This window comes from Manihot esculenta, chromosome 4, assembly GCF_001659605.2.
Source record: "Manihot esculenta cultivar AM560-2 chromosome 4, M.esculenta_v8, whole genome shotgun sequence".
Lineage (NCBI taxonomy): Eukaryota > Viridiplantae > Streptophyta > Magnoliopsida > Malpighiales > Euphorbiaceae > Manihot > Manihot esculenta.
The window spans coordinates 23,490,195-23,561,967 of NC_035164.2; the positions used below are offsets into that span (position 1 = coordinate 23,490,195).

At 36.7% G+C, this 71,773-nt stretch overlaps 5 protein-coding genes across 6 annotated transcripts in view; all 5 read right to left on the reverse strand.

Moving 5' to 3' along the window:
• The window catches only part of LOC110607319 (MATH domain and coiled-coil domain-containing protein At3g58270), a 3,802-nt gene extending 1,151 nt beyond the window's left edge, over positions 1-2,651 (reverse strand). The window contains exons 1-4 of the mRNA XM_021746406.2: positions 2,608-2,651; positions 1,550-1,673; positions 513-670; positions 1-288 (exon numbers count right to left, since the gene is read on the reverse strand). The exon at positions 1-288 is cut by the window's left edge and continues 113 nt beyond it. Coding sequence (XP_021602098.1) covers positions 1-288; positions 513-670; positions 1,550-1,656 — 553 coding nt within the window. The 5' untranslated portion in view covers positions 1,657-1,673; positions 2,608-2,651. The remainder of the gene's footprint in view (positions 289-512; positions 671-1,549; positions 1,674-2,607) is intronic.
• A 15,559-nt stretch (positions 2,652-18,210) lies between these two features.
• Positions 18,211-21,569, reverse strand: LOC122723560 (MATH domain and coiled-coil domain-containing protein At3g58270-like). Its single transcript, XM_043956223.1, has 5 exons — positions 21,462-21,569; positions 20,413-20,536; positions 19,908-20,065; positions 19,251-19,654; positions 18,211-19,072 (listed from the first exon to the last, which is right to left on the reverse strand). The coding sequence occupies exons 2-5, from the start codon at positions 20,517-20,519 to the stop codon at positions 18,347-18,349; spliced, it is 1,395 nt and encodes a 464-aa protein (XP_043812158.1). The 5' UTR covers positions 20,520-20,536; positions 21,462-21,569; the 3' UTR covers positions 18,211-18,346.
• A 9,652-nt stretch (positions 21,570-31,221) lies between these two features.
• On the reverse strand, positions 31,222-37,007 carry LOC110613284 (MATH domain and coiled-coil domain-containing protein At3g58270-like). The gene is made up of 4 exons (XM_043955607.1): positions 36,922-37,007; positions 33,866-34,023; positions 32,386-32,813; positions 31,222-32,012 (listed from the first exon to the last, which is right to left on the reverse strand). Exons 1-4 carry the CDS (start codon positions 37,005-37,007, stop codon positions 31,947-31,949), a joined length of 738 nt encoding a protein of 245 aa, XP_043811542.1. The 3' UTR covers positions 31,222-31,946.
• A 3,371-nt stretch (positions 37,008-40,378) lies between these two features.
• Positions 40,379-42,620, reverse strand: LOC110607316 (MATH domain and coiled-coil domain-containing protein At3g58270). Its single transcript, XM_021746403.2, has 4 exons — positions 42,489-42,620; positions 41,999-42,156; positions 41,347-41,747; positions 40,379-41,178 (listed from the first exon to the last, which is right to left on the reverse strand). Exons 1-4 carry the CDS (start codon positions 42,593-42,595, stop codon positions 40,453-40,455), a joined length of 1,392 nt encoding a protein of 463 aa, XP_021602095.2. The 5' UTR covers positions 42,596-42,620; the 3' UTR covers positions 40,379-40,452.
• A 15,339-nt stretch (positions 42,621-57,959) lies between these two features.
• Positions 57,960-71,773, reverse strand: part of LOC110607320 (MATH domain and coiled-coil domain-containing protein At3g58270) — a 19,501-nt gene continuing 5,687 nt past the window's right edge. The window contains exons 1-5 of one of the 2 annotated variants that reach the window (XM_021746407.2): positions 61,222-61,339; positions 60,173-60,296; positions 59,668-59,825; positions 59,011-59,414; positions 57,960-58,831 (exon numbers count right to left, since the gene is read on the reverse strand). In XM_021746407.2, coding sequence (XP_021602099.2) covers positions 58,106-58,831; positions 59,011-59,414; positions 59,668-59,825; positions 60,173-60,279 — 1,395 coding nt within the window. In that variant the 5' untranslated portion in view covers positions 60,280-60,296; positions 61,222-61,339 and the 3' untranslated portion in view covers positions 57,960-58,105. Of the gene's footprint in view, positions 58,832-59,010; positions 59,415-59,667; positions 59,826-60,172; positions 60,297-61,221; positions 61,340-71,773 lie in introns of those variants that run through there. The other variant, XM_043955694.1, reaches the window with a different exon arrangement.

Genomic DNA, 71,773 nt, shown 5'->3' on the forward strand with positions numbered 1-71,773 from the left:
GTGGTTTAGTGTCTACTTTTGCTTTAGTATCAACTACTTTTTCAGATGAAGGAACCTGGCTTGTTGGTGGTGCAGCCACTGGCTCAGATGGTTTAGTTTCATCCTTAGCCTCTTGCTTTTTAGGTTCAGGCTTTGAGTAATGCTTGACACTACGAACAAGAATCTCAACTTCAAGTATAAGGGTGTCGCCCACAAGATAACCTTCAGCAGAATTTTTTATTTTGCTAAGAGGAATAAAAGATGTGAAACCCCAATCTTTCTCAATTGCTTTGAATACATGTTGTGTATCTGCAAAACATGAGAGGAAAAGACAATGTTATGGGCATTCTCTGCACAATCTAAAAATTTTAATTTTTAGACTAAATTGAGATTAAATTGACACTTTTAGGTTAATTTGAATAAAAAATGTAAAATGGGCTGAATTAAACACACTCAATAAATATAGGGGTGGAATTGAAAATTTAATCTTTTTTATTTGGACAAGGATATGTACATATGCTAAATGAGAGTACCTTTTCTAACAGTTAGACTCTTATTGATTTGATTAATAACTGCAAAGCTAAATTTTGCATCTCTGCTCCATTCTTGCGGCAAACTTGTTGAGTCGGCGACTGCCAAGTATATTGACAAATAATCCACTTTATTTCCTTTGGGAAAAACAAGCAAACACCTGCCGTAAAGTAAAAAGAGAAAATAATATTTATTCTGTGTAATATAAAAAAAATTGTTAGTTAAATTTTATGAAGGAATTTATTAATTAGGTTTATTATTTTTGAAAAGTATAAAATTTTAAAAAATTTAATAATTAATTTCTTTTTTAGTTTTAGAAAAATTTACTATATATAATTATTGGGTTAACTAAATAATCTAACAGTTTTGTAAAAATATTTACCCATTAATCTTTTTATATTACAAATATTTTAAATTTTTTATAACACTTAATAATTAAATTTAATGAATAAACTAATTAATAGTTTCTACCTTCCATAATTTTTTTTAAATTTACTTTCAAATTGATTAAGAAAAATAACTTTTTTATTAATTTTTAATTATCACACTTAAAAATATTAAATTTTATTATATATTAAAAAATATTTTAATAATCAATGGGAAATTATTTTTGAAATAAAATAAAATAAAATTATAATAATTAATTAATTTATTAATTATGTATAAAAAAAGTAAATAATAATTTTGGACAACAAAACAAAAGATGAACAAAAATAATAGGACGAAGAGAGTAAATTTAAAAAAAAATTTACAATTTTTAATATATTTTTTTAAAATTAAAAAATTAATTAATAAATATTTTCATATTAAAAATATTACTTTTAACCATTAAATATATCAAAATTTACACGAGATTTTTTAAAAATTATATTAATTATTTATCTTTCAATGAATTTATTAGTAAATTTTTTAAAATATTAAAAATATTTTTTAAAATTATAAAAATTAATTAATCAATTTTCCATTTTAACCTCAATTGCATCAGAAAGATAAAAATAAATAAATAAATAATAATTTGAGGAGAAGAGATGAAGGATACCATTGACAACCGCCAGCATAGAAAACCTCAGAATAAAGTTCTTTTGGAGTCAATGTGGAGAAATTGTTAATTCTCCATGTGAATTTAAATGGAGTTGCATCCCCCATGTTAATTGCTCTAATTCCTGCAAAATTAAAAAAAAATATTTTTATTATTTAAAATAAAAAAAATCAATTCTTTTTAATTTAAAAAAAATTCATTTTAAAAAATTAAAATCTTATATAATTTTATAAAAATTAATCTAAATTATTTTTCATAAAATGAATGGGATAAAGTTAATTGTTTTAATAATAATAATAAATTAATGCATATAATTTTAAATAGTTATAATTATGAAATATTTTATTTCTCCAATCGAATCGGTATATCAATATCAATTCGATTCGAGATTTCATCCAAACTACAATTTAACTCTCGTAGAAGTGTCAGGCCTAAAATCTATCAAAATCTACTAAGCAAGCTAGCCTATTAGCGTGCAATCCGGTCTACAATCGAGTAGATCGGATTGATGGGCTCGAACTCATCAAAGAGACCTAGCTATACTATGACCCTATCAGCATGAGTGCTGAAAGAGAATTAAATAGTTGTCTGATAATGATGAGAAAGCAGTTACGTCTGGACGTATGACTCTACATAATAACGACAAATAGCATTGTAGTAAAGTAACGGTTATGCGTCACTAGATAACAAAATAAAAATGAAAAATAAAAAATGTAAACCATTCATATTAAACTCACTCACACAGAAAAAAATTCTACCTTCAAATCATCAGATAATATAAAATTTTCTTACTCATCAGATAATATAAAATTTTCTTACTGACTTTCGCATATAAAAGTATTATATACAACTTTAATGTATGAAATAGATAGATTTTAACCATCCATTATAATAAAATACACACAAAAATCACTATAATTAATGAATTTAATAAAATTATTACACATATAATAATAATAATAATTTTGAAATATCTCCTTTCATAGGCTATAAATAGCAAATAATGAAATAGTTTATAGAGAAATTTAAGAGAATCAAACAAAGAAAAACATAAATACCTTGAAGGATTGGGTGAGAGTGTTAGAAAAAGGCAAGTTCTTGAAAATCACATACTGCAATTATATATAATAAAGATAAGCCTCAATTACTTGTAAATTTATCTTTCCATATTCTGACCAATCTCTTACTTTTCAATTTCCATGATTCTTTCCTTTTGATATCAAGGAATTACTTCCACACTGTGTGTGCTTTATTCCCTTCCTTTCTTTCCTTAATTATCCTATTAACTTTTTATAATTTATAATGTGGTTTTTCAAATTTATTAAAATTCAAAATTTGTACCCGTTTGTTTCTAAAAAATAATAATTTATATTTAAAAATATTTTTTTAGAAAATTTTTTCAACAAAATAATTTATTTTATATTTTTTAATTTTAATTTAAAAAATAAAATATATTAATCATTTATATATATAATTGTTAATAAATTTTTAAAATATAGAAAATGACTTAATTTTTTTAATTAAAAAAATATTTTTTATTAACTAATATTTTTAAGTGTTTTAAATATTAAAACATATAAAAAATTATTTATGTGAAAAGTATTTTCTACAAAATAAATGGAGCTTTAGTTATTATTATTTTAATGAAAAATAATTTAATATTTAAGATACTATTTTGTTAAAATAGTCGCTCTGTTGAATCTCGTTATTAAATTATATCAATTTAATTATTTAAAAGTAGGTTAATCTTTTTAATTTTAATAATTTATATAATTTAATTTTTATAATTTTAATATTAATAATAATTTATTCTCTTTAATTTATTTTAATTTTTTAATTAACAGTTGGCTAATGATAAATTTAATAAAAAAATTATTTTATTAATAAAATAAATATTTAAAGTTTAAATTATCTACTACTAAAAAAATATAAATTAAATTATAGATTTTGTTAAATTTAAGAAATTATACTATAAATTACACCACGTTTTCCTCTCTTTTTTTTTTTTCTTTTGGTGCATTTTCCCAATATTAAATTGAATAATGGAATTGCCATAAAATAAAATTATATTTTAATATAAAAATTAAATTATTACAATATGCCATGTGCGTTTGAGTCCCTGATCTTTAATATATTATTATAAAATCTCTCATCTTTACAATTATTGCATAAAAATCTCTATCTTTAAAAATAATATTTAAAAATCCCTGATCTTTATGAAGGTTTCATAAAAATCCTTCAGATCATTTTTAATTTATTTGTCCAAGAAAATTGATATGTAAAAATATCACTGTATAAAAAATAAAAAATAAAAAATAAATATATGCAAAAGGAGAAATATTGTTAATATTTTAAGTGGTTTGAATATTTTTTAATTTTTATAATGTAAAACTGCTATGTATAAGTTCTGGAAAATATATGAGTACAAAATAGTTTAAGGGATTTTTATATAATATATTTAAAAATGGAGAGGTTTTGTGATAATAAATTAAAAATGTGGAACTCAAATGCAATAATCTATCAAATTGAGGATGATAGCAAAGCCACCCACTTTTTACTGGAACTCGGTTAAAGTGTGCATGCTTATATATAATAAGATTTTGGCTAAAAAAAAAATTTCGGCTTAAAAAAATTATAACTTTGTGGTTTTGTTGTATATTTTGTTTTCAGAAAAGATCAGCAATATGGTAAGTAAACCGAGAATAGAAGTTTCTTTAATATATTTAAAGCATCTTATTTTTCTATAAAGAATTATTTTAAAAAAAATAGAGAAATGAAAGTGCAGTAAATTGAAAATTTAAAAGAGCGGTTTAAATAAAAGTTAGAGCAAAAACAAAGATTCATTGAGTTAAAAATTAAAAGGGTGGCTCAAGAATGAGTTAAGGTCTAAAGAGTGCAGAAAAGATAAAGTATAGGCCGAAAACCATTATACTATCATAGTCTATTATTTGAGGTCTCTCCCACAGCTTATCTTAGAATTTGGATGAACATCTTCAAGAAGAAAGATCCCCAGTGAATAAGTGTAATACCCGGCTAGACCCCGGTATCGGAATTCCTACGTTCCGGCGGATTTTCCGTTGGAATCCGGGATTCGAGGATGTCGGAGCTTGCCCTAAGGGTATTAGAGAGGTTTTTAAAATGGTTTTATCAAGTTTGCATGATTTTGAGTTAAGAAAATTGAGTTTTGAAATGAACAGGCCAAGGGGACAAAAGCCAGGTTCGGCCGCCGAAGGTGAAGTTCGGCCGCCGAAGGTTGCATGGTTTCGCATGCACGTTAGGCCGCCGAAGGAAGAGTCGGTTGGCCACTACAAAAGCCCCTTTGCCCGAGACTTGAGTGTTAAACACTCTGTTTTTGGGTCAAAGGTGGGTTCAAGCTCTCCTTGGTGTGATTTCTCATGTTTTCCTCAAATCTTGCATGTTTTAACTTGATTTGAGCTTTGTTTTAGAGTTTTGAGCAAAAGGAAGCAAAGTTGAGCACTTGGAGATTTTGATTGAGTTTTCCCCCATCTCCAAGCTTGGATCATCAATCCTCTAGTTCTTCAAGAGGTAAGCATGGATCCTCACCTCCCCTTATGTTTAAAGCAAGTTTTAAGAAGTTTTGGAGAGTTTTATGGCATGTTTTGGGGTATAAGCATGAGTTTGAGCATATGTTGAGCATATGCGTGTTGTAGTTGTTTTTGGGGCTTGAGCTAGGTTTTAGGCCTCTATATGCATGAGATATGTTATAGGTTAGTTGAGAAGTGTTGGTATGCATGTTGGGTGTTTGATAGGATTTTGGAGGCTGAGAGCATGAGTTGTGCTGGATTCTGCCTTTCTGGAGAATCCAGGTTCGGCCGCCGAAGCAAGGTTCGGCCGCCGAACCCCTTGTGGAGGCAGTTTCGGCTGTCAAACCTTGCCCCCGAAAGCTAGGCTTTCGGGTAAGAAAGGGACTTTCGGCCGCCGAAAGAGGGAGTTCGGCCGCCGAAAGTGCATGAGTTTCGTCTCTGGACGAGACTTTCGGCCGCCGAAGGTGCCGCCGAACATGCATGAGTTTCGTCTCTGGAGGGGTTTTCGGCCGCCGAACCAGCCGCCGAAAGTGCCCTGTCCAGCTTTCTTTTGCCTATTTTTCCATGCATGCCTATGATGTTTTAGAGGGGTTTTGGGGAGATATTAAGAGTTCTGTTTAAGTAAGTTTGGTCCTCATTTGAGTCCACCTGTGTAGGTGCGGACCCGAGGAACCAAGGAGGCCCACAGAGTTAGAATTACAGAGACTGCTCAGCAGGTGACAGAGGTGAGTGGAACAAAACTGTGTTTAAAGGTAAATGACTGTTTTAGCATGATTCATGCATCATTAATGCCATGTTTATGTAGGATGCTTTGCATTAGTATTCACCAAGTTGATGCATTGCATTATTACTTGTATATGTGGATTGGACCGAGGCGACTCCAATAGCCCATAAGTCTGTCATTATTGTATGTCCTGTGTGAGCTCCTTTGGGGCCGGGCATTTAACTTGGATAAGTCCTGTGAGAGCCCTTATAGGGTCGGGCACCATGAGTAGTTAGTGAAAGACCTGTGTGAGCTCCTTTGGGGGCCGGGCACTGACAGAGGGAGTTTTGGGGTCATGTCCAATCCGAGATGTGAAATGTTTGTGCAGTGATGCATCATATGATAGCATGTTTTAAATGTGTTTGTTTTATGGTTTCCGCTCACTGGGCTTTAGCAGCTCATCCCTCTCCCTAACCCCATTTTTCAGGGCCTCAGAGAAGAGAAAGAGAAAGAGAAAGCAAGGGTAAAAGTATATGTAATAGCATAGAGTAATGGACATGATGTACAGTACAGAGTTTATGTAATGTATAGAAATGATGTATTAGCAAGTTATGAGTTATCGAATTGTGCTTGGCCCAAGTGTATGTTTCTCCCGTTGCACATGATCAATTTATGGTTGAGATAATGTTGTTATGATACGCTAGGCTTGGTGCATGGTAGTCTTTCTATCTCTGTATTTACTGTATGGTACCATAGCAGGTATCACTCTTCGAGTGCATACAGACAGAGCATGCATAGTCCAGGCTTAGTTGATGAGAAAAGTTTCAAGAAAAGAACAGTTAGAAAAGTAAAGAAAAAAAAAATAATACGATAGAGAGAGTACGTGACAGTTTTACGTTTAACTGTGATCATGTATGGGATTTATCAGGTACACAGAGTTGACAGTAGGCTTACTACGGGTCCCGGCGGCCTTAAGCCGATCTGGATCCTAGTGCCGGTGATGGTCCGGTAAGCGGGCTGTTACAGATTGGTATCAGAGCATAGGGCCTCTAGAGTACGGTGTGCTGAGCTAAGATGCTCAGGGATTAGAGAGATCTCACATCGGAAAGAGGTTGTATTAGAGGGCAAGCACAAGGAAGATCATGTCCACTAGGATAGGATGTTGAGTCCTGTCTTGATGTTGTGTAATGCCATGATTTTATGCATGTGCATTTTATGCTATGCTATAAGTTGAGGGTTCATGTGTTTACATGGATCATATGATGCTAAAGTTTATGTTATGTTTTCAGAAGCGAAGATGAGAGGAACCCGTCGATCAGCTAGATTGACTGGAGCTCCGCCCGAGAATGAGGGTATGGAAGGGCGTCCCCCTGCTTTGCCAAGAGCTATGTCCCAAAGGGCAGGTAGAGAAAGATCATCAAGGGACCCTAGAAGGTCGTTTGATGAAGGTAGGAGGGAAACAGAACAGAGAAGAAGATCTAGTGATACAAGGGAAGAGATGGAAGTGGATCCCAGAAGGGATGGAGGGTTAGGTGTTGGCATGACAGAGGAGGATGTGGGATCATCACAGGGAGGCGGTCAGGCCTCGGGGTATGGTTATCCACCCCACTATCAGCCCTACCCACCGGGCCCAGGATATTCGATGGGAGGCACATCGGAGTATCCTAGTTTTCACCCATATCCTACATATATGCCTTATCCACCGTATTACCCCCCATATCCACCATATCCCATGTATCCACCCTCACCTTTTTACCCCAGTCCAACATATCCTACACCAGAGAGTTCTGCACCTCCCCCACCACCACCACCAGTGGTAGAACCAGAAGCCCCAGTTATCCAAACACCTCAACCTGGCCCATCTGTGAGGAGCAGGGTAAAGATGACTGATTACCTAAAGTTAGATGCTCCTAAGTACCAATCAGGAGATGATCCGTTTGAGTACATCAAAGCAGTCAAGCTGATAGCAGATGAGCTAGGGGCAGATGATATCAGAGCCATTCAGATGGCAGGGTTCACTTTAAAATGTAAGAAGGCAAAGGAATGGTTTAGCGTCTATGTGGACCCGAGGTTGGATAACATGTCTTGGGAGGAGTTTGCTAATGAGTTTGCCGGATGGGCGTTCCCAGATAGCTCGAAAGAGCTAAAGATGATCGAGTTTGAGCAGCTCAAGCAGACAGAGGATATGAGTATTGATGAGTTTACTGACAGGTTTATGGAGTTGCTGCGGTATGCAGGACAGGCCTATGATACTGAACAGAAAAAGGCCAGGAGGTATGCTATGAAACTGCATTCCAGGTATTCCTCCTTGATCCATGCAGCCGAGAGGGAGAGTTTCCACACCGTGGTGGATTTAGCACGGAGAATGGAGGCTAGTGCCATTATACAGGGTACAGTAAAACAGCAGCCGGCACAGTCTTCTGATTCAAAGACCCCAGGTAGGGGTAAATCAGATCCCTCTTCACAAGGTGCAGCAGCTTCCAGTGGTAAGAAGTGGAGTGGTTCCACTCAGAAGTCGAGGAAGAATAAGTTCTGGAACAAGATTAAAGCAGGTCTGGGATTAGGCAGTGGCATGAGTTCAGGCTCAGAGGTTCCAGTGTGTGGCAGGTGCGGTAAGGCGCACAGAGGAGTTTGTCGTTTGGGGATGACAGGATGTTATAGGTGTGGCCAGGAGGGACACATAGCTCGTGAGTGCCCTCAGGCATCTTTCACGGCACCATCCCAGCAGACAGCTCCAGCTAGCATGCCACAGCCACCAGCTTCAGTTATGACGCAGGGCAGAGGCAGAGGGAGAGGGTCAGCCTCTTCATCTGCAGGTCCCCGAGGTGGAGGTCCGTCAGCTCCTGCGCGGATTTTCACGATGACACAGCAGGAGGCAAACACTTCTAACACCGTGGTGTCAGGTACTCTTCTCATTGGGTGTTCTGAGGTGTATGCTTTGTTAGACCCTGGTGCTTCGCATTCCTTTGTTGCTCCCAGAGCCATAGAGAGAGTGGGTTTGATGACGTCTGGGTTAGAGTGTCCCCTATGGGTCAGTGGCCCTAAGTGTGATCCATCGTTGGCAGAGACAGTCTGTCGACATAGTCCAGTGTTTATAGAGGGTAGATGCCTTCCAGCTGACCTTGTGGTTCTAGAGTTGACAGATTTTGAGGTCATTCTAGGGATGGATTGGCTATCTGCATATGGTGCTACCTTGGACTGTAGAGACAAGGTAGTTAAGTTCAGAGATGAGGATGGATCTGAGTTTGTCTTCAGAGGAGACAGGAGGGGCACGCCTAGAGGTCTGATATCAGCCCTACAGGCTCGTAGGTTGCTCAGGAGGGGATGTCAGGGGTATCTAGCTCATGTGAGAGAGCTAGACAGTCAGGTTAGGGACCCCAGTTCAGTGCCCGTAGTCAGAGAGTTCCCAGATGTGTTTCCAGATGAGCTTCCAGGACTACCACCTGATAGGGAAATAGAGTTCGAGATAGAGTTAATGTCTGGTACCAGACCGATCTCTATTCCTCCCTACAGGGTGGCACCAGCAGAGCTTAAGGAGTTGAAAGAGCAGCTACAGGAGTTGGTAGAAAAGGGTTTTATCCGTCCAAGTACCTCACCCTGGGGTGCTCCAGTCTTGTTTGTCAGAAAGAAGGATGGATCCCTTAGACTTTGTATCGACTACAGGCAGTTGAACAAAGTCACTACCAAGAATAAGTATCCTCTACCCAGGATCGATGATCTATTCGACCAGCTAGCAGGAGCAGGTTGTTTTTCTAAGATAGATCTGAGATCGGGCTATCATCAGCTGAGAATCAGGGAAGAGGATGTACCTAAGACAGCTTTCAGAACCAGGTATGGGCATTATGAGTTCTTAGTGATGCCGTTCGGGTTAACTAATGCCCCTGCAGCATTCATGGATCTCATGAATCGAGTTTTCAGAGAGTACCTGGATCACTTTGTTAGTGTCTTCATAGATGATATCTTGGTGTATTCCAGGAATGCAGAGGAACATGCCCATCATCTGCGGATAGTCCTGCAAACCATGAGAGAGCATGGTTTGTATGCCAAGTTCTCCAAGTGTGAGTTCTGGCTAAGGAGCATTTCATTCTTGGGGCATGTAGTGTCAGATCAAGGTATAGCAGTAGACCCCAAGAAGATTGAGGCAGTAGCCAACTGGCCTAGACCCACCACAGTGACAGAGGTCAAGAGTTTCTTGGGTTTAGCAGGCTACTATCGGAGGTTCGTTCAGGACTTCTCCAAGATAGCAGCTCCTATGACCAGATTAACCAGAAAGAACCAGAGATTTACATGGTCTGACCAATGTGAAGAGAGTTTCGAAGAGTTAAAGAGAAGATTAACTTCAGCACCGGTGTTAGCTCTGCCTATTAGTGGTGAGGACTTCACAGTGTTCTGTGATGCATCCCGAGTGGGATTAGGTTGTGTGTTAATGCAGAATGACAAAGTAATAGCTTATGCTTCGAGACAGCTGAAGAAGCACGAGCTGAACTATCCAACACACGATCTTGAGATGGCAGCTGTTATCTTTGCACTCAAGATGTGGAGGCATTACCTCTATGGGGTAAAATGTGAGATCTTTACAGATCATAAGAGCCTACAGCACATTCTGAGTCAGAGAGAGTTAAACTTGAGGCAGAGACGGTGGGTGGAATTGCTTAGTGATTATGATTGCAGGATCCAGTATCATCCGGGAAAGGCAAATGTTGTAGCCGATGCCTTAAGCCGGAAATCACTAGGCAGTTTATCTCACATTACAGCAGAGAGGAGGCCGGTAGTGAAGGACTTCTACAGGTTAGTTGAGGAAGGGCTACAGTTAGAGTTAACTGGTACAGGTGCGTTGATTGCACAGATGAGAGTTACACCCGTGTTTCTGGAGCAGGTGGCTCAGAAACAACATGAGGACCTAGTGTTGGTCAAAATTGCCAGTACTGTTCAGTCAGGCAAGAGCGAAGAGTTCAGATTCGACGACCAAGGGATTCTCCGATACGGGCATAGACTATGTGTACCAGATGACATCAGTTTGAAAGGAGACATTATGAGGGAAGCTCATAATGCGCGATATAGCATTCACCCTGGAGCCACCAAGATGTATCAAGATCTGAAGAAAGTTTATTGGTGGCCAGCAATGAAGAGAGAAGTGGCACAGTTTGTGTCAGCCTGCGAGATATGTCAAAGGGTGAAGCTAGAGCACCAGAAGCCGGCTGGAATGCTTAACCCACTACCGATTCCAGAATGGAAATGGGAGAACATAGCGATGGATTTTGTAGTGGGGTTACCGGTAACGTCCAACAGACTAGACTCCATATGGGTGATAGTGGATAGACTGACTAAATCTGCTCACTTCATTCCTGTCAGGAGTGGCTATTCTGTGGACAAGCTAGCGCAGGTATATGTTGAGGAAGTTGTGAGGTTGCACGGGGCTCCTGTTTCTATAGTGTCTGACAGAGGACCCCAGTTGACCTCCAGGTTTTGGCGAAGTCTGCAAGAGGCTATGGGCACAAGGTTAGACTTCAGCACTGCTTTCCATCCACAGACTGACGGACAGTCAGAGAGGACCATCCAGACCATAGAAGACATGCTCAGAATGTGTGTGCTAGATTTTGGCGGTTCTTGGAGGCAGCATCTACCCTTAGTGGAGTTTGCCTACAACAATAGTCATCATGCTAGCATAGGGATGGCTCCATATGAAGCTTTATATGGGAGGAAGTGCAGGTCACCAGTTTGTTGGGAAGAGGTTGGAGAAAGGTCCCTAGCAGGGCCGAAATTAGTAGAGATCACGAACAGAGTGGTGCCCATCATCAGAGAGAGGCTCAAGACTGCTGTTAGCCGGCAGAAGAGCTATGCAGACGTTCGCAGGAAGCACATAGAGTTTGAGGAGGGGGATCTAGTCTTGCTAAAGGTGTCTCCAATGAAAGGGGTGGTTCGTTTTGGGAGGAAAGGTAAGCTAGCTCCACGGTACATCGGGCCTTTTGAGATTTTGCAGAAGGTCGGGAATGTGTCGTATAAGCTAGATTTGCCTACGTCTATGGAAAGAATCCATCCAGTCTTCCATGTTTCTATGCTACGAAAGTTTGTGTCAGATCCGAGTAAAGTTCTTAGCGAACCAGATGTGGAGATCCTAGGAGATCTCACCTATGTAGAGCAGCCAGTACGGATCATGGACACCCAGATCAGAAAGCTAAGGAACAAGGAGATCCCGATGGTGAAAGTCCTCTGGAACCACCATAATATAGAAGAGTGCACCTGGGAGACAAGGGAGTCTATGCTCCAACAGTACCCCCAGCTCTTTTGAGGTTAGTTCTAGTTTCTTTTGTTCTTTATGTGCCTTATGTTTTGAGTATGTTTGAGTTAGAGAGGAACATTCGGGGACGAATGTTCTTAAGGGGGGGAGAATGTAATACCCGGCTAGACCCCGGTATCGGAATTCCTACGTTCCGGCGGATTTTCCGTTGGAATCCGGGATTCGAGGATGTCGGAGCTTGCCCTAAGGGTATTAGAGAGGTTTTTAAAATGGTTTTATCAAGTTTGCATGATTTTGAGTTAAGAAAATTGAGTTTTGAAATGAACAGGCCAAGGGGACAAAAGCCAGGTTCGGCCGCCGAAGGTGAAGTTCGGCCGCCGAAGGTTGCATGGTTTCGCATGCACGTTAGGCCGCCGAAGGAAGAGTCGGTTGGCCACTACAAAAGCCCCTTTGCCCGAGACTTGAGTGTTAAACACTCTGTTTTTGGGTCAAAGGTGGGTTCAAGCTCTCCTTGGTGTGATTTCTCATGTTTTCCTCAAATCTTGCATGTTTTAACTTGATTTGAGCTTTGTTTTAGAGTTTTGAGCAAAAGGAAGCAAAGTTGAGCACTTGGAGATTTTGATTGAGTTTTCCCCCATCTCCAAGCTTGGATCATCAATCCTCTAGTTCTTCAAGAGGTAAGCATGGATCCTCACCTCCCCTTATGTTTAAAGCAAGTTTTAAGAAGTTTTGGAGAGTTTTATGGCATGTTTTGGGGTATAAGCATGAGTTTGAGCATATGTTGAGCATATGCGTGTTGTAGTTGTTTTTGGGGCTTGAGCTAGGTTTTAGGCCTCTATATGCATGAGATATGTTATAGGTTAGTTGAGAAGTGTTGGTATGCATGTTGGGTGTTTGATAGGATTTTGGAGGCTGAGAGCATGAGTTGTGCTGGATTCTGCCTTTCTGGAGAATCCAGGTTCGGCCGCCGAAGCAAGGTTCGGCCGCCGAACCCCTTGTGGAGGCAGTTTCGGCTGCCAAACCTTGCCCCCGAAAGCTAGGCTTTCGGGTAAGAAAGGGACTTTCGGCCGCCGAAAGAGGGAGTTCGGCCGCCGAAAGTGCATGAGTTTCGTCTCTGGACGAGACTTTCGGCCGCCGAAGGTGCCGCCGAACATGCATGAGTTTCGTCTCTGGAGGGGGGTTTCGGCCGCCGAACCAGCCGCCGAAAGTGCCCTGTCCAGCTTTCTTTTGCCTATTTTTCCATGCATGCCTATGATGTTTTAGAGGGGTTTTGGGGAGATATTAAGAGTTCTGTTTAAGTAAGTTTGGTCCTCATTTGAGTCCACCTGTGTAGGTGCGGACCCGAGGAACCAAGGAGGCCCACAGAGTTAGAATTACAGAGACTGCTCAGCAGGAAATAATACGATAGAGAGAGTACGTGACAGTTTTACGTTTAACTGTGATCATGTATGGGATTTATCAGGTACACAGAGTTGACAGTAGGCTTACTACGGGTCCCGGCGGCCTTAAGCCGATCTGGATCCTAGTGCCGGTGATGGTCCGGTAAGCGGGCTGTTACAATAAGGGATGACAAGTAGACAGACACTGAGGAGAGCTCTTGGTTCAAATTAGAGTTTGTATTTTATTTTTAAACACGGTTTTCTTGCATTAAAGTTTAAAAAAAAAAAAAGAAAAATAGAATTCTTCAGCGGAGGACATCATAAAAATCAATAATTTAGAAAAGAGAAAATCAAAGAGAAAAATCATAAGAGACAAAATTAGAGGAAACAAGAAAAGAGAAAATTAGAAAGAATCAAAGCAGATAAATTAGAAAGAAAAATCCAAAAAATAGAAGACTGAGGTTTTCTAAATAAGTCATAATTTTTTAAAAAATAGAATTTAAATTTTATGATAAGACTATCAGGCACACATGGAGCATACAATATGTTTCGTAAAATATCACATACATGCATCAACATATCATCTATAAATGTCTAAAGAGTAGCATGCATACATCACTAAAAAACTTTAGTTATACCTATAAGGCATAGATAATATGCGTGGAAAGTATCTCAATTCAAGATACGTAATCTAGTTTATTGTCGATTATGTGAGGATTTAATTCTCCTTCACAGGAGCCACATAGGAAACTTAGGATAACTTAGGAGAACCTACATGTGAATCCTCAAAATCACACAGTCATAATCATATTGCATCTTCTCGAGAGTTTTAAGGTACAAAGCATGCCTTAAAGCTTCTACAATAGACTCAGGATATGGAGTCTAGGTTTTTTCAAACTACGTGAAAGTTTGATTCTTTTAAAATGGAAGATACATAGAAAGTCTATAAAAATCTAGGTGCAAACCTCAAATATACAATCACAGTCACAGTTGAGTCAGTTGCATAAGTCCTAATTGAAATAGTTATAGAAGATGGCGAGCTAAAACCTTATGCTGTATTAAGACTCTTTAATGAACCTCGAACACTATCCAACCTTTGTCAAAGTGGAGGACAAACAGTAGATCTATATTTTTGTTAGTAATATGCCCTACAGCCAATCTGTTGATTGTAGTTAGATATTATTGTTAATATATTTTAAGTATTTAAATATAATTTTTTAAGGCAGTTATTAATCTTTAGTGTTAATTTAATTGAACCTCAAGTAAAGATAAAGTTCATGAGACTATATTACTATGTAAAGAAAATTATAATGTGGTTATAATTGAGAGATTCCAATTACATTTAACTAATGTCTCTAAAGAAGTCCTTTCCCTGGTACAGACTTTAGGCATCTCAAGATGCAAAGTACAACCTACATATAAGTCTCGCGAGGGTCATGCATGAATTGGCTGAATAAGCTAACAGCATAGGCTATGTCCGGTCGAGTGTATGAGAGATAAATCAACCTTCCTACCATTCTCTAGCATCTTCCAATATTCACGGAATCACCAGTTCTTGCTTCCAGCTTGTGATTACTTTCAATAGGAGATTCTGCTGGTTCACACCCCATCATACTAGTTTCTTTTTAAAGATCTAGAATACTTTCTTTGGGAGATGAAAATTCCTTTTTCTGATTTGGCCAGCTCGATACCTAGGAAATATTATAGTTTTTTTAGGTCTTTGATTTCAAATTCCTGAGCCAACAACCACTTTAGTTGAGCCATTTCCTCTTTATCATCACCCGTCACCACTATATCAACAACATACATAATAAGAAGGGTGATCTTACCCTTGTGATATTTGATAAAAAGTGTATGATCAACATTGCTTTGTTGATAATCAAAGGATATCATAACTCTGCTAAACCTATCAAACCAAACTTTGGGAGATTGTTTTAGCTCATACAAAGCATTTTTTTAACCTGCATACCTTTTCTTGTGTCTTCTCATCAGCGAACCCAGGAGGAATTTCCATGAACACTCCTTCCTCTAAATCTCCATGGAAGAAAGCATTCTTCACATCAAACTGTTGTAAGTTCCAGTCCAAGTTGGTTGCGCAAGATAACAGAACTCTGATTGAGTTTATTTTTGCAATTAGGGAAAATGTCTCTTAGTAATCCACTCCATAAATTTGGGTGAATCCTTTGGCAACTAATCTGACCTTAAACCGTTTAATTGTACCATCAGCTTTGTGTTTCACTGTGAACATCCAATTACAATCAATGAGTTTCTTTCCAGATGGGAGAGTGACAAGCTCCCGTGCCTTCTACTGCCGAAAGTAGCCTACAACCTTTGGATGTATTAGAGCACATGCTTGTTATTTAAATTATTAAGGTCCGCTTCATTGACATTTGGGGGCGTGTTTTATCCATTGTTAGGAGTGAAAGAAATGATGACACCCTCGTTGGTGGCAATATTAGCAGCAATTCGTGAATTATCAGCCATTTTGAAAGTGGAAGAAGAGAGAGGTATTCTTTTATAAGAGAAAGAGTAGGAGATCAGTCGTAATCGAAATGAATAGAGAGGATTTAAAGGATTTTTCGGCAATGGAACCAAATGATATTGCATAAATTATATTATTGATGTGACCAAAATGGAACAATGTTGTGATTGGGTAGACCTACAAAAAAGAGAATGTGAGGTGGTGAGTGCTCACGGCAGCCACTCCGACGCTCAAGTCAGTATACTGAAGAAGAGAGCGAATGTAATTAACTGCTTAGAACTTTTGTGTGAGAGAGAATAGCTACATTTGCCAATTTGATTCTTCTCATTTTATACTATAAGAAAGTAGAGACAAATATAATATACTGAACTGTGCTTGATAATAGTAATTTTGTGTCGAGACTCGCCCTATTAAGGAGAGGGTGAGTCTTGTTGATAAACTGGATGTTAAGGTATTTGGGTCTTTATTTTCTCGAGTTGGACTGCGTTTTTCACTTATTAAATTTTTACTACGTGGCCCTATCTTGTAGTGATAACTCATAACTTATTTTGGACAATTGTTATGTAATATTACTATCATAATTTCTAATTTAAAATCTAAAATTTATAATTTAAAAATACATAGATTTAAAGATTCATATGAAGTATGGATTTATATTTTAAAGTAAGGATTAGTTAAGACTATAAGTGTTATCTATCTTTGGAGTATATAGTTAAATAGAATTACAAATATGCTTATGTGAATGTAAACAAAAGTTAAAATATACAAATAAGTAACACTTGATATGGTGGATGTACCAATTTAAATTAGTAAAATTTATTTTAAAGGTTTCGCTATAATTCATTTTGATGGCCCAGTTTGTGGCTTTGAGCAAAAGGGGATCACACAACATTTTGCGGTGATAATTATTTCTTTCTGTTCAAATCCTCCTTCCATACTAATTGGATATCCAGATAGCCAAGGGTTGTATTTAGTACTATTAAAATTTAGTAATGTTAAAATAGGTTTAAGTCTATGGACTGTTCAAAATTGTTCGTATTTTTTTTTAATTCAAACAAAAAATTTAGACTTTTTTCAAAATGAAGTTTTTTTACTTGACTTTTTTTGAGATTGAGTCGGTATAGACCGGATTGGACAGATGACTATCTATTTTTAAAATACTGAAACAATATTATTTTAAAAATCAATTTTATTGTTCATAAATAAAATTTAAAATGTGGATAGCAACAAAACAGTAGATAAAGAAAATGTATTAATTTTTTAACAACATTTAAATGTTGTTGATTTGGAGAAAGATGTTATCGATTGATATTTTCTTATTTTGTATAGTTTTTAGTAAGTTTATTATGTTATTTATAAGATTTTAGTAGATTTTGTTCATATTTTAATTTAATTATATGTTAAATTATTTTTTTTATTTGGAGATCTTAAATTGTAATAAAGTTATTAAAATTATAATTTTTTATTATTTTTATATTAATTTCTACCAGTGATGCATAGAAGATTATTGTAGTATTTGATTAGATTGAAAAAACAAAAAACAAAAAAAAATATAAAATTAAAATTTATTTGTTGATTATTTTTTATTACAATTCTCTTGTGAATTGAATTAATTTTTTTTAAATCCATTTTTTTATAGTATTGCATCTTTAAACAAAATAAACAAAATATTTGAGTAATATACGGTTTAAATTGAAAACCTAACTCAACTGAATTAATTTAGAAATTTAATTTAATTTTTTATTTATTTTGATTCGATTTGATTTTTAATTTTAAAAATTTTAATTATTTCGATTCGATTCAGTTTTGATAAAAAATTGAAAAAATAAAATAAAATTGATTAGTAATAATAATATATTATTTATAAATTTAATTCAATTTTCGATTAAAATTAATCTAGTTTGATTTTTATAAATAATAAAATATTAATTTTTAATTTATTTAATTAATTTAAAATCGAATCAAGCATGCTAACCCCTGCCAGGAGCAAAAGTTACCAAGCCAGGCCGTAGGAGTTCATCAGTTTCTATATGTCGTGTGGAGAGTAACGGTAGACGATGAGGAAAGAAAATTGTTGATGAAAAATAAAATATTAAAATATTATTTTCCTCCTAATTTTAAGTATGATTAAATGAATTATTCCACATCAACATATTTAAAGAGATTACTGTAAAAATCTCTCAATCTAAGAGCGTGAGATACCATGGTCTTACAATCTTAATTTTACACTCTATTTGAAAAGTATGAAACTATAAAATATTTTTATAATTAATTAAATAAATAATTTCAATTTTCTTAAAAATAAATACTAATATAAATAAATACCCAATTTTAAATGATACACAGATTCAAACAAGAGTACTAAGATTGAAAGAAAAGTAAAGACCCATCACTCAACAGACCATAATATATATATAACATAAGCAATCAGTGAACCAACATTGAAGTGATTACGAAATGTTAAGCTTTCCAAGACCCAAATCCTCCTTGTAGAGTTTCCAGCGAACATTAGCTAATGCAAGTTTCTCTTGAGCTCCAAGCCAATTCACATTAGCTTGCTTGATTTCACTTTCTAGTTTTTTCCATTCTTCTAAATCTTTGGAAACTTCTTTATTGCTTTTCTCCAACTCAACCAAAACAGACTTCTTATGAGCAACAACATCCTCCTTCTGTTTAATTAAGAGTTGAATTTGAGCCTCTAATTTTTCTTCTTCTGTTGAAAGTCTTAAGAATTCAGCCTCTTTGGAACTTAGCTCCTCATGCCTCTGTGCCAATTTTGCATCAAGATCAGCAGTTTTCTCTGACAGAGATGTTCGACGAGCTTGAGCAGTTTCTGCAGTGGTTATAACCATAGGAACACTCTCTTTAAATTCTGCTAAGCAAGAAAGAAGACCTTGCAAAATTGTCTTCTCATTCAAATCCTTACTATGTTGAATGAGTGTAAGGATAATTCCCTCAATATTGCCATAGGCATTAGCTAGTTGTATAGCTTCTAATGGCATATTAAGGAACCCTTTTAATGCTTCTTTTTGTTTCTGAACATCAGGTTTAGATGCTTGGTTTGACATGGAGGTTTCGCTGCTCATAGTTCTAGTCCTGCTTGCAAGTTCTGTCAAGAGACCTTTAGATGTTGCATGCACATCTTGGGAAGATTTTACAGGCTCAGAGGGAGGATCCTGCCATGCAAACAAAACAGATACTGAAACTTTAAAATATCAGATTTAGGTGGCAAAGGCAAAACATCTGTGTAGTTTTCTATTTGAGTAGTACTGTAGAAGGCGGAGGAATCAGCCTCTTCTGCGTCTGATTTGATTTTAAACCGAACCATTTACTGTTGACCCTAAAAATAATTACCTTTGGAAGAATCTTTGTGTCAACAGTCACTGAAGGAGGAGGTGACGACTTGATGACTTCCTTATCGGTGGTGGGAGTAGCAGCAGCTTGAATGCCTTCTTTGGTCTGGTTCAGTGGTTTAGTGTCTACTTTTGCTTTAGTATCAACTACTTCTTTTTCAGATGAAGGAACCTGGCTTGTTGGTGGTGCAGCCACTGGCTCAGATGGTTTAGTTTCATCCTTAGCCTCTTCCTTTTTAGGTTCAGGCTTTGAGTAATGCTTGACACTACGAACAAGAATCTCAACTTCAAGTATAAGGGTGTCGCCCACAAGATAACCTTCAGCAGAATTTTTTATTTTGCTAAGAGGAATAAAAGATGGGAAACCCCAATCTTTATCAAATGCTTTGAATACATGTTCTGTATCTGCAAAAACATGAGAGGAAAAGACAGTGTTATGGGCATTCTTAGCACAATCTAAAAATTTTAATTTTTAGACTAAATTGAGATTAAATTGACACTTTTAGGTTAATTTGAATAAAAATGTAAAATGGGCTGAATTAAACACACTCAATAAATATAGGGGTGGAATTGAAAATTTAATATTTTTTATTTGGACAATGATAGATAAACAGATAAATATTGGTGTGTATATGTAAATATGCTAAAATGAGAGTACCTTTTCTAACAGTCAGACTGTTATTGATTTGATTAATAACTGCAATGCTATATTTTGCATCTCTGCTCCATCCTTGCGGCAAACTTGTTGAGTCAGCGACTTCCAAATATATTGACAAATAATCCGCTTTACTTCCTTTGGGGTAAACAATCAAACGCCTGCCAAAAAGTAAAAAGAGAAAATAATATTTACACGACATAATATGAAAAAAATTATTAATTAAATTTTATAAAAAAAAATTATAATTAAGAGAAGTATTTTCATATTAAAAATATTATATTAAATATATCAAAATCTACATGAGATTTAAAAAATATATATACTAATTAGTTGTCATTCAATAAATTTATTAGTAAATTTTTTAAAATATTAAAAATATTTTAATATATTTTTTAAAATTATAAAAATTAATTAATCAATTTTCCATTTTAACCTCAATTGCATCAGAAAGATAAAAATAAATAAATAAATAAATAATAATTTGAGGAGAAGAGATGAAGGATACCATTGACAACCGCCAGCATAGAAAACCTCAGAATAAAGTTCTTTTTGAGTCAATGTGGAGAAATTGTTAATTCTCCATGTGAATTTAAACGGAGTTGCATCCCCCATGTTAATTGCTCTAATTCCTGCATAATAAAAAAAAATTCATTTTTATTATTTAAAATAAAAAAATCAATTCTTTTTAATTTTAAAAAATTTCATTTTAAAAAAATTAAAATCTTATATAATTTTATAAAAATTTATTTAAATTAATTTTCATAAAATAAATGGGACAAAGTTAATTGTTTTGATAATAATAATAAATCAATGCAAATAATTCTAAATAGTTATAATTATAAAATGAATGGGATAAAGTTAATTGTTTTGATAATAATAATAAATTAATGCAAATAATCCTAAAGTTATAATTATGAAATATTTTGATAATATGAGCTGCTGAGTCACGCCCAAAATCATCAAAATTTATTATGAAAATTGATCCATTAGAGAGAAATTCCATCTATAATTGAGTAGGCTGGATTGATTGGAATCCAGACTCATCAAAAAGATCCAATTCATTTGACAGGACGGAGTAGTAGAACGACTCTATTAGCGCGAGCGTCAGAAGAGAATTAAATGGTCGCCTTACGATGGTGAAAAGGCATATATATCCGTATGTACGACTCTGTATGATAGCGATAGATGATACTGTAATAGCGTGGCGATTATTCGTTACTAAACAACAAAGAAAAAAGAAATAAAGGAGGAAAATAGACCAAGCTCACTCATACGTAGAAAAATTCTATTTTCTTTTAGATTTCGATCAGATAATATAAAATTTTCCTACTTTCTTTCTCATATAAAGTTATTATATACAGAAATAGATAGATTTTAACCATCCATTATAATAAAATACACACAAAAATCACTATGATTAATGAATTTAATAAAATTATTACACATATAATAATAATAATTTTGAAATTTCTCCTTTCGTAGGCTATAAATAAGAAATAATGAAATAGTTTATAGAGAAATTTAAGAGGATCAAATAAAGAAAAACATAAATACCTTGAATGATTGGGTGAGAGTGTTAGAAGAAAGACAAGTTCTTGAAAATCAGATACTGCAATATATATATATATAAAATAAAGACAAGCCTCAATTACTTGTAAATTTATCTTTTCATATTCTGACCCATCTCTTACTTTTCAATTTCCATGATTCTTTCCTTTTTATATCAAGGAATTACTTGCACAGTGTGTGTGCTTTATTCCCTTCCTTTCTTTCCTTAATTATCCTATAAACTTTTTATAATTTATAATGTGGTTTTTCAAATTTAATAAAATTCAAAATTTATACCCGCTTGTTTAAAAAAAATATATATTTAAAAATATTTTTCATGGAAAATATATTTTTATATTTTTTATAGAAAATATTAAAAATATTTTTTTTGAAAATATTTTTTTAACAAAATAATTTATTTTATATTTTTTAATTTTAATATGAAAAATAAAATATATTAATAAATTTATATATATAATTGTTAATAAATTCTCAAAATATAAAAAATAACTTAATTTTTTTATTTAAAAAATATTTTTCATTAATTAATATTTCTAAGTGTTCTAAACACTAAAAAATATGAAAAATTATTTATTTGAAAAATATTTTCTTCAAAATAAATGAAGTTTTAGTTATTAATATTTTAGTGAAAAATAATTTAATATCTATGATACTATTTTATCAAAATAGTCACTTCATTAAATTATATAGTTTAATCATTTTAATTTTAATAATTTATATAATTTATTTCAATAAATTAGTTTAGGTTGTAAAAGACGCTCTACACAACCAATTCCTCCTTAAGTTTAGTTTGATTAGGAAATATTTTCTAATTAAACACTAATTAACAAATTGCCAAGAAACGTACTTGAGGTTCTTCACTTTTCAACTGTTAACTGCTTTAAGAAATAGAGAAATCTAATTCTAATTTTGCCAACCATGTGGTTTAGTTAAATCATGCAATTAATTGTCACTTGTATTCAAACAATCTAAGCAATTACAGAACTAAATCATTCAAACTAACAATATATAGTTATGCAATTAAAAGCAACGAGCCCTTATTGATTCTAATAGCAATGCAATAATAACATGAAGAACAAGTTGTATAAATACTAAAAAAATGGAAGTTTGACAATGGAGTTTCAGATCTCGCAATTCATAACAAAACTGAAATTTTCCCCACTTCAACTAGAAGAAGATGTGTTTAGCCATTCATGGTGCGCAAAGAATACATAAAGAGAAAAGAAAGAAGAAAAGAAGAGAAGTGTGGCGCCGCTGATGTTGCATGTTTACTGTTGGTTGCTACCTTTTTATAGATGCAAAAATCCTAGATCAGTCCTTTATGAGATGAAATTCCTTTTTGACTTGGTGTTTGATTCATTCCTTACTTGTATTTCTTCATAAATAGACTTTCTTGGGTGAAAGAATTCTTTTTTGCAGAGTGTTTGATATGTTTCAGATATGCCTTGATGTGTTTGAGATAGGATATAACTTTTAAAATTTGAATTTCTATAATTTCCGCGTTTCTGCACTTTTCTACTGGTGACAATCGATTTTGGCAAATCGACTGCCCCAATCGCGAGTCTGTGATGTCTTGTTTTTCTCTGTTCTGCGGTAATTGATTTGGATAAATTGCTTGCCCCAATCGTTTATGTGCTGTCCTGTCCTTCTCAGTTTCTGCGGTAATCGATTTGACATATCAAAACTTGACTTTTGGCTTCTTCTTCCCTCCACTTGTGCAGCCTCCTTGGTCATTCTTTGAAGTTGATTGGGCCAAATCAACTTTTCAACACTTTTAGGCCATTTTTCACCAAGTTTCCATTTTCCATCATTTTTTGCAAAATATAATTAAAAGCATAAAATTAGATAGAAAATATATGGTTTAGCATCGATAATAATAAAAAATGTGCCTAATTTATGTTCGATCACATGTTAAGCCACAAGGCAGAAATCTGTTAGATCATCCGAGTATCAGTCCTGTACACAAGGCATCTCATGCCAGGCCACAAGACGGAAATCTATCAGACCATCCGTGTAACAGCCCGGAAACCGAACTGCTACCGGCACTAGGATCCAGATCGGCTTAAGGCCGCCTAGACCCGTAGTAAGCCTACTGTGAACTCTGTGTATCTGTGAAATCCCATACATAATCATACATTTTCTGTAAACATTTAAAACTTTTCTTTCTCCACGGCTTAACCTGTGCATACTCTATCTCTCTACTGTAAAAACTTGCCAGAGCTCTCATCTTAGCTCAAGGCAGCTCGAACTCATACTATGTTAAGCCGGGCTTTTCATACATAAACAGAAATCATTTACATAAGATCATGTACCAACTTAAAGGGATACAACTCTTATCAATCAAGCACCATCTATACACTGTACATTTCCTTATCTCTTATATTTACATGTCCATACTATCTATTACATACATCTCTTTACGTTCTTCCTGTACTCTTCTTACATCTCTCTGTACTCTGAACCTGCACAACTGGGGATAGGGGAAAGGGGTGAGCTTCTATAGCCCAGTGAGCAGGAGCTATATAAAACAGTTGATAAAACAGATGTCTTTATGCCATGCAGCACATCACAACCATATACATCAAGGAAGAAGTTGTCACCTATAGCCCTCCACATAACTGACTCACATATAGTACTTAACTAAGCACAGTGCCTGGGGCGATTAGGCCTCCTCCAGGACTTAATTTTCTGAAAAGGTTTTGTCAGGGCGATTAGGCCTTCTCTGACTGTTTTCTGAAAACGTTTTGCCAGGGCGATGAGGCCTCCTGGCTATCTAACTTTACTAACAGGGGCGGTTAGGCCTCCCTGCTCACACTTATCATGCTTGACTCTTTACTTAATGCATATCATGTCATAGCATACCAAACTGAGGGCTAAAGGATCATCCAACATTCATCCGCATACTCATCACATTATGCAATGCAACACCTTCGTGAATTCTAATGCAACAACCTAATATCTCATGCTCCTTATGATGCATGAATCATGCTAAAACTTTCTTGAATTTAAAATATGCATAGTTAGTCCCACTCACCTCTGGCTGACTGTAGACTGACTTTGCAGGTTCCGGAGCAGTGCTCACTGCTGATCTCCCTGGTTTCTCTGGTCCGTTCCTACACAAGTGGACTCAGATGAGGGACCAAACTCACTCCATAACAGTTCTAAGAACTCTCTAAAAGACCCTCTAACTATCACATAACACATGCCAAAGCCAACTGGACAGGGCACTTTCGGCGGCAGGTTCGGCGGCCGAAACTCCCTTCCAGAAACGAAACTCACCTACTTTCGGCGGCCGAACCTCTACTTTCGGCGGCCGAAAGGCCTATACCTACACTTTCGGGTGCACCTTCGGCGCCCGAACGTCTTGTCCAGAGACGAAACTCAACCTTCGGCGGCACTTTCGGCGGCCGAATGTGCATGACAGATCCGAAAGTCCAGCTTCCGGAAGCAGCCTTCGGCAGTCGAAGCCACCTCCTCAAGGCTTTCGGCGGCTGAACCTCCCTTCGGCGGCCGAACCTGGTTTCGCCCGAAGGGCAGAAACCTGCTCTGCTTCATGCACACCTCCTCCTATCCCTCTCCCAACATACACACACAACTCCTCAACATGCATATACACTTGTACATGCTCAAAGGGGTCTAAAACTAGCCTATAACCCTAACAAACACAACATCTAACATATAAACATGCTTGAACATCAAAAACTCTAAAAATCTCCTAGAACCCTACTCATGCGGACTACCCCATAATCTTCCATAAAACCTGTAAAAAACATAGTAAAAGCTTCGGATCTATCCCTTACCTCTTGGAACACTTGAGGTTGGAAGCCTCTCACGTGGCGTTATGGCAAAATCCTCACGCAAAGCTCCAAACTTCAAACTTTGCTCCTTTTTGCTTAAAACTTCACAAATCCATAAAAACTCATCAAAACCTTAGAAGATTTGAAAAAACACAAAACTAAGCTAAGGAAGAGCATGATCTCACCTAGGTCTGGAGAACTGGGAAGCAAACTTACCCATTTGACCGACCTAGGGCCCTTTTAAAGATGGGTGGCCAGTCCACCTTCGGCGGCCAAACGTGAGATCCGAAAGCCATGCAAGTTCGGCGGCCGAAAGTGACCTTCGGCGGCCGAACCTTTGCATTTCTTCCTTAGTGCTTTTCTTTCAAAAACTCACTTCTCTAACCCTTGAAAACCTTAAAACTCTGTGAAAACATACTTAAACTTTCTTTAAAACATATGTATGACCCTTCTAGAGGGTTCCGACACCCGAGATTCCATCAGACTACAGGAATTTCGATGCCGGACTCTAGCCGGGTATTACAATCCGGGTATTAGTTCTGCAATACAAGGCATTTCATGCTAGGCCACAAGGCGGGAATCCGTCAGCCCATCCAAGTGTTAATCCCGAAACATAAGGCATCTAATGCCAAGTCACAAGACGAGAATCCGTCAGGTCATCCGGGTGTCAGTCCTGCAAAACAAAGGTATCTCATGCCATGCCACAAGGCGAGAATTTGTCAAGCCATCCGAGTGTCAGTTCCACAAAATGAAGACATCTCATGTCAGGCCACAAGGTAGGTCTACGCTACGCCGACCAATCGGGTGTTAGTCTCATTTCACAAAAGGTTTCTAAGGTATCTTATTCCAGGCCATAAGACAGGTAAATGCCAGATCGACCAACTGAGCACTAGCTCCATTTCACAAAAAGTCTCTAAGGCATTTATTACTGTTCTTACAATCACTCTCTGAAATCTAAAAGTTTTTTAGAAGGAAGAAGGCCCATTGTAGGCGGGCATGACTTTTTGACGATCAACAAAGGTGGGATGGACTGCTAGGTGAGCGAGTGAAGTCTGCAAGGAGAAAAATGAACAGAAACTCATCAAGACTGGTTGGGATAAGAAAATGCTCGGAAGCGTGCCAGAGCTAGAAAATGCCTGGAAGCTCGTTAAGTCTAGTCAGAACTGGAAAATGCCCAGAAGTACGCCATGACTGAAAAATGCCCAGAAGCTCGTTAGGGGTAAAGAATGCCCAGAAGATCAATAGGTTTTAATATTTCTAAAATTATTGCGGGATAAATCTTAAACAATCCAACTTAACACATAAATTTCAAAATTTAAGCTCCACAATTAAATATAGCCAGTATGAAATTGCCATAGCTTTAAGAATTTTAGATGCAGAAGTCATAAGAATGCCATCCTCATTGCGAAAAACCAACTTAATCTAATCATACCAGATCGAACAATCCCTACATCAATGTTCATTTTAACAAAATCATAAGGTGGTCGACACCAACTTCCAAGCATAGGAAGAATTATAAAATTATTCTTTAAATTATTTAGCATGAACATGTGATTTATCTAATACTTCAATAAAACGTTTTAAGCAAATTAAATCTTACAAATATAGAAAAGCATAAATAATGCGAAATTACTTTGAGTCTATTTCGTAGTAGAGAGTTTTGAATTTAAATAAACTGATTTTTCTCTATTAAACCTTATTAATTTTACACAAACTTTAGTGATAGAGGTTTTTCTATAAGAAATGACTCTCATTTCTCTTATCCATAAAAAGTGTATGTGTAAAACTTATAATGGATAGAGAGAGCCGAGAGACAATTATATATATATATTGACTTAATTTAGTACGTTCATCAATGAATAAATACTATTTATTTTAATTAAATAAACATTGTTTAACATTATCTCCCTTGATAAAATTTTAGCCCAGTGTAAATTTTTATATTCTCTCACTCTTGATATGATAATTAAATAATATAAATTAGATGTGTATGGAATAAACAAATTCTTTCATTATGTTTTTCATAAATATCGTGCTAAATAAATTATTAAGTGTGAACTATGATAATTATACATTATTTAGTCATATACTCCTTTCATATACCAAATACTAATAATTTATCATAGTAGGATCATAATGGATATATGTATAATATATCATTGTCCACATTAATATCTTAAAAGCCTTTTTGTTTTCCATCGTTAATTATATGCACACAATCATAATAAAACAGAAAATTTATAAAAGTATATCAAAAACCACATCATTGAACTCAAAGTATTTCATAGTTAATACATCATCTTGAATTTCTTTGATTGTAATATTTTAATCAATAATCTATAATCATGAGATCACTCTTATATACGTAATAAATACTCTTTATCTCTGAATTTTCTCCTTAACACTAATTAAGAAAAATATATCATTTTTAGAAAAAAAATATTATTGCAGAATTATACCAATAAATTGTCAGCAGCTCAATAATCAATGATATTGTTGATTGCCCAAGCCCTTAGATAAAATTATGCATTCATAATACATAAATTGCAATTTTAAAATATACCACAAATTATGCTTGACAATGCAGTGAAAAACTATATTGCCTTTTGCTCCTTCTATTAGGAGGAACAAATATTCAAAAAATAGACTTTTTATTGCCAATGCATTCAGCAGATTCTGAATCAAAATATCTATTTTCAAGTGATTAGATTTTCTAAAATGAGTATGTAGCCTTTAGTTTCCTTAAAAGCATCTAAAACTTTCTTTGTAGCTTTTTTATAATATACACTAAATTATTCACAACAAATAACATAACGTTTTTATTATATTCCGTTAGGTTCCATATCATTTTTTGACATTGTTTAAAACTAAATTCATATCTTTTCTTTCGTCTTACATAATATGTTCAAATCATTTACAACAAGCAATAAGTCATCGATACACAGAATTAAGAAAATAAACTTACTCGCACAAACTTTAGTGGTATCACAAAATTTTACATTCATTTATATATATAATTTCCTTATTTTTTATATCCCAATTAGAAGAAACTATGCAATGAAGCAACTACTTCTCGTAAACATACTGTGTGCAATGATTATTACATACAACATTGATGCATAAATAAATACAGTTAATATTTTTTAAAAAAATGAAAATCTGCTATGTCACTATAAATTTTTGAGACCTCTCCTTCATACATATTCCTTTTTAGGACCAACTACGTTTATTTGTTCTATCACCATTGGTTTATCATCCAATGTATATTATCCAACATAGAATAGCCAATGTAATGTTATTCTATATTCAACCCATGTACTCGAATTTTTTTCGTTTTTTTCTAATCGGAGTCCTATTAGTCAATACTAGCTATTCTTGTAATAACCGGCTAAACTCCGGTATCAGAATTCCTACCGTCCGGTGGAATCTCGGATGTCGGAACCTCTAGAAGGGTAGAGTCATGTTTTTATGAAATGTTTTTATGTATTTCATGTTTTTAAGTAAGAGATTAAATGAGTTTTTGCATGAAATCAACCTTGGAGGAAGACCCAGGTTCGGCCGCCGAACATGCATGCACTTCGGGAGTGCCTTAGGCCCCCGAAAACATGAGCGAGGGAAGTCCAGGTTCGGCCGCCGAATATGGCATGCATGCGGAGGCACGTTAGGCCCCCGAAAGTGGCCTGGCCAGCCACTATAAAGGGGTCCCCATGTCCGAACGGGCGAGATTTTCTCCCCATCTTCGGCCAAGGTGAGTTCTCCGTCGCCCCTTGTCGATTTTGAGTTCCTTCCTTCGAGTTTTCTTGATTTTCATGAGTTTGCAACTTGGTTTTGAAGATTTTGAACAAAAGAACGAGTTTTAGAAACTTGGAGATCTAAGGGTGGATTTCTCCTCATCTTCGAGTTGGATCGCTTCTCCTCTCGGTTTTCAAGAGGTAAGCCTAGATCCGACCCTCCTTGCATGTTTTAAGTAAGTTTTAAGTTGATTTATGGAGTAGAAATGCATGTGTAGGATTTTATTGAGTTTTTGGTGATTTTTGAGTTTATGTACAATGTGGGTTGTGTGTATGTGTTTAATGTGTATTGGTTGGGGCTTAGGATAGTTTGAGACCCCTGTGAGCTGATGGATGTGAGTATGCATGTTGTAGAATAGGATTTTGCATGATTGATTGTTTGGAGACTTGGTTGTGCATGTTGGAGCTGAGTTTCTGCCCTTTGGTAGAACTCAGGTTCGGCCGCCGAACCCGCTTGTGGAGGTAGCTTTCGGCTGTCGAAACTTGCCCCGAAAGATGACTTTCGTCTCTGGAGGGCAGTTTCGGCCGCCGAACATGCATGAGTTTCGTCTCTGGAAGGGACTTTCGGCTGCCGAAGGTGCCGCCGAAAGTGGCTGAGTTTCGGCTCTGGAGGGACTTTCGGCCGCCGAACCTGCCGCCGAAAATGCCCTGTCCAGCCTTCTTTTGCATGTTTTCTATGATTATTGTAAGGTGTTTTAGGGGGTTTTTGGGGAGTATTTTTAGAGTTATGTTCATGTATGTTTGGTCCCTCATTTGAGTCCACCTGTGTAGGTTCGGACCCGAGGAACCGAGGACCCCAGCAGTGAGATAGCTGCTTCGGTGTTTTGTCAGAGCTAGCCAGAGGTGAGTGGAATAAACCTTACTGTTTTAAGATAATGAAAGTTCTAGCATGATTCACGCATCATGAATGCCATGAGATATATTAAGTTGTTTACATTAGAATTCACGAATATGTTGCATTGCACATTATGTTGTTGATGTGGGTGGATGTTGGATGATCCTTTAGCCCTGGTATGATATGTTATGATGAGAAAGTCCAGGTTGTGCCTGCACTACGCCCCTGGCACCATGTAAGAGAAAGTCCGGGTTGTGCCTGCACTACGCCGCCGGCACGATTAATTATGTATGAGGGCTATTGGTGACAAGTCTATCCTTTATGTGAATTGTTTGTGATGTGATGCATACCATGAAAGCATGAAGTTAATTAAATATTATATTAGTATTCTGCTCACTGGGCTCTAGTAGCTCACCCCTCTCCCTTCACCTCCAGGTTTGCAGGTACGGGCTAGTTCAGGAGGTCAGCAAGTGTAAAGAGAGGTTTATGTAATAGCCAGTAGTGGACATGAAAATGATGTAATGATGTTAATGAACGGTTATGTAATGTAATTTATGTCCTTGAGAATTAGTTAATGTGCTTGACCCTAATATGTTAGCGGATCCCTTGATACATGATTTATAAATGAATTAATGATGTTTTATGCGATCCAAGCATATTGTATGTTATGATACCCCATTGGAGCATTTGTTGAGGACTCTAGTGTGAGGTTTATGTTTATGAGATGTGCATGCACAGGTTATGCTTGGAAACAGAAAAGAAAAATTTTTATAGCTTATGAACATGTTTGACCATGTATGGGATTCCACAGGTACTCAGGGAGGTATGTTAGGCTTGCTACGGGTCCCGGCGGCCTTAAGCCGACCTGGATCCTAGCGCCGGTAGCGGTCCGGTTTCCGGGTCATTACAATTCTAATGGTTTTTTATAAAATAGATGATTAAAAATTCAATGAGTTAGTTTTTCATGAATCACTCTTTAGTTACTCTTTAGTCAAAATTTCAAATACTATCTTAAATGCTATTTGATGTTGCAACTTTGTTTTTTTCTCCTATATCCTAAAAAAATTGAGAATCGCAATAGCAAATAAGCGTGAAGCACTTAACATTTATTTAAAATGTGAATTTCTCTCCCATAAATTAGGAGACAAATAAATAACTTTTGTTATCTACAAAAAAAGTGATGCATGTCAATGTACTTATGGTCATAAAATTAAGAGATGAGAGTATAATCAACTTGTAATAAAAAAACATGTAATCAATAACTAATCAGTGGCATTTGACTTAGATTTAGGCAAGATGAGAATTAAAATAGAAATAAAAGCAAGGATTGATAAAATAAGAGAGAATTAATATGATATAAGAAATCCCAGAAACAACATGGAAGTGCTTACGAAATGTTAAGCTTTCCAACACCCAAATCCTCCTTGTATAGCTTCCAACGAACATTAGCTAATGCTAGTTTCTCTTTAGCTCCAAGCCAATCCACATTAGCCTGCTTGATTTCACTTTCCAGATTTTTCCATTCTTCTAAATCTTTGGAAGCTTCGTTATTGGATTTCTCCAACTCAACCAAAACAGACTTCTTATGAGCAACAATATCTTCCTTCTGGGTAATTAAGAGTTGAATTTCAGCCTCTAGTTTTTCTTCTTCTTTTGAAAGTCTTGAGAATTCAGCCTCCTTGTAACTTAGCTCCTCATGTCTTTGTGCCAATTTTTCATCAAGAACAACAGTTTTTTCCTGACAGAGATGTTCTGCGAGCTTGCGCAGTTTCTGCAGTGTTTATAGCAACAGGAACACTCTCTCCAAATTCTGCCAGGTGAGAGAGAAGGTCTTCCAGAATTATCTTCTCACTCAAATTGTCACTGTGTTGAATGAGTGTAACGATAATTCCCTCAATATTGCTATAGGCATTAGCTAGTTGTATAGCCTCTAATGACATATTAAAAAACCCTTTTAATGTTTCTTTTTGTTGCTGAACATCAAGTTTAGGTGCTTGGTTTGACATGGAGATTTCACTGCTCAAAGTTCTAGTCTTGCTTGCAAGTTCTATAGTAGACCCTTGTATATTGTATGCACATTTGGGGAAGGTTTTCTAGGCTCAAAGGGATGATCCTACCATGCCAACAAAAGAAACATGTCTATCAAACATTAAAATATCGGTTTTAGGTGACCAAAAAATCTACAGTTTGCAACTTGAGCAGTGCAATAGAAGGTGGAGTCATCAATGCCTATTCTATATAATATATAAAATGGGAAGAATCAGTACTTTTTGAATAAACTTTTTCTAAGCTACCATCCGAGGAGGTTCTCCTTGCTATTAAAAAACTTATAAATTAATGTGAATGAAGATCAGCAAATAACACCATCAGATATTATTATTGAACATTGCTCTTTTAGTGTTTATGATGCTAAAACTTAAAAGTTGTTAAACCTAATATATACTGTATAACCTTATATATGCAATACATAAAAAGAACAGAATTACCATTAAAGGAATAGTCTCAGCAATCATTGAAGGAGGTGGTGAATACTTGATAACCTCTTTATCATTGGTGGGAATACCAGTTTGAATGCCTTCTATAGTCCGGTTCAGAGGTTTAGTTGTTAAAGGAGCTTCAATAACAGTTGTTGATACAACATTTGCTTTAGTATCAACTACTTTGTTTTGTAATAAAGGAACTTGGTTTGTTTGTGGTGCAATCACTGGCTCAGATGGTTTTGTTTCATTCCTTGCTACTTCCTTTGTAGGGTCAAGCCTGGAGTAATGCTGGATACTGTGAACAAGAACCTCCACTTCAACAAGAAGCATATTGCCCACAAGATTCCCTTCTGCAGAATCTTTTATTTTGCCAAGAGGAATGAAAGATTTGAAACCCCAATCTTTTGCCAATGCTTGGAATACATGTCGTGTGTCTACAAAATATATAAGGCAAAACAATGTTAGAAGCATTCTTAGACATTCCAATTATGATTTACAAAGGGGACAATTGTGATCAAAGTGTTCTCTCTTTTTTTTTCTAATTGATGTGAGACGAAAGGGTGAATTAGTGGAAGCTTATTAGAAGACACTGGAAGTGATTCTCAAATGGAGACTTGGACTGGAGAAGCAAATGCAATAAAAATTCTTCAATTTGCTGCATAACATGACAGGATTAGCCCCCTTGTTTGACTCCACAAAAGAAAGCAACTTAGAAGACTAAGCTCGTTACCAAATTCTGTAGCCAAAGCAGAAGCAGAAGGAATTATGTGCCAATGAATCTATAGTTTTTCATTAATGCAGCAATTTGGTGAAGGCTGTGCCTGAATGGCACGAAGATGTAATCAAAGGTGTCAAGAATATGGTGGAGTTCTTGGGGGAGAAAAAAAAGGTGGTGTTGTATCAAGGACAACTTAATTTGAGAGATGGTACCGTTTCAACTGAATGGAAGGAAATAGAGAGGCTTCTTATAACGGAATGAAAGGTGTGGGTAGCAAATGGAGAGCTTGCTGGGTTTGTGCAAAGCGGGGGAGATTGAGCAGTATGGGTTTATCATAAAAGAAGAGTACATTGTTTAAACGCTTGCTGAAATTTATCAAAATTAACTAAATAGTCCTTATTTTTTCTAAGAAAAAAACTAATTAAAACATATCTATATTTTGTAAAATATAAATCTTTAGTTCTTCAGTCAAAAAGATGTTAGTTAACTTGTCTTAGTCTCTTAAATGTTTATAGTTACTATTCATATTGTTTAATCACTCTAAACAAGGCCAAAATAAATTGTCTAGCTTTTTTATTTTTAGGCTAAATTAAGCTTAAATTGTAACTTGTAAACTAATTTGACAAAAAAATAAAATGGGCTGAATTGAATATCATTAATAAACACAGATTTGGTCATGACTTATTTTGATAAGGATAGATAAATATTAAATAGGTAAGATATAAGATATGTGTGGTTATATAGCTTAATTATGCTGAATCAGAGTACCTTCTCTGACTGTCAAACTATTGTTGAGTTGATTTTTAACTGCAAAGCTAATTTTTGCATCTCTAATCCATCCTTGTGGCAAACTTGTTGAATCAGCAACATCCAAGTATATTGACAAATGATTCACATTGTTTCCTTTGGGGAAAAGAAGCAAACACCTGCCGGACAATAAATAAAAAAGAAAAAAAATAAATTTTCAGGACCACATTGTTTCCTTTGGGAAAAATAAGCAAACACCTAACGAACAACAAATAAAAACAAAATTTCAAGAAAATATTGCATCATAACAAAAAACGAAAAAAAGTTAACAAGAAGAGATCAAGAGTACCAATTACAACCACCAGCACAGAAAACCTCTGAATACAGTTTATTTGTAGTCAATGTGGAAAAGTTAAAACCTAAGAACCCCCTTCTTTAATTGAAGGGAAAATCCATTGTGACCTTCAATAGCTCTTCAGGTATTATTATTATTTTTTTAATTAATGTGATACTTAAAAATATGTTCCTCAAAAACATAAATATGTATATATTTTCTCTTGAAAAATTTACTTTTTAATTTTTATGGTATAAAAAAAATTAATTAATTCTTCAGTTTTCAAAAAATCTTTTAAAACATCTATGAAATTTTAAAAACTGCTAATTAGTCTCTCAAATTACTCCTACAGTGTCTCAGCTGTGCAAAATATTAAAATTTTAAGTTATGAGAAGTGTGTTTGGTTGGTAAGAAACCATTACAAAAATAATTCCATTTTCGCATCAACTTGCAGTATTTCTCAAATAGAAGGGCAAATGTGAAATCATGACTCATAATTATTTTTTAATTTTGTTAGACCAAAATATACAAAGACATTGAACACTTTAACATCAATTAAAATGAAAATTGAAGAACCCAAATCTTTTTTAAAGGAAAATCAAGAAAAGAAAGTTAAAAAAAAAACCCTTACGTGACAATGGAGTCCCACAAGTGCTAAAGGCAGCATGAGAATCAGGAGCCGAACCAGAATCCATAGAGAGTTCGAACGAGTCCTAAGAATTAGTAATGCTTCGAATGATAGTTGGGTATGTGAGTAGAGAGACGGTGAAAGACAAAAGTGAGGGGGAAATTCGTCCGTGCATTAGGGCGTATACATCCATGGATGTAACCATGACACATAATTTTTTATTGGTTGGTATACAAATACACTTGTATATCCAGGTACATGCAATAATTTTTTTAAAATAGGCTTATTTGATCTTAGTGAAAAGTATAAGGACAAATATACGATATTCTGTGCTAAGACATGTGCTAGCTTGTTCCCTTCCCTTTTAATAAACTTGAAACAGATGGACTCAAACTGGGAACTCAAGCAATTGATGTCATATACACTGTTCTGAATCTGAATATAAACAAGAGCACCCTGCAAACCTTGAATCAATTGAAGGCAATCACCATCAATGATAGCTTTAGAAAACCCTTGAGCTGACAATAAATTGAGCGCTTCCCTGTAAGCTAGCAACTCAGTTGTAGGAGGATCAGAGATATAACATAGGTTTGTATGACCAATCCACAATATTGCCACTAAAATCCCGAACCACAACTGCTAGCGCACTACAGGCATTAACTAAATCAGTAGTAACATTAAAATTTACTTTGTTTATAGTGGTAAGAGGAGGTGACCAGAAAGGAGAATGTGCCTATTTAGTTTCTGGCTCCATAGTATCTTTTAGATTGCAATCTCTTAATTCCTTGTGAAAGTTTAGGGTTGAGGATATAACTTCACGAGGTTGTTAGATTGCACCAATGAAAATCGCAATGTTCCTTGATTTCCATTCTCATAATGAAAACCATGAGTTGGAGCAATGTTCCTTGATTTCCATCTTCATAAGGATAGGGTCGTCCCTTATTTACACTCTCAATCTCATTTTTTAGTTGCCGACACTCTTTTGTCGTATGATTATGATTTTCGTGAAAATGGTAGTACTTAGTCCTATCTCATTTCTCTGCTTTTTCGAGATTGAGCTTGGGCAACCATCTGGTTTCTTTGTCATTCTTTCTGATCCATATTAAGATACGAGTATGTGAGTCATTCAACGGAGTATAATTTTTATACTTACTTTAGTTGTCCCTTCTTCGAGAGATGGGATAACTCTTATGATCTCTTTCATATTCTCGCCTCTCGAGTTTTTGATTTTGCTTTTGGTTCGCCCTCTTATCCTCTTTTAATGCTTGGACTTCGTCATCTAACCTAATATACTTTTGAGCTTTATCTATCAACTATTGATACGTCGCGACCATATTTTTAATCAAAGAATCCATGAATTTGACGTTTTGTATTCCTTTCTTTAATACTTCACACGCTATTTCGTAATTTAATTCTTTCACCTATATGGCTTCAGCATTGAACCGTGAGATAAAACTTTTTAAAGACTCGCTATCTTCTTGGTGGATCTTCTGCAAGTCAAAGAAATATTTTTTAGGAGGTATATATATAATAAATTTGGATTTAAATAATATAGCAAACTGTGTGAAGTTTTAAATTAAACCTGAATTCAGATGTTGGTACCATTTCTACGCCAAACCTATGAGTGTTAATAGAAACATTCGGTATAATACAAAGTTATTGACATCCTGAAGTTGCATGGTTATCCTAAAAATTTTCAGGTGGCTTCTAGGATCTGTTGCTCCATCATATTTGTTCAAGTTAGGCAGCTTGAACTTGGTTGGGAAGGTTTATGCTAAAATTTCTTCTGAAAGAGGCAAGGTGCCATCTAAGCCAAACTCTTTCTCTTGTTCCTTTTGGTATCTTTGCACGGTCTATACTAACTTTCAATTGATGCCTTTTGGAGTTTCGTCTGATTCATCTTCAGATTCGGCCTTTCCCTTAGGCCGCCTTTTGACCGCTTCTGTCCGAGCCCTTGGAGTATCTACAGAGGCTTCCTCCCTTCTTTCGAGAGCCATGTGCAATGCCTCCTCCTGTGCCTTGTACTGCCCAAGAATAGCCTGCAACCTTTAGATGTATTGGAGCATCTGCTTGTTATTTAAATTATTAAGGTCCGCTTCATTGACTATTGGAGACGTGTTTTGTCCATTGTCAGGAGTAGAAGAAATGATGACACCCTCGTTGGTGGCGATATTAGCAGCAGTTCGCAAATTATTGGCCATTTTGAAAGTGGAAGGAGAGAGAGGTATTCTTCTATGAGAGAAATAATAGGAGATCGGTCGTAATCCAAATGAATAGAGAGGATTCAAAGGATTTTCCGGCAATGAAACTAAATGATATTGCAGAAAATATATTGTTGACGTGGCTGAAATGGAATGATGCTGTAATTGGATAGACTTATAAAAGAGAGAATGTGAGGTGGTGGATGCCCACGACAACCACTCTGACGCTCAAGTTAGTATACTGAAAAGAGAGTGAATGTAATGAATTGCTTAGACCTTTTGTATGAGAGAGAATATAACTACATTTGCCTCTGTAATTCTTTCCCTTTTATACTGTAAGAAGGTAGAGACAAATATAACATTTTCCAATAATCCGGCAATGATATAGTTAGCTTATTGATAAGGAATTTTCACTAGCTAATTGGTCGAAAATTCCGTAATCGCAGACATAATGAGAATACACTGAATTGTGCTTGATAATGGTAACTTTGTGCCGAGACTTGCCTTGTCGAGAGGAGGGCAAGTCTTGTTGATAAATCAGATATTAAGGTATTTGGGTCTTCCTTTTCTCAGACTAGACCGCATTTTCTACTTATCAAACTTTTGTTACGTGACCCTATCTTGTGGTGACAGCTCGTGACTTACCTTAAACAATTGTTATGTAATATCACTATCATAATTCCTAATTTAAAATCTAAAATTTATAATTTAAAAATACATAGATTTAAAGATTCATATGGATTTATATTTTAAAGTAAAGATTAATTAAGACTATATTTGTTATCAAATCCATACTTTAAAGTAAAGATTAATTAAGACTATATTTGTTATCAATCGTTGGAGTATATAGTTAAATAGAATTACAAATATGCTTATGTGAATTTAAACAAAAGGTAAAATATATAAGTAAGTAACACTTGATATGGTCTACGTACCGATTTAAATTAGTAAAATTTATTTTAAAGATTTTACTATAATTATAATAAATATAAAAGTTTGAGTGTATCAATTTTCTAGCAAAATTTAGATGTTGTTGATTTAGAAAAAAATAATATTGATTGATATTTTCTTATTTTGTGTAGTTTTTAATAAGTTTATTATGTTATTTAGATGATTTTAGTGGGTTTTCAGATTTTAATTTAATTATATGTTAAATTATTTTTTTATTTGGAGATCTTAAATTGTAAAAATTATTAAAATTATAATTTTTTATATTAATTTCTGCCAGCGATGCATATCAGATCATTGTAGTATTTGATTAGATTGACAAAAATAAAAAAAAATGTAAAATTAAAATTTATTTGTTGATTATTTTTTATTACAATTCTCTTGTGAATTGAATTAATTTTTTTTAAATTCAATTTTTTATTTATTTTATAAACAAAGGAACATGTTCGTGAGCCTAGTACAGGTCGAGTTGAGATTAAATATTAAAAGCATGTTTTTTAATGGATTTTTTTTTTTGGCTCAACCTATTTTAAAATTAAATCTGTTCGGGTCGCGGAACGGGTCGAACAGCCTATTTTGACGTCTTTGTTTTTGGTATGGAACTTATATCCTGTATGAAAAAAAATTATAAAATAATAGAATTCTTCTATTTAATTTTTTAAATAAAGTAATAATAAATTTAAATTAATTTATTCTTTTTATTATTCCTATTATTTTTAAACTAAATATAAACATTTATTTTACACTCATAAACTTAATCGGATGATAAATATATTTGAGTAAATATGAGAGATTTTATATTCTATTCTCACAATTTCTAATCTCATTTTAAAAAAATATTTATTTTATAAATAATAATTATTTTTATCATATTAAAAATATTTTTTAAACATCATTATTAATATTTTTATAATATTTAATATCTAAACTTTACATAATTTTTTTACCATTAAAAAGTTTAAATTAAGATGGAAAACCTTTTATAAAAAATTAAAAATAATATAAATAAATTTTTAATAATTAATACTTAACATTAAATTAAATTTTAAAAATAAAGTTATTAAGTAACAAGACATAATAAATTTGAGGTTAAAATAAACAAAAACAATTAAGGAATACAAGGAAAGGAAAGGAAAATGGAGTTCTCGAGGCTGTAATTTTGATACAAATAATCTTAATTTAAATTATTTCTTGCAAAATCTTTATAATTTTAATAAATTTTACCGTAAATTCAAAATCAATTCTCATGAGAATTCAAAAAAATTGAAATTTTATATTTTTACCAAACACAAAAATTAAAAAAAATAATTTATTTAAATTATTTTAAAATTTATCATTTCAAATAAAATTTAATGATTTATTTTTCTGGGAAAAAATTCTTTGTTTTTTTAAACTATTAAATAGAAATAAAAGGCAAATTTTTTCATCATTTTTCGATTTTAATTAATTTTTTAAATTTTATTAATTTTAGCTTAATTAGTTAATTATAGCCTACAGTCAAAATTACAATTGAGATTATCGGTTGACATTTTATATTATCTTATTATTTTAATTATAGAATTAATTAATTTTGGTATAAATAACTCAAACTTAGTATTTAATACAATAAAATTAAAATTTGTTTTCTTGGAATAATAAAAATAATCCTTTGCGTATCTTTTCTTTAAAACGTGGGTATATAATTTATTTGTAAATTTTTAATTTTAAAAATTTTAATTATTTTAATTTAATTTGATTTTGATAAAAAAAATTATAAAATAAAATTAAGCTGATTAATAATAATAGTATATTATTTTTAAAAATAAAAAGAAATTAAATTATAATAAAAATTAAAATATTTTAATTAAATTTTAAAATATTAAAAATAAAAAATAAAAAATTTAATCGATTCAATTTAATTTAATTTTTATTTAAATTTATTTAATTTAATTTTTATAAATAATAAAATATTAATTTTTAATTTATTTAATTAAATAATAAAATATTTAATTCAATAAATAATAAAATAGTGGATGATGGATGTTAACTCCTACACAGAGAGCAAAAGTTACCAAGCCAGGCCGTAGGAGTTCATCAGTTTCTATATGTCGTGTGGAGAGCAACGGTAGACGATGAGGAAAGAAAATTGTTGATGAAAAATAAAATATTAAAATATTATTTCCCCCTAATTTTAAGTATGATTAAATGAATTATTCCACATCAACATATTTAAAGAGATTACTGTAAAAATCTCTCAATCTAAGAGCGTGAGATACCATGGTCTTACAATCTTAATTTTACACTCTTATTTGAAAAGTGTGAAACTATAAAATATTTTTATAATTAATTAAATAAATATTTTCAATTTTCTTAAAAATATATACTAATATAAATAAATACCCAATTTTAAATGATACACAGATTCAAACAAGAGTAGTAAGATTGAAAGAAAAGTAAAGACCCATCACTTAACAGACCATAATATATATAAGCAATCAATGAACCAACATTGAAGTGATTACGAAATGTTAAGCTTTCCAAGACCCAAATCCTCCTTGTAGAGTTTCCAGCGAACATTAGCTAATGCAAGTTTCTCTTGAGCTCCAACCCAATTCACATTAGCCTGCTTGATTTCACTTTCTAGTTTTTTCCATTCTTCTAAATCTTTGGAAGCTTCTTTATTGCTTTTCTCCAACTCAACCAAAACAGACTTCTTTCGAGCAACAACAACCTCCTTCTGTTTAATTAAGAGTTGAATTTCAGCCTCTAATTTTTCTTCTTCTGTTGAAAGTCTTAAGAATTCAGCCTCTTTGGAACTTAGCTCCTCATGCCTCTGTGCCAATTTTGCATCAAGATCAGCAGTTTTCTCTGACAGAGATGTTCGACGAGCTTGAGCAGTTTCTGCAGTGGTTATAACCATAGGAACACTCTCTTTAAATTCTGCTAAGCAAGAAAGAAGACCTTGCAAAATTGTCTTCTCATTCAAATCCTTACTATGTTGAATGAGTGTAAGGATAATTCCCTCAATATTGCCATAGGCATTAGCTAGTTGTATAGCTTCTAATGGCATATTAAGGAACCCTTTTAATGCTTCTTTTTGTTGCTGAACATCAGGTTTAGATGCTTGGTTTGACATGGAGGTTTCGCTGCTCATAGTTCTAGTCCTGCTTGCAAGTTCTGTCAAGAGACCTTTAGATGTTGCATGCACATCTTGGGAAGATTTTACAGGCTCAGAGGGAGGATCCTGCCATGCAAACAAAACAGATACTGAAACTTTAAAATATCAGATTTAGGTGACAAAGGCAAAACATCTGTGTAGTTTTCTATTTGAGTAGGACTGTAGAAGGCGGAGGAATCCGCCTGATTCAATTTTAAATCGGACTGATCAACTGCTCACCCTAAAAATAATTACCTTTGGAAGAATCTTTGTCTCAACAGTCACTGAAGGAGGAGGTGATGACTTGATGACTTCCTTATCACTGGTGGGAGTAGCAGTAGCTTGAATGCCTTCTTTGGTCTGGTTCAGTGGTTTAGTGTCTACTTTTGCTTTAGTATCAACTACTTTTTCAGATGAAGGAACCTGGCTTGTTGGTGGTGCAGCCACTGGCTCAGATGGTTTAGTTTCATCCTTAGCCTCTTGCTTTTTAGGTTCAGGCTTTGAGTAATGCTTGACACTACGAACAAGAATCTCAACTTCAAGTATAAGGGTGTCGCCCACAAGATAACCTTCAGCAGAATTTTTTATTTTGCTAAGAGGAATAAAAGATGTGAAACCCCAATCTTTATCAAATGCTTTGAATACATGTTCTGTATCTGCAAAAACATGAGAGGAAAATACAGTGTTATGGGCATTCTTAGCACAATCTAAAAATTTTAATTTTTAGACTAAATTGAGATTAAATTGACACTTTTAGGTTAATTTGAATAAAAATGTAAAATGGGCTGAATTAAACACACTCAATAAATATAGGGGTGGAATTGAAATTTAATCTTTTTTATTTGGACAAAGATAGATAAACAGATAAATATTGGTGTGTATATGTAAATATGCTAAATGAGAGTACATTTTCTAACAGTTAGACTGTTATTGATTTGATTAACAACTGCAAGGTTAAATTCTGCATCTCTGCTCCATCCTTGCGGCAAACTTGTTGAGTCAGCGACTTCCAAGTACATTGATAAATAATCCACTTTATTTCCTTTGGGGAAAACAAGCAAACACCTGCCAAAAAAAGTAAAAAGGGAAAATAATATTTATTCTGTATAAATTTAATTTTATAAAAAATTTAAAATTAAGAGATTAATTGATAAGTATTCTCATATTAAAAATATTATATTAAATATATCAAAATCTACATGAGATTTTAAAAAAAATATACTAATTATTTGTCCTATGAATTTATTAATAAATTTTTTAAAATATTAAAAATATTTTAATATATTTTTTAAAATTATAAAAATTAATTAATTAATTTTTCATTTTAACCTCAATTGCATCAGAAAGATAAAAATAAATAAATAAATAATAATTTGAGGAGAAGAGATGAAGGATACCATTGACAACCGCCAGCATAGAAAACCTCAGAATGAAGTTCTTTTGGAGTCAATGTGGAGAAATTGTTAATTCTCCACGTGAATTTAAATGGAGTTGCATCCCCCATGTTAATTGCTCTAATTCCTGCATAATAAAAAAATTCACTTTTATTATTTAAAATAAAAAAATATCAATTCTTTGTAATTTAAAAAATTGATTTTAAAAAAAATTAAAATCTTATATAATTTTATAAAAATTCATTTAAATTATTTTTCATAAAATGAATAGGATAAAGTTAATTATTTTGATAATAATAATAATAAATTAATGCAAATAATTCAAAATAGTTATAATTATAAAATATTTTGATAATAATGACCGTACGACCACTGTCGCTCCAATCATAGTCGAATTTTATAGGAGATTGAGACCCACAACTCATTAAAATTCACTATATAAATTAGCTTATTAGTGCGCAATTCAATCCACGATCGAGTAGGCCGGACCGATCAGGATCCGAACTCATCAAAGAGGGATCCAGCTCATTTGACACGCGACGGAACAGTAGGGGAACGAACCTGACTATACCACGGTCTTATCAGTACGAGCGCTAAAAGGAATTAAATGATCGTTTGATGATGGGAAAAGGGAGATACATTCTGTAATACCCGGCTAGACTCCGGTATCGGAATTCCTACCGTCCGGTGGAATCTCGGATGTCGGAGACCTCTAGAAGGGTAGAATCATGTTTTATGAAATGTTTTCATGTTTTTAATGGTTTTGAGTATGAAATTGAATGAGTTTTTACAAGAAAAGTCCTTGGAGGAAAACCCAGGTTCGGCCGCCGAAAGTCAAGTTCGGCCGCCGAACATGCATGCGTTTTGGAGGCATGTTAGGCCCCCGAAAGCATGAGTGAGGGAAGTCCAGGTTCGGCCGCCGAACCTCATGTTCGGCCGCCGAACATGGCATGCATGCGGAGGCACATTCGGCCCCCGAACGTGGTCTGGCCAGCCACTATAAAAGGGTCCCTTAGCCGAAAACGGGCGAGCTTTTCCCCATTTTCGGCCAAGGTGAGCTTTCCGCCGTCCCTCACCCATTTTTGATGTTCTTCCTCTAAATCTTTCAAGATTTTCACTTGTTTTCACTTGGTTTTGAAGATTTAAACTTTTGAAACAAGTTTTGGAGCTTTGGGAACCCAGGAGCTCATTTTCGTGGATCTCCAAGTTTAGGTCGTCTCTCTCTCGATCTTCAAGAGGTAAGAGCCGATCTTAAGCTCCTTGAATGTTTTAAGCAAGTTTTTATGAGTTCTATGGGTAGAAATGCATGCTAGGTTAATGTTGATGTTTTGAACAATGTGTGTGGATTTTGTGTGTTTGAAGTGTTGTAGTTGGGGTATATGACTGCTTGAGACCCCTAGGAACTTGTATGCATGTTTTAGTTGAGATTTATGCATGATTTAAGGTTTGGAGGCGAAATGTGCAAAGGGAGCCAAGTTTCTGCCCTTGGCAGAAACCAGGTTCGGCAGCCGAAGGCACTTTCGGCCGCCGAACATGGTTGGGAAGGCAGCCCTTTGGCTGCCGAAGTTGCCCCCGAAAGGGAGACTTTCGTCTCTGTCGGGCAGTTTCGGCCGCCGAAAGTGCCGCCGAACATGCATGAGTTTCGTCTCTGTCTGGGAGTTTCGGCCGCCGAAGGTGCCGCCGAACTTGCCTGACTTTCGGCTCTGGAGGGACTTTCGGCCGCCGAACCTGCCGCCGAAAGTGCCCTGTTCAGCCATTTCTTGCATGTTTTTATGTGATGTTTTCAGGATGCTTTAGGGGGTTTTTGGGGAGTAGATTAGAGTTATGTTCTAGCATGTTTGGTCCCTCATTTGAGTCCACCTGTGTAGGTTCGGACCCGAGGAACCGAGGACCCCAGCAGTGAGTTCAGCTGCTTTGGTGTTGTCAGAGTCAGCCAGAGGTGAGTGGAACTAAACTTAATCTTTTAAATTAAATGTTTTATCATGTTTCATGCATCATGATTATGCAATAGGATGATTGCATTAGTATTCACGAATATGCCGCATTGCATCGATTGTTGTTGATGTGGGTGAATGTTGGATGACCCAATTAGTCCATGACAGGAAGACCAGGACCCCATTCTACGGCCTGGCACGGAAATGAAAGACCAGGACCCCATTCTACGGCCTGGCACGATTGTGGACTCGAAGACCAGGAGCCCAGAGGAGGCCCTGGGATAATGGTAAGTAATGTATGTATGACAGGAAGACCAGGACCCCATGCTACGGCCTGGCACTATGTTAGCTTGGACTAATTGGTGACAAGTTCACCCAACCCTTATGTGAATTGTTTGTGTTATGATGCATTCCATTTGAGCATAGTGTTAATGTGTTTTACTAGCTCTACTCACTGGGCTTTTAGCTCACCCCTCTCCCTTTACCCCCAGGCTTGCAGGTACAGTATAGTGCGGGAGTCCGGATAGAGTAAAGAAGTCATGCTTATGTAATAGCTAGCAATGGACATGATCAAATTGTAATGTAAAAGTATTAATCAGTATAGTTATGAGATGATGTTTATGGATGTTAGAGGTGTGCTTGACCATAGATTGTTGTATCCCTTTTAAACATGATCTTAGAGATTTATATGATGTTTATGTATACCAACTCAACAGATGTTATGTTGCCCATTGGGGGCACAGATGAGATCCCACAGAGGGATCAATGTTATGTTAATGTTATGCACAGGTTGAGTTTGGTTGATGTTCATGGAAAGAAAAGTTTTAATTTTTATGCATGTTGTTGATCATGTATGGGATTATACAGGTTCACAGGTTTTATGTCAGGCTTGCTACGGGTCCCGGCGGCCTTAAGTCGACCCGGATCCTAGCGCCGGTAGCGGTCCGATTTTCGGGTCGTTACAGAATGGTATCAGAGCCCTAGGTTCATATGGTCGGACCTAGAGTGTCGGGCTCATAGAGGTTATAGAAAGTCAAGCACAATAGGAAGATCATGTCCACTAGGATAGGATGTGGAGTCCTGTCTTGCATGATGATGTGAAATGCCATGACTTTATGCATGTGCATTAATGATATGCTATGATATGTGATGTATGTGATGCGGGTTCATGTGTGCCCACATGAACCATATGATGCTAACGTTGCTTGTGATGCGTACTGTTTTTCAGAAAACAGGATGAGAGGAACTCGTCGATCAGCAAGATTGACTGGAGTACCACCTGAGGATGAGGGCATGAGCGCCCGTCCTCCTACATTGCCTAGGGCAATGTCAAGCAGGTCCAACAGGGACAGAGCAGTAAGAGACCCTAGAAGGTCGTTGGATCTGGGTAGAAGCAGATCAGTCAGAGGAACTGTTCAGGGAGGAGCGTCAGAGGATATGGGGGATGATATGGACGTAGAACAGAGGAGGGATGGCAGTTTGGGAGTCAGTATGTCAGAAGAAGGAGTGGGAGAGTCCCAAGGAGGCACTCAGGCCTCGGGATTTATTCAGCCACCTCACTACCCACATTTCGCACAACATCCCGGGTATTCGATGGGAGGTACATCGGATTACCCTAGTTTCACCCCTTATCCCACACAGATGCCATACCCACCATACTACCCACCGTACTCTCAGTACCCAATGTATCCACCTCCACCCTATTATCCAAGTCCAGCAAACCCTACCTCAGAAAATGTTGCACCACCTCCACCACCTGCAGAACCAGCAGCCCCAGTTGCTCAACCACCTAGACCTAGCTCAGCCAGTGGGAGCAAGGTTAAGATGACAGACTATATGAAGCTGGGTGCTCCCCAGTTTGAAACCGGTAATGATCCGTTCGTGTACTTGGAGCGGGTCAAGGCAATTACAGACGAGATAGGGGCGGATGACAGTAGAGCCATTCAGATGGCCGGGTTCACGCTTAAGTGCAAAAAGGCACGGGAGTGGTTCAAAAATTATGTGAACCCGAGAGTGGACAACATGACTTGGGAAGAGTTTGCAAACGAGTTTGCAGGATGGGCTTTTCCTGATAGTTCAAGGGAATTGAAGATGATAGAATTCGAGCAGTTGAGGCAAACTGATGACATGAGTGTAGACGAATATACTGACAGGTTTATGGAGTTGCTGCCATTTGCTGGGCAGGACCTTAGCACAGACCAGAAGAAGTCGAGGAGGTATATCATGAAGCTCCATCCCAGGTATTCCTCCTTGGTACAGTCAGCAGATAGAGAGAGTTTTCACGCCATAGTAGATATGGCTAGGAGAATGGAAGCTAGTGCCATCATTCAGGGGACAGTTAAGCAGACAGTGGCACAAGCTTCTGGTTCTAAAACTCCGGGTGGGGGAAGGTTTGATCCCTCTACCTTGAGTGCAGCAACTTCAGGCAGTAAGAGATGGGGTAAACCCAAGGGTAAGAAAAACAAGTTCTGGAGTAAAGTCAAGTCCAGTCTGGGATTTGGGAGTGGCTCAAGCTCTGGTGCGGATAACGCAGTTTGTGCGAGGTGTGGTAAGCCACACAAGGGAGTATGTCGGTTTGGGACGAACGCCTGCTTCAGATGTGGTCAGGAGGGGCATATAGCTCGAGACTGTCCAAGAGCGGCCCCAATGGCTCAGTCCCAGCAGACAGCTTCAGGCAGTGTAGCGCAGCCAGCAGCTCCAGCCATGACTCAGGCCAGTGGCAGAGGCAGAGGGAGAGGAGCAGCCTCTTCTTCAGCGGGTTACAGAGGTGAAGGTCCATCAGCCCCAGCACGGATCTTCACAATGACACAGCAGGAGGCAGACGCATCCAACACCGTGGTGGCAGGTAATCTCGTCATAGGTTGTTCGGATGTTTATGTATTGATGGACCCTGGTGCATCTCATTCTTTTATTGCTCCGAGGGCCGTAGAGAGGTTGGGATTGATGACTTCCGGGTTAGAGTGTCCTCTCTGGGTCAGTGGACCCAAGTGTGATCCATCAGTGGCAGAGTCAGTCTGTCAGTGTAGTCCAGTTTTTGTTGAGGGGAGATGCATGTCCGCCGACCTAGTGGTTCTAGATTTGACAGATTTTGACGTCATTCTAGGGATGGACTGGTTATCTACCCATGGTGCTACCTTGGACTGCAGGGACAAGGTAGTCAGGTTCAGAGTTCAGGATGGATCAGAGGTTGTCTTCAGAGGAGACAGGAGGGGTACACCTAGAGGTATGATCTCAGCTCTTCAGGCTCGTAGGTTGCTTAGGAGGGGATGTCAGGGGTATTTGGCTCATGTGAGAGAGCTTAGTGGTCAGGTCAGAGAGCCCGCCTCGGTGCCAGTGGTTAGAGAGTTCTTAGATGTGTTCCCAGACGAGCTGCCAGGTTTACCACCTGCTAGGGAGATAGAGTTCGAGATAGAACTGATGCCTGGAACCCGACCGATCTCTATCCCTCCCTACAGGATGGCGCCAGCAGAATTGAAGGAGTTGAAGGAGCAGTTACAGGAGCTGGTAGACAAGGGCTTCATCCGACCGAGTACCTCACCCTGGGGTGCTCCAGTTTTGTTTATGAGAAAGAAGGATGGATCCCTTAGACTTTGTATCGACTACAGGCAGTTGAACAAAGTCACTACCAAGAACAAATACCCATTGCCAAGGATCGACGATCTATTCGACCAGCTAGCAGGAGCGGGTTGTTTCTCCAAAATAGATCTGAGATCCGGGTATCATCAGTTGAGGATCAGGGAAGAGGATGTGCCAAAGACGGCTTTCAGGACCAGATATGGGCATTTTGAGTTCCTTGTGATGCCGTTCGGGTTAACTAACGCCCCTGCAGCATTCATGGACCTCATGAACAGAGTGTTTAGCCAGTACCTGGATCACTTTGTTATTGTCTTCATAGATGATATCTTAGTGTATTCCAGGAATGCAGAGGAGCATGCCCATCATCTGCGGTTGGTTTTGCAGACCTTGAGGGAACATGGCTTATATGCCAAGTTCTCCAAATGTGAGTTCTGGTTGAGGAGCATTTCGTTCTTGGGGCATGTAGTGTCAGAGAATGGGATTGAGGTAGACCCCAAGAAGACAGAGACTGTGGCTAACTGGCCTCGACCCACTTCAGTGACAGAGATCAGGAGTTTCTTGGGTTTGGCAGGTTACTACAGGAGGTTCGTTCAGGACTTCTCAAGGATAGCAGCTCCTCTAACCAGACTAACCAGGAAGAATCAGAAGTTTCTGTGGACCGACCAGTGCGAGGAGAGTTTTGAAGAGCTTAAGAAGAGGTTGACTTCAGCACCAGTTTTAGCTCTGCCATCTAGTGGAGAGGACTTTACAGTCTTTTGTGATGCGTCCCGTGTGGGACTGGGTTGTGTGCTTATGCAGAATGAGAGGGTGATTGCTTATGCTTCTAGGCAGCTGAAGAAGCATGAGTTGAATTACCCCACACATGACCTTGAGATGGCAGCAATAATCTTTGCACTCAAGATGTGGAGGCATTACCTCTATGGGGTTAAATGTGAGATCTTTACAGATCATAAGAGCCTGCAATACATCCTGAGTCAAAGAGATTTGAATTTGAGACAGAGGAGATGGGTAGAGTTGCTGAGTGACTATGATTGCAAGATTCAGTATCATCCGGGTAAGGCGAATGTTGTGGCTGACGCCCTAAGCCGGAAGTCACTAGGCAGTCTATCCCACATCACGGTAGAGAGAAGACCAGTGGTGAAGGAGTTTTACAAGCTCATTGAGGAAGGTCTACAGTTGGAGTTGTCTGGTACAGGTGCCTTGGTCGCTCAGATGAAAGTGACACCCGTGTTTCTGGAGCAGGTGGCTCAGAAACAGCATGAGGACCCAGAGTTAGTGAAGATTGCCAGGACTGTTCAGTCAGGCAAGGACAGTGAGTTCAGATTCGACAATAAGGGGATCCTCCGCTATGGGAGTCGTCTATGTGTACCAGATGACATTGGGCTAAAAGGAGACATTATGAGAGAGGCTCATAATGCAAGATACAGCATTCACCCCGGAGCCACCAAGATGTATCAAGATCTGAAAAAGGTTTATTGGTGGCCAGCTATGAAAAAAGAAGTGGCACAATTTGTGTCAGCCTGCGAGATATGTCAGAGGGTGAAGCTGGAACATCAGAAGCCGGCTGGAATGCTTAACCCGCTACCTATCCCAGAATGGAAATGGGAGAATATAGCTATGGACTTCGTAGTGGGGTTACCGGCGACGTCCAACAGATTGGACTCCATATGGGTGATTGTGGACAGACTCACCAAATCTGCTCACTTCATCCCTGTCAGGAGTGGCTATTCTGTGGACAAGTTGGCGCAGGTGTATGTTGATGAGATAGTCAGACTGCATGGGGTTCCTGTTTCTATAGTGTCAGATAGAGGGCCCCAGTTCACCTCCAGGTTTTGGCGGAGTCTGCAGGATGCCATGGGTACTAGATTGGATTTCAGCACTGCCTTCCATCCACAGACAGACGGACAGTCAGAGAGGACCATCCAGACCATAGAAGATATGCTCAGAATGTGTGTGCTGGACTTTGGCGGTTCTTGGAGGCAGCATCTACCTTTGGTGGAGTTTGCCTACAATAACAGCCATCATGCTAGCATTGGGATGGCTCCATATGAAGCTTTATATGGAAGGAAGTGCAGGTCACCTGTTTGCTGGGAAGAAGTTGGAGAAAAGGCCTTGGCAGGGCCTGAGCTAGTAGAGATCACCAGCAGGGTAGTACCCTTAATCAGAGAAAGAATCAAGACAGCTGCAAGCAGACAGAAGAGTTATGCAGACATCCGCAGAAGGCTAGTAAAGTTTCAGGAGGGGGATCTGGTATTGCTCAAGGTGTCTCCAATGAAAGGAGTGGTTCGGTTCGGGAAGAAAGGTAAGCTGGCTCCGCGGTACATCGGACCCTTCGAAGTCTTGCAAAAGATTGGGAATGTATCGTACAAGCTGGACTTACCTGCTTCTATGGCAAGAATCCACCCGGTTTTCCATGTTTCTATGTTGAGAAAATTCGTGTCAGATCCGGGCAAGGTTCTTAGTGAACCTGATGTGGAGATCCAAGAGGATCTCACCTATGTTGAGCAGCCAGTACGGATCCTAGACACCCAGATCAGGAAGCTGAGAAACAAGGAAATCCCGATGGTGAAAGTCCTGTGGAACCACCACAATATAGAAGAATGCACTTGGGAGACACGGGAGTCTATGCTCCGGCAATATCCTCATCTCTTTTAAGGTTAGTCTCTATGTGTTCTATGTGTTTATTATGTATGTTACGTTTTATGTTATGCATGTACTAGTTGAGGAACATTCGGGGACGAATGTTCTTAAGGGGGGGAGAATGTAATACCCGGCTAGACTCCGGTATCGGAATTCCTACCGTCCGGTGGAATCTCGGATGTCGGAGACCTCTAGAAGGGTAGAATCATGTTTTATGAAATGTTTTCATGTTTTTAATGGTTTTGAGTATGAAATTGAATGAGTTTTTACAAGAAAAGTCCTTGGAGGAAAACCCAGGTTCGGCCGCCGAAAGTCAAGTTCGGCCGCCGAACATGCATGCGTTTTGGAGGCACGTTAGGCCCCCGAAAGCATGAGTGAGGGAAGTCCAGGTTCGGCCGCCGAACCTCATGTTCGGCCGCTAAACATGGCATGCATGCGGAGGCACATTCGGACCCCGAACGTGGTCTGGCCAGCCACTATAAAAGGGTCCCTTAGCCGAAAACGGGCGAGCTTTTCCCCATTTTCGGCCAAGGTGAGCTTTCCGCCGTCCCTCACCCATTTTTGATGTTCTTCCTCTAAATCTTTCAAGATTTTCACTTGTTTTCACTTGGTTTTGAAGATTTAAGCTTTTGAAACAAGTTTTGGAGCTTTGGAAACCCAGGAGCTCATTTTCGTGGATCTCCAAGTTTAGGTCGTCTCTCTCTCGATCTTCAAGAGGTAAAAGCCAATCTTAAGCTCCTTGAATGTTTTAAGCAAGTTTTTATGAGTTCTATGGGTAGAAATGCATGCTAGGTTAATGTTGATGTTTTGAACAATGTGTGTGGATTTTGTGTGTTTGAAGTGTTGTAGTTGGGGTATATGACTGCTTGAGACCCCTAGGAACTTGTATGCATGTTTTAGTTGAGATTTATGCATGATTTAAGGTTTGGAGGCGAAATGTGCAAAGGGAGCCAAGTTTCTGCCCTTGGCAGAAACCAGGTTCGGCAGCCGAAGGCACTTTCGGCCGCCGAACATGGCTGGGAAGGCAGCCCTTCGGCTGCCGAAGTTGCCCCCGAAAGGGAGACTTTCGTCTCTGTCGGGCAGTTTCGGCCGCCGAAAGTGCCGCCGAACATGCATGAGTTTCGTCTCTGTCTGGGAGTTTCGGCCGCCGAAGGTGCCGCCGAACTTGCCTGACTTTCGGCTCTGGAGGGACTTTCGGCCGCCGAACCTGCCGCCGAAAGTGCCCTGTTCAGCCATTTCTTGCATGTTTTTATGTGATGTTTTCAGGATGCTTTAGGGGGTTTTTGGGGAGTAGATTAGAGTTATGTTCTAGCATGTTTGGTCCCTCATTTGAGTCCACCTGTGTAGGTTCGGACCCGAGGAACCGAGGACCCCAGCAGTGAGTTCAGCTGCTTTGGTGTTGTCAGAGTCAGCCAGAGGTGAGTGGAACTAAACTTAATCTTTTAAATTAAATGTTTTATCATGTTTCATGCATCATGATTATGCAATAGGATGATTGCATTAGTATTCACGAATATGCCGCATTGCATCGATTGTTGTTGATGTGGGTGAATGTTGGATGACCCAATTAGTCCATGACAGGAAGACCAGGACCCCATTCTACGGCCTGTCACGGAAATGAAAGACCAGGACCCCATTCTACGGCCTGGCACGATTGTGGACTCGAAGACCAGGAGCCTAGAGGAGGCCCTGGGATAATGGTAAGTAATGTATGTATGACAGGAAGACCAGGACCCCATGCTACGGCCTGGCACTATGTTAGCTTGGACTAATTGGTGACAAGTTCACCCAACCCTTATGTGAATTGTTTGTGTTATGATGCATTCCATTTGAGCATAGTGTTAATGTGTTTTACTAGCTCTACTCACTGGGCTTTTAGCTCACCCCTCTCCCTTTACCCCCAGGCTTGCAGGTACAATATAGTGCGGGAGTCCGGATAGAGTAAAGAAGTCATGCTTATGTAATAGCTAGCAATGGACATGATCAAATTGTAATGTAAAAGTATTAATCAGTATAGTTATGAGATGATGTTTATGGATGTTAGAGGTGTGCTTGACCATAGATTGTTGTATCCCTTTTAAACATGATCTTAGAGATTTATATGATGTTTATGTATACCAACTCAACAGATGTTATGTTGCCCATTGGGGGCACAGATGAGATCCCACAGAGGGATCAATGTTATGTTAATGTTATGCACAGGTTGAGTTTGGTTGATGTTCATGGAAAGAAAAGTTTTAATTTTTATGCATGTTGTTGATCATGTATGGGATTATACAGGTTCACAGGTTTTATGTCAGGCTTGCTACGGGTCCCGGCGGCCTTAAGTCGACCCGGATCCTAGCGCCGGTAGCGGTCCGATTTTCGGGTCGTTACACATTCATATAGACGACTTTGTATGATAGCGATAGATAATACAATATTAGGTTGTGGAAGACGCTCCACACAATCTAATTCCTCCTTAAGTTTAGTTTGATTAGGAAACGTTTGCTAATTAAACACTAGTTAACAAGTTGCCAAGAAACGTATTTGAGGTTCTTCACTTTTCAACTGTTAACTGCTTTAAGAAATAGAGAAATCTAATTCTAATTTTGCCAACTATGTGGTTTAGTTAGATCATGCAACTAATTGTCACTTGTATTCAAACAATCTAAGCAATTACGGAGCTAAATCATTCAAACTAACAATATATAGTTATGCAATTAAAAGCAACGAGCTCTTATTGATTCTAATAGCAATGCAATAATAACATGAAGAACAAGTTGCATAAATACTGAAAAAATGAAAGTTTGACAATGGAGTTTCAGATTTCGCAATCCATAATATAACTGAAATTTTCCCCACTTCAACTAGAAGAAGATGTGTTTAGCCATTCATGGTGCTCAAAGAATATATAAAGAGAAAAAAAAGAAGAGAAGAAGAGAGGTGTGGCGCCGCTGATGTTGCTGCCGAAAAGTGGATCATGTTTACTGCTGGTTGCTACCTTTTAATAGATGCAAAAATCCTAGATCAGTCCTTTATGAGATGAAATTCCTTTTTGACTTGGTCTTTGATTCATTCCTTACTTGTATTTCTTCATAAATAGACTTTCTTGAGTGAAAGAATTCTTTTTTGCAGAGTGTTTGATATGTTTCAGATATGCCTTGAGATAGGATATAACTTTTAAAATTTGAATTTTTATAATTTCCGCGTTTCTGCACTTTTCTACTGGTGACAATCGATTTGGGCAAATCGACTGCCCCAATCGCGAGTCTGTGGTGTCCTGTTTTTCTCTGTTCTGCGGTAATTGATTTAGACAAATTGCTTGCCCTAATCGTTTCTGTGTTGTCCTGTCCTTCTCAGTTTCTGCGGTAATCAATTTGACATATCAAAACTTGACTTTTGGCTTCTTCTTCCCTCCACTTGTGCAGCCTCCTTGCTCATTCTTTGAGGTTGATTCAGCCAAATCAACTTTTCAACATTTTTAAGCCATTTTTCACCAAGTTTCTATTTTCCATCATTTTTTGCAAAATATAATCAAAAGCATAAAATTAGATAGAAAATATATAGTTTAGCATCAATAATAATAGAAAATTTGTGCCTAATTTATGTTCGATCACATGTTAAGCCTGTAACGACCCGAAAATCGGACCGCTACCGGTGCTAGGATCTGGGTCGACTTAAGGCCGCCGGGACCCGTAGCAAGCCTGACATGTAACCTGTAAACCTGTTTAATCCCATACATGATCAACAATCATACATAAAAATTTAAAACTTTCCTTTCATTCATCCAACTCAACCTGAACATACATTACATAGCCATAAACATAATCATGATCCCTCTGTGGGATCTCATCAATGCCCCAACGGGCGATACAACATGAGATGAGTTGGCTTTCATGAACATAATAAAACATTTCTATAGATCATGTATCAAAAGGGATAACAATACTCATAGGGTCAAGCACATCTATAACCTCAAGGTACCTCATTACATAACATACTGAAATCTCTTACATTACATCATAGTACAATTGTCATGTCCACAATCTAACTATTACATAGACATACTTCAAAACTCTGGCTAACCTCCTGGTCTACCCTGTACCTGCACATCTGGGGTTAGGGGAGAGGGGTGAGCTACAAAGCCCAGTGAGCAGAATAGTGAAATCATATATTAAAATTTCATGCTTTCATGAAATGCAACACATCACAACAAATCACATCAAATCACATCTCGGATGGTATTGTACCAATAGTCCTCTACATAGTCCAACTGTGCCGGGACGTAGAATGGGTACAACCGGTCTTTCTCTTAACATAACATATCATACAGTCCAACTGTGCCAGGGACGTAGAATGGGTACAACCTGGACTTCCTCTTACATCGTGCCAGGGACGTAGAATGAGTACAACCTGGACTTCCATACCATATCATGCCATAACATCATCATATCATATGAGGACTAAAGGATCATTCAATAACCGATCCTCATCAACATCAACATCATAAATGCAATGCAACATATTCGTGAATACTAATGCAAACAACCTACTATATCTCATGGCATTCATGATGTATGGATCATGCTCAAAATTCATATTTCATTTATTTTAAAACTTAAGGTTTATTCCACTCACCTTTGGCTAGCTCTGACCAACTCTGTAGCAGCTGGCTCACTGCTGGGGTCCTCGGTTCCTCGGGTCCGAACCTACACAGGTGGACTCCAATGAGGGACCAAACATCATGAACATAACTCTAATATACTCCCCAAAAACCCCCTAAAACATCATGACATAATCATAGAAACACATGCATGAAATGGCTGGACAGGGCACTTTCGGCGGCAGGTTCGGCGGCCGAAAGTCCCTCCAGAGCCGAAAGTCAGGCACTTTCGGCGGCACCTTCGGCGGCCGAAAGTCCCAGACAGAGACGAAAGTCTCTTTTCGGGGGCAACTTCGGCAGCCGAATGCTGCCTCCACAAAGGGGGTTCGGCGGCCGAAAGTTCCTTCGGCTGCCGAACCTGGTTTCTCCCAAAAGGGCAGAAACTCGGCTCACATGAGCCTCTTGCCTCCCAAAACCTCAAATCATGCATATAGCTCAACTAAAACATGCATACAAGTTCCTAGGGGTCTCAAACAATCATATACCCCAACTACAACACTTCAAATACACACAATCAACACACATTGCTCAAAACATCAATATTAACCCATAACTCAACATATGTCCTAACATGCATTTCTACCCAAAGAACTCATAAAACTTTACTTAAAACACATAAGGAGCTTAAGATCGGCCCTTACCTCTTGAACATCGAGAGGAAAACGACCTAAACTTGGAGATCCACGAAAATGAGCTCCTGAGTTCCCAAAGCTCCAAACTTGTCTTAAATGCTCAAAACTTGCAATGAGAGGTGAAAACTCAAGAAAAATGGAGGAGATTTAAGGAAAAACACTAGATTTGGAAGAGGGAGGTTGGAAGCTAGCCGTGGCCGAAAATGGGAGAAAGCTCGCCCATTTCGGTCAAGTGACCCTTTTATAGGTGGCTGGCCAGGCCACGTTCGGGGGCCGAAAGTGCTTCCGCATGCATGCCATGTTCGGCGGCCGAACTTGACTTTCGGCGGCCGAACCTGAACTTCCCTCACTCATGCTTTCGGGGGCCTAACGTGCCTCCAAAACGCATGCATGTTCGGCGGCCAAACTTGACTTTCGGCGGCCGAACCTGGGTTTTCCTCCAAAGACTTTTCATGCAAAAAAAATCATTTAATTTTCATACTTAAAACCATGAAATACCTTAAAACATTTTATGAAAACATGTTTCTACCCTACTAGAGGCTTCCGACATCCGAGACTCCACCGGACGGTAGGAATTCCGATACCGGAGTCTAGCCGGGTATTACAAAGCCACAAGGCAGGAATCTGTTAGATCATCCGAGTGTCAGTCCTGTAACAGAAGACATCTCATGCTAGGCCATAAGACGGAAATCTGTCAGGCCATCCGGGTGTTAGTTCTGTAACACAAGGCATTTCATACTAGGCCACAAGATAGGAATTTGTCAGCCCATCCAAGTGTTAATCCCGTAACATAAGGCATCTCATGCCAGGTCACAAGGCGAGAATCCGTTAGGTCATTCGGGTGTCAGTCCTGCAAAACCAAGGTATCTCATGCCATGCCACAAGGCAGGAATCTGTCAAGCCATCCGGGTGTTAGTCCCACAAAATAAAGACATCTCATGTCCGGCCACAAGGCAGGTATACGCTAGGCCGACCAACCAGGTGTTAGTCTCGTTTCACAAAGGGTTTCTAAGACATCTTATTCCAGGCCATAAGACAGGTAAATGCTAGATCGACCAACTGGGCACTAGCTCCATTTCACAAAAAGTCTCTAAGGCATTTATTACTGTTCTTACAATCACTCTATTAAATCTAAAACTTTTTGAGAAGGAAGAAGGCCTATTGTAGGCGGGCATGACTTTTTGACGATCAACGAAGGTGGGATGGACTGCTAGGTGAGCGAGTGAAGTCCACAAGGAGAAAAATGATCAGAAACTCATCAAGGCTGGTCGGGATAAGAAAATGCTCGGAAGCGCGCCAGAGCTAGAAAATGCCTGGAAGCTCGTCAGGTCTAGTCAGAACTGAGAAATGCCTAAAAGTATGCCATGACTGAAAAATGCCCAGAAGCTCGTCAGGGGTAAAGAATGTCTAGAAGATCAATAGGTTTTAATATTTCTAAAATTATTGCGGGATAACTCTTAAACAATCCAACTTAACACATAAATTTCAAAATTTAAGCTCCACAATTAAATGTAGCCAGTATGAAATTGCCATAGCTTTAAGAATTTTAGATGCAGAAGTCATAAGAATGCTATCCTCATTGCGAAAAAACAACTTAATCTAATCATACCGGATCGAACAATGCCTACATCAATGTTCATTTTAACAAAATCATAAGGTGGTCGACACCAACTTCCAAGCATAGGAAGAATTATAAAATTATTCTTTAAATTATTTAGCAAGAACATGTGATTTATCTAATACTTCAATAATACATTTTAAGCAAATTAAATCTTACAAATATAGAAAAGTGTACATAATGCGAAATTAATTTGAGTCTATTTAATAGTAGAGAGTTTTAAATTTAAATAAAATGATTTTTCTCTATTAATGCGAAAAAATTTTAGTGTCAATAAAACATTTATGGATAGAATACACTACAATTCCATTGATTATGTACAAGTAAAACTTGCTCATCTTGTTTATCATTAGGAGTCAAATCAATTAATAAAAAAAGTGATGCATGTCAACAAAATTACAGCCATAAAATCAAGATATGAGAGTATTAATCAACTTGCAACCAATGAATAAGAAGTAAGATTTCACATAGATTCAAACAAGAGTACAAAGATTGAAAGAAAAGTAAAGACCCATCACTCAACACACCATAATATATATATAACATAAGCAATCAATGAACCAACATTGAAGTGATTACGAAATGTTAAGCTTTCCAAGACCCAAATCCTCCTTGTAGAGTTTCCACCGAACATTAGCTAATGCAAGTTTCTCTTGAGCTCCAACCCAATTCACATTAGCCTGCTTGATTTCACTTTCTAGTTTTTTCCATTCTTCTAAATCTTTGGAAGCTTCTTTATTGCTTTTCTCCAACTCAACCAAAACAGACTTCTTATGAGCAACAACATCCTCCTTCTGTTTAATTAAGAGTTGAATTTGATCTTCTAATTTTTCTTCTTCTGTTGAAAGTCTTAAGAATTCAGCATCTCTGGAACTTAGCTCCTCATGTGTCTGTGCCAATTTTGCATCAAGTTCAGCAGTCTTCCCTGACAGAGATGTTCGACGAGCTTGAGCAGTTTCTGCAGTGGTTATAACCATAGGAGCACTCTCTTTAAATTCTGCTAAGCAAGAAAGAAGACCTTGCAAAATTGTCTTCTCGTTCAAATCCTTACTATGTTGAATGAGTGTGAGGATAATTCCCTCAATATTGCCATAGGCATTAGCTAGTTGTATAGCCTCTAATGGCATATTAAGGAACCCTTTTAATGCTTCTTTTTGTTGCTGAACATCAGGTTTAGATGCTTGGTTTGACATGGAGGTTTCGCTGCTCATAGTTCTAGTCCTGCTTGCAAGTTCTGTCAAGAGACCTTTAGATGTTGCATGCACATCTTGGGAAGATTTTACAGGCTCAGAGGGAGGATCCTGCCATGCAAACAAAACAGATACTGAAACTTTAAAATATCAGTTTTAGCTGACAAAGGCAAAACATCTGTGTAGTTTTCTATTTGAGTAGTACTGTAGAAGGAGGAGGAATAATCAGCCTCTTCTGCTGATTGGATTTTAAACCGAACCGATGAACTGCTAATCCTAAAACTAATTACCTTTGGAGGAATCTTTGTCTCAACAGTCACTGAAGGAGGAGGTGACGACTTGATGACTTCCTTATCGGTGGTGGGAGTAGCAGCAGCTTGAATGCCTTCTTTGGTCTGGTTCAGTGGTTTAGTGTCTACTTTTGCTTTAGTATCAACTACTTCTTTTTCAGATGAAGGAACCTGGCTTGTTGGTGGTGCAGCCACTGGCTCAGATGGTTTAGTTTCATCCTTAGCCTCTTCCTTTTTAGGTTCAGGCTTTGAGTAATGCTTGACACTACGAACAAGAATCTCAACTTCAAGTATAAGGGTGTCGCCCACAAGATAACCTTCAGCAGAATTTTTTATTTTGCTAAGAGGAATAAAAGATGGGAAACCCCAATCTTTATCAAATGCTTTGAATACATGTTCTGTATCTGCAAAAACATGAGAGGAAAAGACAGTGTTATGGGCATTCTTAGCCCAATCTAAAAATTTTAATTTTTAGACTAAATTGAGATTAAATTGACACTTTTAGGTTAATTTGAATAAAAATGTAAAATGGGCTGAATTAAACACACTCAATAAATATAGGGGTGGAATTGAAAATTTAATATTTTTTATTTGGACAATGATAGATAAACAGATAAATATTGGTGTGTATATGTAAATATGCTAAAATGAGAGTACCTTTTCTAACAGTCAGACTGTTATTGATTTGATTAATAACTGCAATGCTATATTTTGCATCTCTGCTCCATCCTTGCGGCAAACTTGTTGAGTCAGCGACTTCCAAATATATTGACAAATAATCCGCTTTACTTCCTTTGGGGTAAACAATCAAACGCCTGCCAAAAAGTAAAAAGAGAAAATAATATTTACACGACATAATATGAAAAAAATTATTAATTAAATTTTATAAAAAAAAATTATAATTAAGAGAAGTATTTTCATATTAAAAATATTATATTAAATATATCAAAATCTACATGAGATTTAAAAAATATATATACTAATTAGTTGTCATTCAATAAATTTATTAGTAAATTTTTTAAAATATTAAAAATATTTTAATATATTTTTTAAAATTATAAAAATTAATTAATCAATTTTCCATTTTAACCTCAATTGCATCAGAAAGATAAAAATAAATAAATAAATAAATAATAATTTGAGGAGAAGAGATGAAGGATACCATTGACAACCGCCAGCATAGAAAACCTCAGAATAAAGTTCTTTTTGAGTCAATGTGGAGAAATTGTTAATTCTCCATGTGAATTTAAACGGAGTTGCATCCCCCATGTTAATTGCTCTAATTCCTGCATAATAAAAAAAAATTCATTTTTATTATTTAAAATAAAAAAATCAATTCTTTTTAATTTTAAAAAATTTCATTTTAAAAAAATTAAAATCTTATATAATTTTATAAAAATTTATTTAAATTAATTTTCATAAAATAAATGGGACAAAGTTAATTGTTTTGATAATAATAATAAATCAATGCAAATAATTCTAAATAGTTATAATTATAAAATGAATGGGATAAAGTTAATTGTTTTGATAATAATAATAAATTAATGCAAATAATCCTAAAGTTATAATTATGAAATATTTTGATAATATGAGCTGCTGAGTCACGCCCAAAATCATCAAAATTTATTATGAAAATTGATCCATTAGAGAGAAATTCCATCTATAATTGAGTAGGCTGGATTGATTGGAATCCAGACTCATCAAAAAGATCCAATTCATTTGACAGGACGGAGTAGTAGAACGACTCTATTAGCGCGAGCGTCAGAAGAGAATTAAATGGTCGCCTTACGATGGTGAAAAGGCATATATATCCGTATGTACGACTCTGTATGATAGCGATAGATGATACTGTAATAGCGTGGCGATTATTCGTTACTAAACAACAAAGAAAAAAGAAATAAAGGAGGAAAATAGACCAAGCTCACTCATACGTAGAAAAATTCTATTTTCTTTTAGATTTCGATCAGATAATATAAAATTTTCCTACTTTCTTTCTCATATAAAGTTATTATATACAGAAATAGATAGATTTTAACCATCCATTATAATAAAATACACACAAAAATCACTATGATTAATGAATTTAATAAAATTATTACACATATAATAATAATAATTTTGAAATTTCTCCTTTCGTAGGCTATAAATAAGAAATAATGAAATAGTTTATAGAGAAATTTAAGAGGATCAAATAAAGAAAAACATAAATACCTTGAATGATTGGGTGAGAGTGTTAGAAGAAAGACAAGTTCTTGAAAATCAGATACTGCAATATATATATATATAAAATAAAGACAAGCCTCAATTACTTGTAAATTTATCTTTTCATATTCTGACCCATCTCTTACTTTTCAATTTCCATGATTCTTTCCTTTTTATATCAAGGAATTACTTGCACAGTGTGTGTGCTTTATTCCCTTCCTTTCTTTCCTTAATTATCCTATAAACTTTTTATAATTTATAATGTGGTTTTTCAAATTTAATAAAATTCAAAATTTATACCCGCTTGTTTAAAAAAAATATATATTTAAAAATATTTTTCATGGAAAATATATTTTTATATTTTTTATAGAAAATATTAAAAATATTTTTTTTGAAAATATTTTTTTAACAAAATAATTTATTTTATATTTTTTAATTTTAATATGAAAAATAAAATATATTAATAAATTTATATATATAATTGTTAATAAATTCTCAAAATATAAAAAATAACTTAATTTTTTTATTTAAAAAATATTTTTCATTAATTAATATTTCTAAGTGTTCTAAACACTAAAAAATATGAAAAATTATTTATTTGAAAAATATTTTCTTCAAAATAAATGAAGTTTTAGTTATTAATATTTTAGTGAAAAATAATTTAATATCTATGATACTATTTTATCAAAATAGTCACTTCATTAAATTATATAGTTTAATCATTTTAATTTTAATAATTTATATAATTTATTTCAATAAATTAGTTTAGGTTGTAAAAGACGCTCTACACAACCAATTCCTCCTTAAGTTTAGTTTGATTAGGAAATATTTTCTAATTAAACACTAATTAACAAATTGCCAAGAAACGTACTTGAGGTTCTTCACTTTTCAACTGTTAACTGCTTTAAGAAATAGAGAAATCTAATTCTAATTTTGCCAACCATGTGGTTTAGTTAAATCATGCAATTAATTGTCACTTGTATTCAAACAATCTAAGCAATTACAGAACTAAATCATTCAAACTAACAATATATAGTTATGCAATTAAAAGCAACGAGCCCTTATTGATTCTAATAGCAATGCAATAATAACATGAAGAACAAGTTGTATAAATACTAAAAAAATGGAAGTTTGACAATGGAGTTTCAGATCTCGCAATTCATAACAAAACTGAAATTTTCCCCACTTCAACTAGAAGAAGATGTGTTTAGCCATTCATGGTGCGCAAAGAATACATAAAGAGAAAAGAAAGAAGAAAAGAAGAGAAGTGTGGCGCCGCTGATGTTGCATGTTTACTGTTGGTTGCTACCTTTTTATAGATGCAAAAATCCTAGATCAGTCCTTTATGAGATGAAATTCCTTTTTGACTTGGTGTTTGATTCATTCCTTACTTGTATTTCTTCATAAATAGACTTTCTTGGGTGAAAGAATTCTTTTTTGCAGAGTGTTTGATATGTTTCAGATATGCCTTGATGTGTTTGAGATAGGATATAACTTTTAAAATTTGAATTTCTATAATTTCCGCGTTTCTGCACTTTTCTACTGGTGACAATCGATTTTGGCAAATCGACTGCCCCAATCGCGAGTCTGTGATGTCTTGTTTTTCTCTGTTCTGCGGTAATTGATTTGGATAAATTGCTTGCCCCAATCGTTTATGTGCTGTCCTGTCCTTCTCAGTTTCTGCGGTAATCGATTTGACATATCAAAACTTGACTTTTGGCTTCTTCTTCCCTCCACTTGTGCAGCCTCCTTGGTCATTCTTTGAAGTTGATTGGGCCAAATCAACTTTTCAACACTTTTAGGCCATTTTTCACCAAGTTTCCATTTTCCATCATTTTTTGCAAAATATAATTAAAAGCATAAAATTAGATAGAAAATATATGGTTTAGCATCGATAATAATAAAAAATGTGCCTAATTTATGTTCGATCACATGTTAAGCCACAAGGCAGAAATCTGTTAGATCATCCGAGTATCAGTCCTGTACACAAGGCATCTCATGCCAGGCCACAAGACGGAAATCTATCAGACCATCCGTGTAACAGCCCGGAAACCGAACTGCTACCGGCACTAGGATCCAGATCGGCTTAAGGCCGCCTAGACCCGTAGTAAGCCTACTGTGAACTCTGTGTATCTGTGAAATCCCATACATAATCATACATTTTCTGTAAACATTTAAAACTTTTCTTTCTCCACGGCTTAACCTGTGCATACTCTATCTCTCTACTGTAAAAACTTGCCAGAGCTCTCATCTTAGCTCAAGGCAGCTCGAACTCATACTATGTTAAGCCGGGCTTTTCATACATAAACAGAAATCATTTACATAAGATCATGTACCAACTTAAAGGGATACAACTCTTATCAATCAAGCACCATCTATACACTGTACATTTCCTTATCTCTTATATTTACATGTCCATACTATCTATTACATACATCTCTTTACGTTCTTCCTGTACTCTTCTTACATCTCTCTGTACTCTGAACCTGCACAACTGGGGATAGGGGAAAGGGGTGAGCTTCTATAGCCCAGTGAGCAGGAGCTATATAAAACAGTTGATAAAACAGATGTCTTTATGCCATGCAGCACATCACAACCATATACATCAAGGAAGAAGTTGTCACCTATAGCCCTCCACATAACTGACTCACATATAGTACTTAACTAAGCACAGTGCCTGGGGCGATTAGGCCTCCTCCAGGACTTAATTTTCTGAAAAGGTTTTGTCAGGGCGATTAGGCCTTCTCTGACTGTTTTCTGAAAACGTTTTGCCAGGGCGATGAGGCCTCCTGGCTATCTAACTTTACTAACAGGGGCGGTTAGGCCTCCCTGCTCACACTTATCATGCTTGACTCTTTACTTAATGCATATCATGTCATAGCATACCAAACTGAGGGCTAAAGGATCATCCAACATTCATCCGCATACTCATCACATTATGCAATGCAACACCTTCGTGAATTCTAATGCAACAACCTAATATCTCATGCTCCTTATGATGCATGAATCATGCTAAAACTTTCTTGAATTTAAAATATGCATAGTTAGTCCCACTCACCTCTGGCTGACTGTAGACTGACTTTGCAGGTTCCGGAGCAGTGCTCACTGCTGATCTCCCTGGTTTCTCTGGTCCGTTCCTACACAAGTGGACTCAGATGAGGGACCAAACTCACTCCATAACAGTTCTAAGAACTCTCTAAAAGACCCTCTAACTATCACATAACACATGCCAAAGCCAACTGGACAGGGCACTTTCGGCGGCAGGTTCGGCGGCCGAAACTCCCTTCCAGAAACGAAACTCACCTACTTTCGGCGGCCGAACCTCTACTTTCGGCGGCCGAAAGGCCTATACCTACACTTTCGGGTGCACCTTCGGCGCCCGAACGTCTTGTCCAGAGACGAAACTCAACCTTCGGCGGCACTTTCGGCGGCCGAATGTGCATGACAGATCCGAAAGTCCAGCTTCCGGAAGCAGCCTTCGGCAGTCGAAGCCACCTCCTCAAGGCTTTCGGCGGCTGAACCTCCCTTCGGCGGCCGAACCTGGTTTCGCCCGAAGGGCAGAAACCTGCTCTGCTTCATGCACACCTCCTCCTATCCCTCTCCCAACATACACACACAACTCCTCAACATGCATATACACTTGTACATGCTCAAAGGGGTCTAAAACTAGCCTATAACCCTAACAAACACAACATCTAACATATAAACATGCTTGAACATCAAAAACTCTAAAAATCTCCTAGAACCCTACTCATGCGGACTACCCCATAATCTTCCATAAAACCTGTAAAAAACATAGTAAAAGCTTCGGATCTATCCCTTACCTCTTGGAACACTTGAGGTTGGAAGCCTCTCACGTGGCGTTATGGCAAAATCCTCACGCAAAGCTCCAAACTTCAAACTTTGCTCCTTTTTGCTTAAAACTTCACAAATCCATAAAAACTCATCAAAACCTTAGAAGATTTGAAAAAACACAAAACTAAGCTAAGGAAGAGCATGATCTCACCTAGGTCTGGAGAACTGGGAAGCAAACTTACCCATTTGACCGACCTAGGGCCCTTTTAAAGATGGGTGGCCAGTCCACCTTCGGCGGCCAAACGTGAGATCCGAAAGCCATGCAAGTTCGGCGGCCGAAAGTGACCTTCGGCGGCCGAACCTTTGCATTTCTTCCTTAGTGCTTTTCTTTCAAAAACTCACTTCTCTAACCCTTGAAAACCTTAAAACTCTGTGAAAACATACTTAAACTTTCTTTAAAACATATGTATGACCCTTCTAGAGGGTTCCGACACCCGAGATTCCATCAGACTACAGGAATTTCGATGCCGGACTCTAGCCGGGTATTACAATCCGGGTATTAGTTCTGCAATACAAGGCATTTCATGCTAGGCCACAAGGCGGGAATCCGTCAGCCCATCCAAGTGTTAATCCCGAAACATAAGGCATCTAATGCCAAGTCACAAGACGAGAATCCGTCAGGTCATCCGGGTGTCAGTCCTGCAAAACAAAGGTATCTCATGCCATGCCACAAGGCGAGAATTTGTCAAGCCATCCGAGTGTCAGTTCCACAAAATGAAGACATCTCATGTCAGGCCACAAGGTAGGTCTACGCTACGCCGACCAATCGGGTGTTAGTCTCATTTCACAAAAGGTTTCTAAGGTATCTTATTCCAGGCCATAAGACAGGTAAATGCCAGATCGACCAACTGAGCACTAGCTCCATTTCACAAAAAGTCTCTAAGGCATTTATTACTGTTCTTACAATCACTCTCTGAAATCTAAAAGTTTTTTAGAAGGAAGAAGGCCCATTGTAGGCGGGCATGACTTTTTGACGATCAACAAAGGTGGGATGGACTGCTAGGTGAGCGAGTGAAGTCTGCAAGGAGAAAAATGAACAGAAACTCATCAAGACTGGTTGGGATAAGAAAATGCTCGGAAGCGTGCCAGAGCTAGAAAATGCCTGGAAGCTCGTTAAGTCTAGTCAGAACTGGAAAATGCCCAGAAGTACGCCATGACTGAAAAATGCCCAGAAGCTCGTTAGGGGTAAAGAATGCCCAGAAGATCAATAGGTTTTAATATTTCTAAAATTATTGCGGGATAAATCTTAAACAATCCAACTTAACACATAAATTTCAAAATTTAAGCTCCACAATTAAATATAGCCAGTATGAAATTGCCATAGCTTTAAGAATTTTAGATGCAGAAGTCATAAGAATGCCATCCTCATTGCGAAAAACCAACTTAATCTAATCATACCAGATCGAACAATCCCTACATCAATGTTCATTTTAACAAAATCATAAGGTGGTCGACACCAACTTCCAAGCATAGGAAGAATTATAAAATTATTCTTTAAATTATTTAGCATGAACATGTGATTTATCTAATACTTCAATAAAACGTTTTAAGCAAATTAAATCTTACAAATATAGAAAAGCATAAATAATGCGAAATTACTTTGAGTCTATTTCGTAGTAGAGAGTTTTGAATTTAAATAAACTGATTTTTCTCTATTAAACCTTATTAATTTTACACAAACTTTAGTGATAGAGGTTTTTCTATAAGAAATGACTCTCATTTCTCTTATCCATAAAAAGTGTATGTGTAAAACTTATAATGGATAGAGAGAGCCGAGAGACAATTATATATATATATTGACTTAATTTAGTACGTTCATCAATGAATAAATACTATTTATTTTAATTAAATAAACATTGTTTAACATTATCTCCCTTGATAAAATTTTAGCCCAGTGTAAATTTTTATATTCTCTCACTCTTGATATGATAATTAAATAATATAAATTAGATGTGTATGGAATAAACAAATTCTTTCATTATGTTTTTCATAAATATCGTGCTAAATAAATTATTAAGTGTGAACTATGATAATTATACATTATTTAGTCATATACTCCTTTCATATACCAAATACTAATAATTTATCATAGTAGGATCATAATGGATATATGTATAATATATCATTGTCCACATTAATATCTTAAAAGCCTTTTTGTTTTCCATCGTTAATTATATGCACACAATCATAATAAAACAGAAAATTTATAAAAGTATATCAAAAACCACATCATTGAACTCAAAGTATTTCATAGTTAATACATCATCTTGAATTTCTTTGATTGTAATATTTTAATCAATAATCTATAATCATGAGATCACTCTTATATACGTAATAAATACTCTTTATCTCTGAATTTTCTCCTTAACACTAATTAAGAAAAATATATCATTTTTAGAAAAAAAAATATTATTGCAGAATTATACCAATAAATTGTCAGCAGCTCAATAATCAATGATATTGTTGATTGCCCAAGCCCTTAGATAAAATTATGCATTCATAATACATAAATTGCAATTTTAAAATATACCACAAATTATGCTTGACAATGCAGTGAAAAACTATATTGCCTTTTGCTCCTTCTATTAGGAGGAACAAATATTCAAAAAATAGACTTTTTATTGCCAATGCATTCAGCAGATTCTGAATCAAAATATCTATTTTCAAGTGATTAGATTTTCTAAAATGAGTATGTAGCCTTTAGTTTCCTTAAAAGCATCTAAAACTTTCTTTGTAGCTTTTTTATAATATACACTAAATTATTCACAACAAATAACATAACGTTTTTATTATATTCCGTTAGGTTCCATATCATTTTTTGACATTGTTTAAAACTAAATTCATATCTTTTCTTTCGTCTTACATAATATGTTCAAATCATTTACAACAAGCAATAAGTCATCGATACACAGAATTAAGAAAATAAACTTACTCGCACAAACTTTAGTGGTATCACAAAATTTTACATTCATTTATATATATAATTTCCTTATTTTTTATATCCCAATTAGAAGAAACTATGCAATGAAGCAACTACTTCTCGTAAACATACTGTGTGCAATGATTATTACATACAACATTGATGCATAAATAAATACAGTTAATATTTTTTAAAAAAATGAAAATCTGCTATGTCACTATAAATTTTTGAGACCTCTCCTTCATACATATTCCTTTTTAGGACCAACTACGTTTATTTGTTCTATCACCATTGGTTTATCATCCAATGTATATTATCCAACATAGAATAGCCAATGTAATGTTATTCTATATACAACCCATGTACTCGAATTTTTTTCGTTTTTTTCTAATCAGAGTCCTATTAGTCAATACTAGCTATTCTTGTAATACCCGGCTAAACTCCGGTATCAGAATTCCTACCGTCCGGTGGAATCTCGGATGTCGGAACCTCTAGAAGGGTAGAGTCATGTTTTTATGAAATGTTTTTATGTATTTCATGTTTTTAAGTAAGAGATTAAATGAGTTTTTGCATGAAATCAACCTTGGAGGAAGACCCAGGTTCGGCCGCCAAACCTCAAGTTCGGCCGCCGAACATGCATGCACTTCGGGAGTGCCTTAGGCCCCCGAAAACATGAGCGAGGGAAGTCCAGGTTCGGCCGCCGAATATGGCATGCATGCGGAGGCACGTTAGGCCCCCGAAAGTGGCCTGGCCAGCCACTATAAAGGGGTCCCCATATCCGAACGGGCGAGATTTTCTCCCCATCTTCGGCCAAGGTGAGTTCTCCGTCGCCCCTTGTCGATTTTGAGTTCCTTCCTTCGAGTTTTCTTGATTTTCATGAGTTTGCAACTTGGTTTTGAAGATTTTGAACAAAAGAACGAGTTTTAGAAACTTGGAGATCTAAGGGTGGATTTCTCCTCATCTTCGAGTTGGATCGCTTCTCCTCTCGGTTTTCAAGAGGTAAGCCTAGATCCGACCCGCCTTGCATGTTTTAAGTAAGTTTTAAGTTGATTTATGGAGTAGAAATGCATGTGTAGGATTTTATTGAGTTTTTGGTGATTTTTGAGTTTATGTACAATGTGGGTTGTGTGTATGTGTTTAATGTGTATTGGTTGGGGCTTAGGATAGTTTGAGACCCCTGTGAGCTGATGGATGTGAGTATGCATGTTGTAGAATAGGATTTTGCATGATTGATTGTTTGGAGACTTGGTTGTGCATGTTGGAGCTGAGTTTCTGCCCTTTGGTAGAACTCAGGTTCGGCCGCCGAAGGGACTTTCGGCCGCCGAACCCGCTTGTGGAGGTAGCTTTCGGCTGTCGAAACTTGCCCCGAAAGATGACTTTCGTCTCTGGAGGGCAGTTTCGGCCGCCGAACATGCATGAGTTTCGTCTCTGGAAGGGACTTTCGGCCGTCGAAGGTGCCGCCGAAAGTGGCTGAGTTTCGGCTCTGGAGGGACTTTCGGCCGCCGAACCTGCCGCCGAAAGTGCCCTGTCCAGCCTTCTTTTGCATGTTTTCTATGATTATTGTAAGGTGTTTTAGGGGGTTTTTGGGGAGTATTTTTAGAGTTATGTTCATGTATGTTTGGTCCCTCATTTGAGTCCACCTGTGTAGGTTCGGACCCGAGGAACCGAGGACCCCAGCAGTGAGATAGCTGCTTCGGTGTTTTGTCAGAGCTAGCCAGAGGTGAGTGGAATAAACCTTACTGTTTTAAGATAATGAAAGTTCTAGCATGATTCACGCATCATGAATGCCATGAGATATATTAAGTTGTTTGCATTAGAATTCACGAATATGTTGCATTGCACATTATGTTGTTGATGTGGGTGGATGTTGGATGATCCTTTAGCCCTGGTATGATATGTTATGATGAGAAAGTCCAGGTTGTGCCTGCACTACGCCCCTGGCACCATGTAAGAGAAAGTCCGGGTTGTGCCTGCACTACGCCGCCGGCACGATTAATTATGTATGAGGGCTATTGGTGACAAGTCTATCCTTTATGTGAATTGTTTGTGATGTGATGCATACCATGAAAGCATGAAGTTAATTAAATATTATATTAGTATTCTGCTCACTGGGCTCTAGTAGCTCACCCCTCTCCCTTCACCTCCAGGTTTGCAGGTACGGGCTAGTTCAGGAGGTCAGCAAGTGTAAAGAGAGGTTTATGTAATAGCTAGTAGTGGACATGAAAATGATGTAATGATGTTAATGAACGGTTATGTAATGTAATTTATGTCCTTGAGAATTAGTTAATGTGCTTGACCCTAATATGTTAGCGGATCCCTTGATACATGATTTATAAATGAATTAATGATGTTTTATGCGATCCAAGCATATTGTATGTTATGATACCCCATTGGAGCATTTGTTGAGGACTCTAGTGTGAGGTTTATGTTTATGAGATGTGCATGCACAGGTTATGCTTGGAAACAGAAAAGAAAAATTTTTATAGCTTATGAACATGTTTGACCATGTATGGGATTCCACAGGTACTCAGGGAGGTATGTTAGGCTTGCTACGGGTCCCGGCGGCCTTAAGCCGACCTGGATCCTAGCGCCGGTAGCGGTCCGGTTTCCGGGTCATTACAATTCTAATGGTTTTTTATAAAATAGATGATTAAAAATTCAATGAGTTAGTTTTTCATGAATCACTCTTTAGTTACTCTTTAGTCAAAATTTCAAATACTATCTTAAATGCTATTTGATGTTGCAACTTTGTTTTTTTCTCCTATATCCTAAAAAAATTGAGAATCGCAATAGCAAATAAGCGTGAAGCACTTAACATTTATTTAAAATGTGAATTTCTCTCCCATAAATTAGGAGACAAATAAATAACTTTTGTTATCTACAAAAAAAGTGATGCATGTCAATGTACTTATGGTCATAAAATTAAGAGATGAGAGTATAATCAACTTGTAATAAAAAAACATGTAATCAATAACTAATCAGTGGCATTTGACTTAGATTTAGGCAAGACGAGAATTAAAATAGAAATAAAAGCAAGGATTGATAAAATAAGAGAGAATTAATATGATATAAGAAATCCCAGAAACAACATGGAAGTGCTTACGAAATTTTAAGCTTTCCAAGACCCAAATCCTCCTTGTACAGCTTCCAACGAACATTAGCTAATGCTAGTTTCTCTTTAGCTCCAAGCCAATCCACATTAGCCTGCTTGATTTCACTTTCTAGATTTTTTCCATTCTTCTAAATCTTTGGAAGCTTCATTATTGGATTTCTCCAACTCAACCAAAACAGACTTCTTATGAGCAACAATATCTTCCTTCTGGGTAATTAAGAGTTGAATTTCAGCTCCTTGTTTTTCTTCTTCTTTTGAAAGTCTTGAGAATTCAGGCTCCATGTAACGTAGCTCCTCGTGTCTTTGTGCCAATTTTGCATCAAGAACAACAATTTTTTCGGACAGAGATGTTTTGCGAGCTTGCGCAGTTTCTGCAGTGTTTATAGCCATAGAAACTCTCTCTCCAAATTCTGCCAGGTGAGAGAGAAGATCTTCCAGAATTATGATACGGATCCAATAGGACAAATTTCTAACAATGGTGTGGAGTAAACTTATGTCCTTCAAATGGATCTAAAAAGAGTTTAAAATCATATTCATATGATCCATATATATTTGGAGTGTGTTTCAACTCATATGGGACAGATTTGGTACAACACTTACAATCATAGGTTTAAGGAGCCTAATCAAACCTATGGGTTAAAACTATACAAAGGAAAGCCTAAAGTAAAGATCAA

Excerpts from the sequence above, each read along its gene's own strand:
- LOC122723560 (XM_043956223.1), bottom strand. The coding sequence starts at position 20,519 with ATGGGGGATGCAACTCCGTTTAAATTCACATGGAGAATTAACAATTTC. Across the intron at positions 19,655-19,907 it reads CAGTCTGACTGTTAGAAAAG|ATACAGAACATGTATTCAAA; the intron begins GTACTCTCATTT and ends ATGTTTTTGCAG. Across the intron at positions 19,073-19,250 it reads ACACAAAGATTCTTCCAAAG|GATCCTCCCTCTGAGCCTGT; the intron begins GTAATTATTTTT and ends TTTGCATGGCAG.
- LOC110613284 (XM_043955607.1), bottom strand. The coding sequence starts at position 37,007 with ATGGCCAATAATTTGCGAACTGCTGCTAATATCGCCACCAACGAGGGT. Across the intron at positions 34,024-36,921 it reads CCTGACAATGGACAAAACAC|GTGTTTGCTTCTTTTCCCCA; the intron begins GTCTCCAATAGT and ends ATTGTCCGGCAG. Across the intron at positions 32,013-32,385 it reads CTGAGACTATTCCTTTAATG|GATCATCCCTTTGAGCCTAG; the intron begins GTAATTCTGTTC and ends TTGGCATGGTAG.
- LOC110607316 (XM_021746403.2), bottom strand. The coding sequence starts at position 42,595 with ATGGGGGATGCAACTCCATTTAAATTCACGTGGAGAATTAACAATTTC. Across the intron at positions 42,157-42,488 it reads TATGCTGGCGGTTGTCAATG|GTGTTTGCTTGTTTTCCCCA; the intron begins GTATCCTTCATC and ends TTTTTTTGGCAG. Across the intron at positions 41,748-41,998 it reads CAGTCTAACTGTTAGAAAAT|ATACAGAACATGTATTCAAA; the intron begins GTACTCTCATTT and ends ATGTTTTTGCAG.